Consider the following 72,089-nt stretch of genomic DNA (forward strand, 5'->3'; position numbering starts at 1 on the left):
GTTGAAATGAATCTATGCTTTGGACCTGCTAACCATGCCATTTGTTGTGGCTCCATTGCCCTTGTCGCTACGAGACGTTCGAGCCCCTTGTTAGATCACACCACTTGCAGAAATAATCCTGTAATTCAATGACCCATTTACGAACCCCTATTAAATCAAAGTTTTATTTCTTCATTACTAGTGATGGTAATATGTAAGTTGTAAATAAAACGAAAGGGATATATAAAAAGTAGAGTTTCTCGCTCGGCGAATGAATTAAAACAAATTTCTAAGCCCGAGTTCGTTGATCTGCATATTCCAGATCAGATCGACAATATATTTCGAAATGTCCCACCCTGCAACGGTGTGCCATTTTCTCTTCTTCCTTCGACCTATGGGAATAACCACCTTCGTGCTTAAGCAGCCCGAGACCTTATTCTCGGACCTATCAGGCAGATCTTAAAATAGACCTGGCAAGTATCATGAGCACTCTAGTTGAGTAGCAGTCTGCTAGTGCCTGCATGGCCTGAACCTGCTTCTCAAGAGCCGAGATGTAGTCGCCAGCCTCCTCTAAGAAAACGGGGGTGTCCAGTCCACAGCTGCCCGGGACGAGCAACCTCAGGGTTTGCATACGAGCAGCCACGGTGCCTCCTGCTTCTTCCTTGCAATTATGCCCCGTCCTGGATGCCGTTCTCAGCAGCCCCCTGGTAAAGTTGTTCCGAAGAGCGGTCGTTTTGAACCTCCTGGTTTCGGCAGACGTCGATGTCCTTAGTCCGCGGAGATTCCTTCTGGATTTAAGAACTCGCAGTTGGAATCGCGATTTGTTCCGTACCTCTCATGTCTTCTACATGGCAATTGCAGCATCTTCTTAACTGTTTAGTCCACATTGAGAGCAGAGGAGGTGTTTTAGAGATGACAAGCTTGATAAGGCGTTGGGTGGTTCATACAGCAGGAACCACCTGCCAAACCCTTGGATAATTTCATGTTTTGAATATCCACTGTTTTGCGAATAGATCGGAAATGAAACCGTGAAAGGGGCTTAATGGGGATTACACATACAGATGGAGAGAGAATGAAATGAATGGCTATGGCTATGGCTATGGGAAATGATTTTGGATGGATGGATAGGGTGGAATGAAATGAAATGAATGGATTAGATAAATGGATAAGGGGGAATGAAATGAATAAAACAGATTGTAAAGTGTTTTATAATAATTTAAATTATATTTTAGAATGGATGAAATAAATTATTTTTAAATTAAATTTGTTATTTTTTTTTATTTGAAATTGAAATTATTTTAAATATTTTTTATATTATTTTTTGGATAATGTATTAGAATAAAAATATTTTTTTGCAGTCAAATCTTGTTAATTTATTTATTTAAAATCAAAATTTCTCACGTCCAAACCATCTCTATAACTTAACTATCAATAACCACCCATAAATAAAAATTGTTTTATAATTATCAGCACAACAATAACAGACGAAAATATTAAAAGATTAACTATTAAATATCATCGATTACATACCTAAATATTAATATTTTATAATATCTCAAACACTAGTTTAAGTTGTCGTTAAAGTCCATTCCTTTTATATTAGTGCAATTCAGTGTAGTATTTTTAATTAATTCATATTTATTTCCATTTCTATACACAATAATCACTTAATGACTTGCAAATAGGTAATATTATTTTTATAGGTTAATTTTGAATATTTATATTTAAATAATATAATTTATTATAAAAAAATAAAATATATTTTAATATTATATTATAGCTTTGCAGGAGGGGAACACTAAATTTATCTGTGGTTTTGTTATATTGACATATGTTTTTTTAAAATAAATTATGTTTTAAATAGAAAATAAGGTTGACTATAATAAATAAATAAAAATATGCTCTAAAATAATTAGAAGTAAAAAAACCTCGGATGCGGGTGTCAACATGCCAGGCAGTGAGGAGCCACATGCCCAACATGTGCCACCTCGTGATCGCCAAGGGAGTTTAATGCCCCTCGCCGCCGAGGAGTTAAGACGGGAGGCGCAGAGCAGAAACCTTAATGAGGAAGCAGGGTACGATGACGAGCTTGCAGAGAGCAATCAAAGCGGGCAAAAATCGAGGGAATGTCTGTTGTTTTAAGAATGAAGGAATGTTGCGGTTTTGGACTCAGAGTGCAGAGCAAGCAGCTCAGATCTCTGAGGGAAATTGTCTCTTTAAAGCTTCTGTTCTTGCTGGGAGCGACGGCATTCATATTGACGAAGAAAACTTCATGCTTGTTTATCCGGGGTACCGCTGCTTCTGTGAGGCTGAGCTCTGTCACGGAACAGTTGGGGGACGAAATTCAGTTGGGGGGCGACTCAATCCCGACAAGCCCTCAAGCGTTGTTCGGTTACAAGCTGTTGGCGTCTCTGCAACCATGGCTCGTCCCCGGGAAAGGATGCCATGTAGAAGAGGTTCTGGGCGAGGAGGTTCTTCACGTCACCCTGCGGCGGATGCCCACCATCACTGTTGCTGCTGCTACTGCCATAGAAGGGCGGGAGCCACCCCTATACCGGCCAGTCAATTCATGGAGGCCGGCAGTTCCAATGATGGAGCGCCCCTGCTTCCAGCGTTTGGCTCAGTCATATTCACCCTTGGCAGCTCGCGGGACAATCCTGGCATTAACGCACACATATCGGTTCTCTTCACAAAGGTTCCTCAGGAGGATGCCGAAGGAACGCAACCGGACATTGCAGAGGAACATCCAGAGGGCAGTGGGGAGAAACGCCTGGATGTGCAGACGGCAATTGCAGAGGATAATCCAGCGAAGGAGCCTAAGCAGACCCCCACCCGACTTCAAGAGTAGGAGACGCCAGCCTCCACGGAGGACCCCATGGCAATGTGGGAAGGCTACCCAGAAGGCCATGAGTGGTGCAGAATTATTGAGGAAAAGCCAGAGGAATAGTCTCCAGCAGCCCACTCTGGCATACATTTCTCTCTCTCAAGTCTGGTATAGGTTCTTGGTCTCTGTTGGGGCCTGGATTAGGCATATATTTATGTTTGGGTCTCTTTAGTTCTTGTTTATGTTCACGTTTACTATAGTCTGGGCAGTAGGCCTTGCAAGGTCTGTTACGAGTCTTTTTGTTTGATGCCCCTGCGCGGGCTGTTTTGGTATGGTCCGAAAACAACTTTGTGTTATGTCATGTGGGAAGCGCTGCCCCTGTGAGGGCGAATTCTGAGTCAAGAAAAGCCACCCAAAGTGCCACAGTCGGCCCTGGGCAGCCTGTCTTTTTGATTGTAATGTTTGCCTGTACATAATATAATAGAATAGATAGCTTTACCGAGAAAAAAAAAATTAGAAACAAAAAAAAAAAAAAAAAAAAAAAAAAACTGTGTAACATGTTTAAATTTTATATTTCAATATATTTAAATAAAATATTCGAAGATATATGTTAATTAATTTATGTTGATACCAACTTCATATATATCTGTATATAGAAAAGAATTGTTAGAATAAAGATATTCAATGAGGGTTATCAATAATATATTTTAATACTAATTAATATTGACATATACTTAAAAATATATTAATAATAAAAAACAATTTTAATTTGGGTAGATAAAATGTCTCGATGTACATGTCATGTAAAATATTTTAATTATACTTATGACGTAAGGCGTTTCCTCTAGGAAGAACTCCCCTGCCATGCCACTTGTACCTTCGTATGCCATTGATTTGGGTGTTAGATGATAGAAATAATTTGGGTCGTTGGATTAATTCGACTAGTCAGTTATGAAATGGTTCTATCAGTAAAAAAATGGTTCTGATGACAAGAGAAAGATCGAAACAACCTTGGAATGGATGGCACTGTTTTCTCCCCACATTCAGTTTTCCATTACCTAGTTCTGACGAAAAGAGAAAGATTGAAACAACCCTGGAATGGATGACAGTGTTTTCTCCCCGGCATTCAGTTCTTCATTACCTGGTTCTGATGAAAAGAGAAGGATCGAAACAACCCTGGAATGGATGGCATTGTTTTCGCCCCCATATTCAGTTCTGCATTATCGTTGCATGCCTCCTTGTTGGTGGTTGATCACTAATGCTATCCAACTCGAGTGGTTAGAAGGAACATGAGAGAAAGCACTGATAAATGCCTGGGTGGAGAAAAGCAAGCAAAGACCGAGTAAATGGAGGTTAGAGTAGAGGTACTTTATTACCCAAATACAGGGGCTATGCAGGGACACAAGCCCATCCAAAGGCATGCACAAGGAGAAAGTCATCTGAAGTAGAAAGATCATCGTACGTTGTCGATGAATAAAACATCCTCGTGTCCTTTGGTGGAGTTCTAGTTGACCAGAAGGTCCAATGGGCCAACAATCTCTTTTTGTAATTCTGAATATGTAACTCCATCTCTTCACTAACTTCTGTTCAATGTGGTCTTTGATTGTTGGTTTCATGTTTTCTGAAATGGTTGTTTTTGGTATCAAGTTTACGGTGGACATGGGGGCTTCTACTGTAAGTGGAGAAGAATCATGAAGGCGTAAGATGTATGAGGTAGGGTTGGATTCAATGAAAAATAGGGAGTCCACCACTTTATATGTCGATTTCATTCATGTCATGCAGTTTGACGGTACATTGTAGTAAGCCATCTCAGACAAGTATTTAAGGTCTGTAAAAGAGGGAAAATGTTATTTTTCTCATTTTTCACTTATTTTAGCTTTTCTTTTACCATGCTTTTGGCTTTGAATTTGGATTTTTGTTATTTTGTTGTGGTATACCTATCTTATTTCATTTCATTATCGTGGATCTGGATCTTTTCGTCTTCGTTATGTTGGGTATTCTGGGATTTTGTTCCCTTATCTTTATTGTTTTGGACATTTTGTTATTTAGAGAATTGTTACCGTTACAGAACTGAGCACATCATTTAGGAATTTATTTATTTATTTTAATATTTCTCCTTTAAATTTCTATAATTTTATTTTATATAAATAATATTATGTACTTCTGTTGTGTGAGAGTATCATGCTACTTCTTCTCAATCTGGTTGTTTTGGTTCCTTACACTATGGCAGCTGTTATATTTTTTTTTTATTTTCAATTATTCACATTTTTTTTACCATTTTTATATTCAGATCTAAAATGGTTGTTGGTTTTTTACTCATGCAACGAGTTGCAAGTTTGAGACATACCTAAAAAATGCATGCAAGAGGTTCGTAATGAAACACATGCCTACATATATAGCAGATGATGATCCCAACAAGGATGTCAATATTGCATTCTACAATATTCCTACTTTGAGGAGGTAGATAAAACTCACTGTCGTTTCCCCATTGTGAATGATATTATGTATTAGGTTCTTGTCAAAATAAAAAGTATCTCGCCTTAAAAATAAGTCTGTCAAGTCACATTTCCCCAAATTTTATGTACTATGTTCTTGTTAAAATACAAAATATCTTGTCTTGAAAAGAAGTTTGCCTTAATATTTACCCGAACTTGACACTTATGTTACTAAAAAGGATGCGGTTGCCATCCCTTCATAGACTACATGCTAATATTGGTGCCATTTTCACATCAAAATAACATTCTCCCTACCTATCCATGCAAATAGAGCATAGTCATGGGATCTTGATTTTCGCAATCTCTTCTTAAAGAAAATAGATGAGCCAAAGATTGGATAGTTATACTTCCCAAATAAAGAATCAATTACCTTCAGTGGCCCTTTCTTTGCGTAAATATTCCAAAGTTCTAGCACATATTTGTGACCTTGGGAAGTGTAGAATGGCCATCGTAGTTACCCATCAAACGCTCTAGACAGATTTGTGGCAACATCAAGTACCCCAATGATAGCTTACTAACTTACTGGTAAATTTATGATGTGATCATATTTGTAAAAAGATCTATCCAATACCATACCTCCTTAGCAAACAGGCAACTCTACAAGTGGCCAAAATCTTTTGGATTTTTTCAATATCTACAATTTGTAGCAACATTACGATAATCCTTCTATTTATAAAAGTTATCTTGTTATCTTGATGAAAAAGTTGGTTTAGACTTGAGACTACTAGCATTTCAGTGCTTTTAATGCTTTTGAATCCCATGGTCATTCCATTTGTGTGTGTAGAATAGATCTAAAGAAAAGGTGACATGCTTCTTTCATCATTTAGTGAAACACAAGATTGTTTGGATTCTTACAATGGAGACTTTTCATGTTTACATGCTAAGATATTTAACCATTGCTGAAATTTGGAAACTGGTATCTATAAGTGGGGTTATGACTTGAACTAGTGAGGTTCATCCAGAGATTTTACAGGGAACTTTCAAGTGCTTGGATTGTGGAGGAGTGATAAAAAAATGTGGAGCAGCAATTTAAATACACATAGGTAGTGCAATTCATTTTCCTTTATCTTCGTTGCTATGAATTATTGTTATTTAAATATAGTTGTCGAATAAGACAATGAGGACCATAAAAGGGAACTTCAAATGGTTTGGAGCCTGCTCCTGAGTCCCAATGTCTAGTTGATAATGTGATAATCGATGCTTATTTAATCCTGATATCTGGAACCTGTTAATTTATTACAATAAATCTACTGATAATTTGCATTTCCATATTAGTTGTTGAAATGTGTATTTGTTCATTATGTCACAATCCCTACATAGTTCATTGAAGATATTCAAAAATCAAAGACTTTATGTGAAAAGAACTCACATTTCTTTGAATTTCTTATGGAACATTCTGAAATTTTTCCCAGATTTAAATTCTATAGATATTCTATTTGTCTGCAATTTCTAACCATGATCTTTCTTTTCAACCCATTATTTGTGTGAATGTTACTTGTTCAAATCAAGATAGATGGGCTTTTCTTCATCAAGAGATCAATTTTGCAGATTGGAAAAGAGTTTGAATGCAAGAGACATCCAAAGAGATGCCTACTGGTTCTCTTTCGCGGTCTTTAAATGTCATTCTCTAACCTAAGATTGTTGAGTAGGCAAGGGTTGGTGACAAGTAAGATTTCTCATCACGTTAGCTTTTAGCATAAGGTTTTAAATGCTTCATTAACTTCAGTCATGGTTTCTAATTATATTTCCTTTCACCATATCCAAGTGTAAACTATAATCTATTTTATCTAGTGCTTTGGGAAAATTGGGTTCTACATTGTCCTTGGCAGGTGGCAACTGTCATTCAATGCCCTTGCATTTTTCATGGTCGAATCTTTATCTTTTAAATATACAACTAGCACAACCACATTTACTAATGTGGTCAATATATGCCAATAGGCGTATATGAAGTACAATTACACCTAATAATTATTAATGTGGTTGATATATGCCGATAAGCTTATATAAACCACATTAATAATTATTAGGTGTATAATGTAAAGATGGCTATTAAAAATTAAAAATTTGTAATTGTTAGTAATGATATAAGAAATAATATGGTTATTACATTAATATTACACTATATATTAATATAATACTATGTTTTTATATAATATTATATTAATAGTTATGTGTCAAACTATAACATAATTAACATATAATTCTAAACCAAGTGATTAATAAACCCAAGGAATTTTTTTTGAAACCCAAGAGATTTAAATTAAAGCCTAGAATTACTATTATAAATCTTGTGAATAATATAGTACCCTAGGAATATGAACCCTTAGATTAATAAACCAAAGGGATTGATATCATAAATGCAAGGGACTAATAAACCAAGGGATTATAAACCCATGGGAATAATATTAAACACGAGCAATTAATATTATAAAGTGAAGGAATATAAACTGTAAAATAAATATTAAACTCTAAGATTAATACTATAAACCTTATGATTAACATTATAAAAATATGCAATTAAGAAACCTAACGGATTTTCTTAGGATTAATATTAAATCATAGGAACATAAACCCTAAGTTTAATAAACCCAAAAGATTATAAACTTAAGGGATTAATATTATAAACCATAGGTTTAGTATTAAACCCTAATATTAATATTACAAACCCAAGGGATTAATAAACTCATTGGATTAATATTAAAAATCTGAGGGATTATAAACCCAAGGCAATAACATTAGACCCTAGGATTAATATTAAACCCTAGGAATATAAACCGTATGATTAATATATAAACCTTAGGATTAATATTATAAACCCAAGGGAATAATATTAGACCATAGGATTAACATTAAACCCTAGGAATATAAACCATATGATCAATATTATAAACCATTTGATTAATATTATAAAACGAAGGGATTAATGCTAAAAACACAAGGGAATAATATTAAACCCAAGGGTTTAATATTATAAATGCAAGCGATATAGACCCTAAGATAAATATTACAAACCTTAAAATAAACATTAACCCTGAAGATTCATATTAATATTAAAAACCAAGGGATTAATATTAAAAACCAAGGGATTATAAACCCAAGGGAATAACATTAAACCCTAGGATGAATATTATAACATAGGAATATAAACCCTAAAATTTATAAACCCGAGGGATTAATATTGTAAACACTAGGCATAATATTATACCCTAGGAATATAAACCGTATGATTAATATTACAAACCCAACGAATTTATATTATAAACCTAATGGATTATAAATCCAAGAGATTTATATTAAACCAAAGGATTAATATTATAAACCCTATATATAATATTATACCTTAGGAATATGAACCCTTATATTAATAAAATCAAGGGAATAACATTAAATCTTAGGATTAATATTAAATCATAGGAACATAAACCCAAAGGATTAATACTATAAACCCAAGGAATTATAAACTTAAGGGATTAATATTAAACCCTAAGATTAATATTATAAACAAGAGGTGTAATATTAAAACCTAGGAATATAAACCCTATGTTTAATATTAGAAACCATAGGATCAATATTATAATACCAAGGGATTAATAAACCCATTAGATTAATATTAAAAACCCAAGGGATTATAAACCCAAGGGAATAACATTAGACCCTAGTATTAATATTAAACCCTAATAATATAAACCTTGAGGTTAATATTATAAACCTTCGGATTAATATTATAAACCCAAGAGATTAATACTATAAATCCAAGGAATTAATAAAACTAAGGGATTAATATTATAAACTCAATGGATTATAAACTAAGAGGGATAGTTTTAAACCCAAGGGATTAATATCATAAACCCAAGGGATTGATACACCCAGAGGATTAATATTGAAAACCCAATGGATTGATAAAACCAAGGGATTAGGAGTAAACCCAAAGATTAATATTATAAATCCTAATACTACAAATTATAAACCCAATATTAAACTTTAATATTAAAAGGCCTTAATATTATAAACCTTGTATTAAATCCAAGTTTTTTAATATAACAATGCACATTGAATAAGTTACAATGTAATATAACATTGTGACAATGATTGTTAGGCTTAATATTATAAACCTAAGGGAATAACATTAGACTCTAAGATTAACATTAAACCCTAGGAATATAAACCATATGTTTAATATTATAAACCTTTTACAAATCGTATGATTAATATTATAAAGCCAAGGGATTAATACTAAAAACCCAAGGGATATAGACTCTAAGATAAATATAATAAAACTTAAAATTAACATTAAACCTGAAGATTCATATCATGAACCTTACGATTAATGTTATAAACTCAATGGATTAATAAACCTAAGGGATTAATATTAAAAACCAAGGGATTATAAACCCAAGGGAATAACATTAAACCCTAGGATGGATATTAAAACATAGGAATATAGACCCTAAAATTAATAAACCCAAGGGATTAATATTTTAAACCCTAGCATTAATATTATACCCTAAGAATATAAACCCTATGAATAATATTATAAACCGAGGGAATTTATATTATAAGCCCAATAGATTATAAGTCCAAGGGATTTATATTAAGTCATAGGATTAATATTATAAACAATATCAATAATATTATACCCTAGGAATATGAACCCTTAGATTAATAAACCCAAGGAATTGATATTATAAACCCAAGGCACTAATAAAAACAAGGGATTAATACTAAAAACCAAAAACCCAAAGGATTAATATTGTAAACCTAAGGTATATAAACCCTAAGATAAATATTATAAACCCTAAAACAAACATGGTTGACCATAGTTGGTTTTCATATTGAGACCATATTTGTCACAATGCGACATTGGACCATGGTTGACCATGATTGATTTTCATACTTAGATCATCTTTGTCACAATGTGACATTGGACCATGGTTGAGCATGGTTGAGCATGATTGACCTTGGTGGACGATGGCTGATTTTGATATTGACAATCTTTGTCACAATGCAACGTTCGATCGTGGTTTAGCATGGATGACCATGGTTGACCATGAATGAACATGGTTGATCATGGATGACCATGGTTGTGAAAATGTGATGGTGGACCATGAGAAAATATTTATCTTAATGTGATCATGGCTATTGATTATTATCGACCATGATTGACCATGGTTGACAATGGTTGATTTTCATATTGAGACAAAAATTGTCACAATGTGACGTTCGACCATTATTGACCATGATTTTCCATGATTGATTTTCATATTGACCATGATTGGTTTTCATTTTGAGATAATATTTGTCAAAATGCGACATTTGACCATGATTGAAGATGGTTGACCATGATTGATTTTCATATTGAGATAATCTTCGTTACAATGTGATGTTGGACCATGGTTGACCCTGAATGACCATGGCTTACCATGGTTGACAATGGTTGAACATGGTTTATTTTCATATTGTGACAATCTTTGTCACAATGTGACATTGGACCCTGGTTGATCATGGTTGACCATGATTATAAACCGAAGGGATTTATATTAAATCCTAGGATTAATATTATAAACCCTATGAATAATATTACACCCTAGGAATATGAACCCTTAGATTATAAACATTATTAAATATTATAGACACTATGATAAATATTATAAACCCTAAAATAAACATTAAACCCGATGATTCATATCATGAACCTTATGATTAATATTATAAACCCAAGGGAATAACATTAAATCCTAGGATGAATATTAAACCCTAAAATTAATAAACCCAAGGGATTAATATTATAAACTCTAGGATTAATATTAAACCCTAGGAATATAAACCCTATAATTAATATTATGAAACCAAGGAATTTATACTAAAAGCCCGATGCATTATAAACCCAAGGGATTTATATTAAACCCTAGGATTAATAAACTTAAGGGATTAATGTTATAAACCCAATGCACTAATAAAAATAAGGGATTATTTCTAAAAACCCAAAAACCCAATTTCTAAAAACCCAAAAACCCAAAGGATTAATATTATAAAATCAAGGTGTATAAACCTTAAGATAAATATTATAAGCCATATAAAAAACACGGTTGGCCATGCTTGACCATGGTTGATTTTCATATTGAGACAATATTTGTCACAATGTGACATTGGACTATGGTTGGCCATGATTTATTTTCATATTGTTAGAATCTTTGTCATAATGTTACATTGGACCATGGTTGTTGATGGATGATTTTCACACTGACAATATTTGTCACAATGTGACGTTCGACCATGGTCAACCATGGTTGTGAAAATGTGATGTTGGACCATGAGACAATCTTTGCCACAATGTGACCATGGCTATTGACTATCCTTGACCATCATTGACCATAGTTGACCATGGTTTATTTTCATATTGAGAAAATATTTGTGACAATACGATGTTCGACCATGGATGGTAATGGTTAGCCATGGTTGGGCATAGTTGATGATGGTTGACCATGGTTGAATTTCGTATTGATACAATATTTTTCACAATGTAATGTTGCACCATGGTTGACCATGATTTTCCGCGATCGATTTTCATATGTACCATGATTAACTGTGATTGATTTTCATTTTGAGACAATCTTTGTTACAATGCGACATTTGACTATGGTTGACCATGATTGAAGATTGTTGACCATAGTTGATTTTCATATTGAGACAATATTTGTTACAATGTCATGTTGGACCATGGTCAACCATGAATGACCATGGTTGACGATGGTTGAACATCATAGATTTTCATATTCAGACAAGCTTTGTCACAATGTGACATTGGACCCTTGTTGACCATGGTTGACCATGATTATAAGCTGAATGGATTTAGATTAAACCACATGATTAATATTATAAACCCTATGAATAATATTCTACCCTAGGAATATGAACCCTTAGATTAATAAACCCAAGGGATTGATATTATAAACCAAAGGGACTAATAAAAGCAAGGGATTAACACTAAAAACCCTTGGGATTATAAACCCAAGAGAATAATATTAAACCCAAGGATTTAATATTATAAAACCAATGTATATAAACCTTGTGATAAATATTATAACACCTAAAATAAACATGGTTGATCATCGTTGACCATGGCTGATTTTCATATTGACACAATATTATAAACCTAGTAGATTATAACCCAAGAGATTTAAATTGAACCCTAAGATTAATATTATAAATCTTGTGAATAATATTATATACTAGGAACATGAAACCTTATATTAGTTAACGCAAGGGATTTATATCATAAATGCAAGGGACTGATAAACCCAACAAATTATAAACCCATAGGAATTAATATTATAAATTGAAGGGATATAAACACTAAAATAAACATTGAACCCTAAGATTCATATTATAAACTTTAGGCTTAAAATTGTAAATGTATGCAATTATTAAACCCAAGGGATTAATATTAAAAACCCAAGGGAATAACATTAAACCTTAGGATTAATATTAAATCCTAGGAACATAAACCCTAAGATTAATAAACCTAAAGGATTAATACTATAAACCCAAGGGATTATAAACTTAAGAGATTAATATCTAACCGTAAGGTTATTACTATAAACCATAAGCTTAACATTAAGCCCATGAAATATAAACCCTATGATTAATATTAGAAACCTTAGGATCGATATTATAAACCGAAGGGATTAATAAATCCATTGGAGTAATATTACCATGATTGATTTTCATATTGAGACGATCTTTGTTACAATGTGACACTGGACCATGGTTTGCCATGAATGACCATGGTTGATGATGGTTGATGATGGTTGAACGTGGTTGATTTTCATATTGAGACAATTTTTGTCACAATGTGACATTGGAAACTCGTTTAACCATGATTGACCATGGTTGACCATGATTCACCATGATTGATTTCCATTTTGAGACAATATTTGTCATAATACGACATTTATCCATGGTTGACTATGATTGAAGATGGTTGACCATGGTTGATTTTCATATTGAGACAATATTTGTTATAATGTGACATTGGATCATGGTTGACAATGAATGACCATGGTTGAAGATGGTTGATGATGGTTGAACATGGTTGATTTTCATGTCGAGACATGTGACGTTCGACAATGGTTGACCATGGTTAACCATGATTATAAACCCAAAGGATTGATATTATAAACCCAAGGGATTAATACTAAAAACCCAAGGGATTATAAACGCAAGGGAATAATATTAAACCTAAGGGTTTAATATTATAAACCCAAGGTACATAAACCCTAAGATAAATATTATAAACCCTAAAATAAATATGGTTGACCATCATTGACCATGGTTGATTTTCATATTGACACAATCTTTATCACTAATACGACGTTGGACCATGGTTGACCATGATTGATTTTCATTTTGAGATAATCTTTGTCACAATGCAACATTAGACCATGGTTGACCATGGTTGATTTTCATATTAAGACAATCTTTGTCACAATGCAACATTGGACCATGGTTGACCATGGTTGCTTTTCATATTGAGACAATCTTCATCATAATACGACGTTGGACCATGGTTGACCATGATTGACCATGATTGACCATGGTTGACCATGATTGACCATGAATGACCATGGTTGACCATGATTGACCATGAATGACCATGGTTGACCATGGTTGATGATGGTTGATCATGGTCAATGATAGTTGACCATGGTTGAACATGGTCAACGATGGTTGAGCATGGTTGATTTTCATATTGAGACAATCTTTGTCACAATGTAACGTTGGACCATAGTTGACCATGATTGACTATGGTTGATTTTCATATTAACCATGATTTTCTATGGTTTATTTTTATATTGAGACAATCTTTATCACAATGTGACATTTATATAGATATTTTAAACCCTAAAATAAACATGGTTGACCATGATTGACCATGATTGATTTTCATATTGCCACAATCTTTGCCACAATTCCCTTGGGATTATAAACCCAAGGGAATAATATTAAACCCAAGGATTTAATATTATAAACCCAATATATATAAACCCTAAGCTAAATATTATAACACCTAAAATAAACATTGTTGATCATCGTTGACCATGGTTGATTTTCATATTGACACAATATTATAAACCCAATGGATTATAACCTAAGAGATTTAAATTGAACCCTAGGATTAATATTATAAATCTTGTGAATAATATTATATCCTAGGAATATGAAGCCTTATATTAATAAACCTAAGGGTTTGAGATCATAAATGCAAGGGATTGATAAACCCAATAGATTATAAACCCATGGGAATTAATATTATAAACTAAAGGGATATAAATGGTAAAATAAACATTAAACCCTAAGATTAATATTATAAACTTTAGGATTAAATTTATAAACATATGCGATTAATAAACCTAAGGGATTAATATTAAGAACCCAAGGGAATAACATTAAACCCTAAGATTAATATTAAATCCTATGAACATAACCCCTAAGATTAATAAACCCAAGGGATTATAAATTTAAGGGATTAATATTAAACCCAAAAGATTTATATTATAAACCATAATCTTAACATTAAACCCTAGGAATATAAACCCTGTGATAAATATTAGAAACACTAGGATCAATATTATAAACCCAAGGGATTAATAAACCCACTGGATAAATATTACCATGATTGATTTTCAAATTGAGACAATCTTTGGTACAATGTGACATTGGACCATGGTTGACGATGGCTGAATGTGGTTGATTTTCATATTGAGACAATCTTTGTCACAATGTGACATTGGACACTCGTTTGACCATGATTGACCATGGTTGACCACGATTGACAATGCTTGATTTTCATTTTGAGACAATCTTTGTCACAATGAAACATTTGACTATGATTGAAGATGGTTGACCATGGTTGATTTTCATATTGAGACAATCTTTGTTATAATGTGACATTAGACCATGGTTGACTATGAATGACCATGGTTGATGATGGTTAATGATGGCTGAAAATGGTTGATTTTCATATCGAGACATTTTTTTCACAATGTCACATTGGACCATGGTTAACCATGATTATAAACCCAATGGTTTCATATTATAAACCCAAGGGATTAATACTAAAATTCCAAGGGACTATAAACCCAAGGGAATAATATTGAACCTAAGGGTTTAATAATATAAACCCAATGTACATAAACCCTAAGATAAATATTATAAACCCTAAAATAGACATGGTTGGCCATCGTTGGCCATCGTTGATTTTCATATTGACACAATATTTGTCACTAATATGACGTTTGACGATGGTTGACCATGATTGATTTTCATATTGAGACAATATTTGTCACAATGCAACATTGGACCATGGTTGACCATGGTTGATTTTCATATTGAGACAATCTTTGTCACAATGCCACATTCGACCATGGTTGACCATGGTTGATTTTCATAGTGAGACAATCTTTGTCAGAATGCAATGTTGAACCATGGTTGACCATGATTGACCATGAATGACCATGGTTGACCATGGTTGATGATGGTTGACCATGGTTGAACACGATCAACGATGGTTGAGCATGGTTGATTTTCATATTGAGACAATCTTTGTCACAATGTAACGTTGGACCATAATTGGCCATGATTGAACATGGTTGATTTTCATATCGATCATGATTAATCATGGTTTATTTTCATATTTAGACAATCTTTGTCACAATGCGACATTTGAATATATATTATAAACCCTAAAATAAACATGGTTGACCATGGTTGATTTTCATATTGGCACAATCTTTGCCACAATGCGACATTCGACCATGGTTGACCATGATTATTTTTAATATTGAGACAATATTTATCATAATGCAACATTGGACCATGGTTGGTTTTCATATTGAGACCATCATTGTCACAGTTTGACATTGGACCATGGTTAACCATGGATTACCATGGTTGTCATAATGTGGCATTGGACCGAGAGACAATCTTCATCATAATGTGACCATGATTATTGATTATGATAATATTATTTTATGTTATTAATATTTGTGGAATTGAGGCTTCTGTGATCCATATGAAGTTTTGAGAAGATTTTAGTTATTAATATTAATAATTAATCATAAAATTAAAATTTATAAATATTAATAATATTAAAAGTAATATTAATATTTGTATTCGTATTAATTAATATTAATAATAATAACTAATATTCAAATTCAAATTAATATTAATATTAAAATTAATATTAAAACTTAACATTAAAATGTTATTAATATTTAATGTATAATTTTTTTATTAATATTAATATTAAAATTTAGTAATTGATATTAATAATATTAATATTAATAAATTAAAATAATAATAGTAAAGAATATTATAAATTAAAATTTATTAATATTATTGATCAATTTTAATGTTAATATTATTTATAGTAATAACGTCAATGTCATTAATAATATTAATATTATTAATTAAATGTTATCAATATTAATAATTAATATTAAAATTAATAAGTATATTAATAATATTAAAAAAATATTCATATGTGTATTCATATTAATTAATATTAATATTAATAATGAATATTTAAATAAATTTTAATATAAACAATTTTTTTGTAAGTTTGGTAGGACTACTTCTTCATCATTTGCAATATATCACCCCGATCAGGGCTGAGAAATGAACTAATCACTTCACATCAAGGAGTGCCTTAACAAAGCACCTGATCACTGTCTATCCAAGACCCTATGGACGATATTAATATTAATATTAATAAATAATATTGAGACCATCTTTGTCACAGTGCGACGTTACACCATGGTTGACCATAGATTACCATGGTTGTCATAATGTGACATTGAACTAAGAGACAATCTTCGTCACAATGTGACCATGATTATTGATTATAATAATATTATTTACTATTATTAATATTAGTAATTAATCATAAAATTAATATTAATATTAATACTAACACTAATATTGCCCACCGGGATTTGGATTGATGGTGAATGGGTGCACTGTTAAGGCACTCCTTGCGATAGGTCACTGGTTCAAATCCCTTGTGGATGCTTACCTACCAAAAATAATATATATATATATATATATATATATATATATAGATATATTATATATTATATATTATATATATATATAATAATAAAACTTAATATTAAAATGTTATTAATATTTAATGTTTAAATTTTATTATTAATATTAAAATTTATTAATATTATTGTTAAACTAAATATTGTTAATATTATTGATCACTATTAATGTTAATATTATTTATAGTAATAATGTCAATATCCCTAGTAATATTAATATTATTAATTAAATGTTATCAATATTAATAATTAATATTAAAATTAATAAATATAATAATAATATTGCAAAAACATTAATATTTGTATTCATATTAATTAATATTAATATTAATGAAGAATATTTAAATAAATATTAATATAAACAAATTTTTTTTGGTAAGTTTGGTAGGATTATTTCATCATTTCCAATATATCACTCCGATCGAGGCCGGGAATTGAACCGATCACTTCACATCAAGGAGTGCGTTACCAAAACACTTGATCACTGTTTATCCAAAACCCCGTAAACAATATTAATATTAATATTAACAAAAATAAATAGTATTTAAACTTAAATATTTATTAATATTACTATACTAATACATATTCATTATTCACTATTAAATACAATATAAAATATTAGTATATTAATACATATATAACTATTATATAACAATGTATAATAATACTTAATATATTAATAATATTAGTATATTATTATGTAATAATATAGTAAGATTAATATTAATAAATATTAATAATAATATTTAATTAATATTTTTTTCCCCTGGGAAAAAGTCGTAATTTTCATTAAGATTAAGAAAATTACATTTTGCAGATGCCGAAGCATATTCATATGCAGGCAGTTGCCTGTCGAGTTCATAATAACAGGTAAAAGTATAAACAAGTTATCTCCACGCAGGGAGCATTTCAAAATGAGTCTAACTGTGATCAAAAATGTGGCTGGCTCTTCGCAGAGAGCGATATATAACTGCTGAATATAAACAAAAAGTTGTACTGATTCTTCTGTCTAATAGTGTCTATCTACATGCTATAATAAACAAAAACTGATAAAGTAAGGGCTCTATGGCCCGTTTTCCAACTGTTCATCAAAAGGGCGATGATAATACTGATAAAAAGTGCCCTCAACTTCCTCTTGGATCCACCAATCTTCACCTACTCTGTGCGCTGCCACTTTGGAGAGCTGATCTGCAATGGTGTTTTGCTCCCTGTAGATGTGATGGAAAACAAAGGATTCAAAAGAAGTTGTCAATCTCTTTGCTTCATCAAGAATATGTCTTAAAGAAAAAGCATGACAAAATGATGCATCATTGAGCCAATTACAAACAATTTTAGAGTCTCCAAATATCTGTAAGTGTCTGCAGTTTTTTTGGATAGCAAAATGGATGATGTGTTTGGCTGTGCTAAGCTCTGCATAGTTATTTGTGCCTCTGCCAAGGTTGATTTGGAGTTTGTAGCAATGCTTGTCGTTAAGATGGAGTATAGCTCCCCCCCCACATCCATCTTCTTGAGCTGAGCCGTCGAAAAAAGCCCAAGGTTTGGTTTTGTCGATGGGCACAGGTCTGAGGGTTCTTGTTGGGGTGGGGTGGTCTTCTTCAGCTAGCATGTTGAGATCTGCGACCGTATGGAGGATGATAGAGGGCCAGTGTGGATCTTTAAGATTGAAGATTGACTGATTCCGGGCGATCCAGATAGCCCAGCAAGCCAGCAGAGGCAGATTTTTAGCCTTGCCTGTGTGCTCAAGACACCAGTTAGACCATGCCTCAGGAAGGTTATTCCCGTGCCAATCTTTCAATTGTGGGATATGTGAAGACAGTGATTGCCAAAGCGTTCAGGAAGAGTTGCATGAAAGAAACAGGTGTTCGGTGCTCTCTTCTGCATCATGACAGAGGTGGCAACGGAAAGGTCCATAGAAGGACCACTTCATGAGGTTGGAGCCAGTAGGTATTTTATCAAATAGGATATTCCACATCAGAAGTCTCGTCCGAGGTGCAGCCTTAAGCTTCCATATCGCCTTCCAGGTAGGATGAATGTCTGGGGGTTTATAAGGTTCCATGAGCCTGAGATAACCCAGTTTTGGAGTATAAACACCATGTTTAGCATAAGCCCAGATAATCTCATCAGGTCCCTCAGTGAGTCTGATTTGCGCTTGAGTGAGTGCAGCAGTATAATCCATCCATTCGTTAGTCCATTGTTGAGGCAGGTCTAACGCTCGGGCGGATAGCCAAGCCTGCTGGAGGAAGGTGGAGTTGGCTTGATCACCAATGTGTTTGATATGAGTAATTCCTCTGTCATGGAGGTGTTGGATGAGATCTGCAGGTAATCTATGGGCGTTACCACATCCGACCCATGGATCCACCCCTACCCGAACAGCATTCCCTTCCTTAATACGCCATGTGATTCCTTCTCGTAGCAGAGGTATGGTGTCTATGACAGCTTTCCAGATATTGGAAATTTGGTGATTATTTCCCTGTCTAGTGCAGATCCAATCTAATACAGATAGAGGCTTAATATATTTTGCATATGCCACCTGTGACCAGAGGCTGTCTGATGTGAGTAATCGCCATCCGAGCTTGGCAGCCAATGCCTTTGAGAAAATAGCCAGTCTCTTGATGCCCCAGCCACCCCATCTTTTAGGCTTGGTGATGGTGTCCCATTTTACCCAAGCAAAAAGTCGCCCCGGCTGGTGTCCTTTCCATAGAAATCTACAACATATGCTTTGGAGCCTGTTCAGGATGCCCCTTGGTATCCAAGCAAGGGCCATCCAATAGATGGGTGTGGCTTCAATTACAGCTTTGATGAGTACTAATCTGCCTGCCTGCGAGAGGTATCGATGATACCAGACCTGTAGTCGCTTCTCCACTTTTGTAATAAGCCATAACCAGTCCGCAATTCTGTAGCCAGATGGTTTAAGTCTAAAACCAAGATATTTAATACCATCGGTTAGATTCAAGTTGACAAATGGAAAGCGTTGTGTAGCATAAGTGATTTCATGAACTGAGCAACCAACTGATGTGATAGTGGACTTATTATTGTTGATCTGCATTCTAGTGGCATGCTGAAATAGGAGGAATGAGTTATGTAATGATGAGGTGTCACCGATGCTGCCATTCAGGAAGATTAAAATATCATCAACAAATAATAGGTGTGTGAGAAAAAAATTGTCCACAATTTTGATGCCTGTAAGTTGGTTCCGATCTCTGGTGGATAAAATAATCCGACTCAGCCCTTCCATAATCAGGAGAAACAACAACGGTGAGAGAGGACATCCCTGCCTAAGTCCTCTCTCAGAAGTAAAGAAGGGTGTGGCTTCCCCGTTGAGTAATACGCTATAAGATACATCAGTGATACAGCTCATCGTCCATTTGATGAAATCATATGGGAATCCAAGATGAGTGAGTAGCAATCTAAGATACAGCCAGTTTGCTCTATCGAAAGCCTTGGATAGGTCTACTTTGAGAATCATTCCCTTCTGCTTCTTGATCTGTAGGGAGTGTATGAGTTCTTGAGCAGTAGCAATGGCCTCATGGATCTGTCTATGATGCAAGAAAGCAAATTGCTCTGATGATATGTGCATAGAGAGGATGGGCTTTAGGCGATTGGAAATAATCTTAGCTATAATTTTATAGAGGCAGTTGCAGAGTGATATGGGGCGAAAATCATCGAAGGAGTTCGGGTCATCGGTCTTAGGAATGAGGGCGATGAAGGTGGATTTGATAGCAGATGATATTCGGCCTCTTTTTCTACTATCCTCCACAATATTCAAGAGGTCATGGCCCAGAATATCAAAGAAGGCAGTGTAGAATTCAATGGTCCATCCATCCGGGCCAGGGCTCTTGTCCTTTTTGAACCATTTCAGTGTAGCTTCCAGCTCTTCCATGGTTACCTCCTTCTGTATCTCTTCCGACGTTTCCTGATCCACATATCTAGGAAATAGTTCTGCCACTCTCATGATTTCCAATATGTTTATGTTTCCAGGCGCCTTGTATATACCCCTAAAGTGCTCATTGGCAAGCCTGGCCAAGTTCTGCTGGGATGTAATAGTATGGCCCCGCTCATCCTTTAATTCCCAAATGGTATTGATTGCTTTACGACCATTGGCAAATTTGTGATAAAATTTGGTGTTGTTGTCTCCCTCAGTGAGCCAAATAGCCCTGCTCCTCAGTCTCCAACTTTCTTCTCTTTCCTTCAAGATCTGTGAGCGCTTGGCGATAAGGAGGTTATACTGATCCTTGAACTCCTGTGTAGTGAAGGTCCTAGTTGTCGAATTTTCAAACTCAGCAATGACCCTTTCCGCCTCATTGAGTGTGAGGTTATCCTGGATTCGCTTCTGGTGTGCCCAGATTTTAGTGATCTGCTTGAGTTCAGTGAGTTTCCTAACAAACCCAGCTGATAGTTCCTCATCTTCCCGGTTGGGATTGTTCTGCCAATATTCATGAACCATCTGAATATATGAAGGATCTTGTAGCCAGGCTGCATTGAATTTGAATGGGCTCTTTATTTTGTGAGTAAGGCCATCTGCCTCCAGGAAGATAGGCCTGTGATCGGATAATCCACCAGATCCTACCCATTGACGAGTTCTGGGGATAATATTGTATAAAGGCTCCTTTATGAGGAATCGATCGAGCCTCCTGGCCAAACTCTGATCTCCACTTCTATTATTTGACCAGGTATACTGAAGACGAGCAGATGGGATGTCCACCCAGTGGTGGTCCTCCAAAAGAGAGGAGATGGTATCAGAGAGTGAATCGACTTGTGCCATGTGCCCCCAGGATTCGCAGTACCCTAGGGAAAAATTTAAGTCCCCCCCCAATATAATGTTATCCGCTTGAAAAAGCTCAGATCCAAGTATGGTTCTCCAGAAGGTGGCACGATCGGAGCAAGGGCCATAGACATTGATGATGCGAAGATCCCTCTCTATAGTATGAGCAAAAATGTCAAGGCCTATGAAACCCTTGCCTCCCCAGAAATTGTGTATGTCCACTGATCTATGGCAAACCCCTATAGCCAGGCCTCCGGATCTCCCTGATGCATCCAGTGCGTGGAATGTCCAGTTGGGGAGCCAGGTGGAAAGGGAGTGAATGAGGGAATCCGCTGGACAGAGAGTTTCTTGCAGGAAAATAATATCCAGATGAGTCGAGGTTAGCAGCCTCCTGAGCGCTAGTTTTTTGGTTGAACTAGCAAACCCTCGACAGTTGAAAGAGAGAATCTTCATGAGGGGGGGGGAGGAGGGCCATCCTTTGCTCTAAGGGCCCCAAAAATTGTTTGTTGTCGCCCAAGAGCGACCTCCTCATCTGCAGTATGTCTTGCTTTTGTGATTCGGGAGGGACGACCTCGAGAGGTCTTATGTGAAGTAGGGAGCTGACAGAGTCGAGCCCGACTACATCCAGGCCTCGATCTCTAACCCGTGGGCGAAGGGAATAGCGAGGAGTTGACAGGGTGGTAATCAGTGTCGATGTGATCAAAGGAGGGGGAGCCAACGGAGGAGGGGGAGGAAGCGTGCACGTGAGGGATGATTGTGTGTGTATAAGTGATGCATGAGAAGCAGCGAATGGAAGGGGATCAGAGCATAAGGGGGTACTTGATATGTCCGATGATGTGCAGGATGCAAGTGATGACAAAGTGATAGGAGATAAAGACATACCCGTAACCGCCGAGTCCACCGGAGGGGGCATCGGATGCTCAGGAGCTGCTGAAGATGAGGGCGGAACAGAGGTGGTTGTAACAATGACTGCAACTGCGACCCCTGGCTCTCCCTGGGGGGCATCATCCCTCTGGTTGCGCAATTGAATCTCTGGTGGCTGATCAGGTTGCTGAACCGGGGGTGCCATCTGAGTAGGATCAGTATACTCATCCTTTCCGTTCCTTCGCGATTTCCAGAGGAGTGGGCAGTCCTTGTAGAGATGCCCAACTTTATGGCACCTGCGACAACGGTAGGGAATGCCCTCATAATCAATTATCTGTCTACGGGCCGTGTCTCTCCACTGGATAGTAATGTGCTCATAAAGACCGCCCCTGGTGTCCATGTTTATGAGGATCCTGGCATAAGCCATCATGCTAGTCTGGAGATAAGATTTGTCGTAGCCCATATATGTGCCTAGTGAATTACCAATGCGCTTGAAAATTTCTTCAGACCAGTATTGCAGAGGAAGGCCCGGGAGCCGAATCCAAATAGGTCCGACCCCAATCTGCTCTGTCTCAGGATCAAACAAAGGTGTCCATCTCTTTAGGAGCACAGGTGCGTGCTCGAAGTGCCAATGTGAGGACAGAACCTAGTTAGTATGGTCAGCACACGCGAATCTTAGTGCGAACCATCCTCTCACAAATGTCTGCACAAATGGGATATCCACCAGGTGATTTCCCCAAACCTCGGTTGCCCAAGCCTTCAATCGTGCCGCCGAATAGCTGCGACCTCTGATGCGGCCGACCAAGACCCGATCTGCGAAGTCCATCACTTCACCCCACTGTATGTCCTCTTCCAGTCTGAGGAAGTAATCGTCCTCTCTAGATTTGAAACACTTAGATTTCCTTTTAGGTCCGCCAGGAGGGGGAGGGTTCAACGATGGTCCGGGAACCGGAGCAGAGGCATGTAATGGAACCGAGAAATGATGGGAGGCAGGGATTACCGCAGGGATTTCGTGACCGGCAGCAGGGGGGGGGCCCGAAAGCGGGGGTACGGAGGTAAAACAACCGGAGGAGGGACCAGGACAACCCAAGGGGCCGGATGAGGATGGAAGCAGAGTAGGGTTGAGCGGTAAACGGGAATAAGTGCTGACTACTTGAGGGTCTAAACCGAGGTTAGGGTTTAGGCATTCAGTGACAAAACCGAGGGTTGACGGCGAGAGAGGAGGCATTGAGAGGGCCGGCCAAGTGGGAGGTTCGTCCAGGAGAACCACAGGTAGAGATCTAGACTGTTCGCCAAGCGTATACTGTGAGAAATTCTCGGAGAAGTCTTCGTAAAACATACCTTCTGAGCTGGCATTTGGGGTTTGCCAGATGGGGACCCCCTCCAGCGGGTCAGCGGAGTAATCGACAACCTCCAGGTCATCCATGGCCAGCTGCGTCTCGGAACGGCGAAAACCTTGAGGAAACAAAGAATCCCGGAGAAAAGGACAGGTTGCAGTTAACGGACCGATGAAGGGTGAAAATGCAACCGCCACAGTAGAGTCCGGAAGTCGTAGCTCAGGTAGAGTATATCCCCGCAAGGCGCGATGCGACCGGAAGGTGACAGTAAACGGCTGAGTGGAGGACGGAGGTTACATTCGCGGCGAGTAAGAACGGAGTGCGGCGGGTTTCAGCTGCTGCAGGGTTCACAGAAACCCTAACCTAACTCTGTTCGCGAAATAACCCTACCCGTCTCCATCCTCTCTCCTTGATATCTTATTTTTTTTTAATTAATATTTATAATTACATAAACTTTAATATTAATATTATTAATATTATTATTATTATTATTATTAATTTTAATAATTACTATGATATATTAATAATATTAATAATATTTCGTTAGTATTAATATTAATAGTGATATTAACATTGATATTAATATTTATTAATAGTTGTTAATATTAATTTTAATATTAATATGAAATTTTATTATTAACTTCAGTAAATTTGTAATAATATTATTATTAATATTTTTGATAACTATTATTATTATATGACTATGAATAACAATTGTTTGAGTGGCTATAGTTGATTATAGTTGTCTATGTTCACCATATTTTAAACACTGTTAACTATATTTTCACTATGGTTAGCAATTGTATGGTTATGGTTAGCAATTATATGGTTATAGTTGACCATTGTTTATCTATAGTTAATCATGATTGACCATTGTTAACCTAAATTTCTCATAATTGAACATGACTTATTATTAACTTTAATAACTATTATAATATATTAATATTAATAGTCACATTAACATTAATATTAATAATAATTATTAATTATTATTAACTTTAATATTAACCTTAACAAAACTTTTTATTATTACTAATTAATATTAATATTAATTATTAAACTTTAATAATAAACTTAATATTAATAATAATATTAAATTTACATACATTGATTATCGCATAATAATATTTTAACATTTGAAGGAAGCAATTATGTTAGTTTATGTTTTTGAAACTGATGAGAGATAACGAAACTTCCAAATAATTAAATGTATCCAATTTCGAGCTAACTAACCATCTCAAGCTACTTTTATGATCCAACCAGCCCGTCAAGACTAAAGACACGTATCAAAGTAGGTATCACCCTAGGGTTTAATATTGTTTTTTTTTAATATTTAGTTTAATCGTAAGGTTTAGTAATCAAGTTTGGCCAAGTATATTAGCGTTTTATTAGCCATAATAATAACAATAAATGCATTGTTATCCTTCAGAATGTTCACCAACCAACAAATCTTGGTTCTACACAACCTAAATATAAATGTTTCCCAGATTTTTTGAATGATTTTTTTTTATTGAAATAGAAAAGTACGACATTTCATAACCCAACTGCCAGGTTGATTGGGTTTTTTAATTCCGGAGCATGCGATTTTTTGGAATTTTGTTTGAATGCTAACAACATGTATTCTAAAGGTGTAGGCGCCACGTTGCTAACAACTACGGATGGAGGACTTCTACTAACTGTAGTACCATTTTATTTCTCATTAAATCTGATGATGGAGGACTTCTCGTCACTGTAGCTCCACTTTGTTTTTCCTTACATGATACGTGGCAGGCCGTTTAGTAGATTTTAATTGTGATTTTATAAATCCGAAATTGTTTAGTTGTTTTTATGGCTTGGTCCATCTCTCCGTATTTTTTGGTTAACTATTGGTTCATGATATAGTAAATTTTTAATCATATTTTGTAAAAATACTACAAAATAATTTAAGTATAGTTTAAATATGTGATTTAGATATGAAAAAAAGTTAGTGGTTTAAATTTTATTTATTGATGTAGTGGCTATGAAGAGAATATATTGGGATCTTTCAATTTAGACTACCAGATTAAAAAGATTAGTTAGCAAAATAATTAAAATTTCCAATTCCAATAAAGAGACACCTATCAATATGACAAAAGTTCATCAGACACTTTTTGTTGTTATTGTCATTATATCTTTTCTTTCATTTTATTTTTTGGGTGAGACAGGGGTGTCACACAATACCTTTTAACTTAATGTGCTATTGGGTAGTCCTTTTTTTCTGCAGCTATTGAGTTAATGGTGTTTTCTATTTCAAGATGATATTTCGTTGTTGTCATACCAAAGATATAAGCCTTATCCTCACCTCCTGACAGAGAAAAATCTCGCACAGATGGTCCTCAAAACTGAAGTGCATCTAGTGGTTATGGAGCCTGTGGGATTAAATCTCTCGTTATACGATATCTCTCGTATCGTCTACCATTTGTTGCCAATTCTGTGCATGTATTATAGGGCTTGTTGCATTTTACTGTATTAGATCAATGATTATGCTTACAAATTGTAACTTGTTCTAGTGGTTTGTTCAAGGAATTAAGTAGCCTTTTATCATCATGTGCAACTTCATGACAAGAAAAGAGTGAAGAAAGATAGTGAAGAATATGATACATCCCATTTTATGGTAATATTCTCTCAATTTTCTAATATGCTCTGTCAGAATGTGGTGGTAAACCTTCGGTGATTTAAAGCATCCAGTTGTATCCTTTTTTACCTGTCTTTTCTAAACCCGTCTTTAGCATGAAACATTTCTAATCCAATCCTCGGATCCTCGGGCCTTTATCAACAACTTTGTTGTTTTCTCTGGATAGGAATTTTCAATAACACTGACAACTCAATATTCTAGCTGGCTGCAAATGTAGGGCCCGTGTCAATTTTAATTTTCCCATGTTTAGTTGAATCTCTAATGCTGCTCGTCATGATCGTTACTGTTACATGTAGAGAACTTGCTTCTCTTCTCAAAATGTGCGGAGCTCCTATGCTCATTATGGATATCTATTGGCTATTGCCTTCACAATTTCCATTACCTGCTTGTGTACAATTCATTTTAGTTTTAGCTTAATTTTCATAGTTCTCTTTCGTTTGTTATTGTATTTGTCATTATTTGGTCAGAGTTGTAGTACCAATAGTAGGTTCATGCTTCGATATTACACTGGTTGCACTACAACATGCTCTTTATGATGTGTGGGCATACCTTATTCTCTGACTGGATTGAGACTATCATGTTCAACTTCCACTATGAATTCGAGTGACATTGCATTGTTAATTTTTGAAGAAATAGAATGTGAAAATCCTAATGATTTCTGGGTATGCTTTGTCTACACATTGCATTCTTGTATGTTTTATGTGCGGTTTGCAATGTAAGTCTAGTTTCCTGAACGACGTGGAAATTCATCAATGAATTGTCATTGTGCCCTGTGTTATTATGCTTGTCATAAACTACATATTGTTTATTGCTTTATTTTGTGGGCTCATTGAAAGATTTATAATAGTATTTATGGTCTTACCTGCTTCTCATTTCTGTGGCTTTTATATCCTATTCCATGTATTCATACAATGGCTTCTGGACACATTCATGAGGATGTGTTTGGATGTGAAAGTAATTATCATGCCAGTGTTTTTAGAAGGGTCCATATATTTTTTCCTGTCCGTTATGGTTTTATAATATTTTCTTTTCTATAAATTTTGTATTTCCCTGAACATATTTTGAATATTAGCTAATGCAATATTGTAAGTCAAGGTTGAAGTTGTATATCGTGTTAAGGTAGGTAATGTTGTCTTTATGTGGGCAGATGGAAGAAATAGATGAGATCCAAAGAATGGGAGGCACCATGGATTTCTTTAATAAATAGGTTGAAAGTATTGCACCAACTGTATTGGGTCATCAAGAGGTCAAGCAAGTAGTGTTTCTTATGCTTCTGGGTGGAGTAAATAAATAGACTCATGAGGGAATCAATTTAAGAGGGGACATTAACATGTGCATCGCTAGAGATCCAAGTTGTGCCAAGTCACAATTCTTGAAGGACATTTTCTAGCTCTTGATATATAAAAGATATTCTTGTGTTTCTAAACTGCTCAATGATTGACCAGGGAAATTTGCTTTTGATAATCTCGTAAATTTAAAAATTCACCATAAAAAAATACATTTCTATTAATGGCATCATGCATGTCTGGCTGCGTGTCACCATCCTTAGTTATTTAAAAAAACATAAGTTCAATCAACTCCACTTAAAGTATCTATTATGTTATTGTTTTTAGCTATTGGGCATACATGTTACCATGTGAAGTTAACTTACAACTAGAAGATCTGTGTGTCCTCACATGCATCTATGTTATCCAAAGCACACCAGAATCCTTTATCAAAATTACTAGTTTCTTTTGCGAGAGTTTAATGCACATATGCATGAAATGCTTTAAAACACTGTAACTAATAAGCATCTTTCATAATATTAGTACAACACATCAGGTTTCTTAAAGAGGGATGTTTAATTGCAACTAAATATTCATCTAGGTTATTATGAGATATATATCCTTGACATGTATTTTTGCAGGTATGCATCAAGCATTGTATCTAGGGTTGTATCTAGCATTGTATTCTTCTACTCTAGGCTTAACGACAACTGTGGTAAAGGAGCCAGATAGTGGAGAATTCTGCATTGAGGTAATAGAATTTATTTTATTCAATTAATGTTTTAAGACTTTTTGTGAATAATTCGAGTCAATGCAAATGTTGCTATCTATTTACTTATGGTCACCCTGCAGGCATAACACGTATGTTTGTTAGTAAAATCTTTCTGTATTATCAGATATTTAATGAGCACATATATCTATGGTATCCTAGTTAGTAAAATGGGGGCTTTCAAGTAGTAAAAATAGTAAGACTAAAATATGAAAGTTATAGTAGGTTTTTCTTCAACTTGTACTAACTAGAAATTTTATGGTTAAAATGTTCATTTAATCTTATATATACTATATATAGCATTTAAAAATACAATTTAAATAATGAAAAAATACACATTATATTTTACTCTCTAAAAAAATTTAAACTTGAAAAAAAATGATCTTTTAATTTATATTAAATCTATACTTAATATAAACCTATACTAATAATAAAATATTTTTTCCCCTCAATATTAAAAAAATAGCTTTCCTTTGTTTTCTTTTTTATTCTTTTTTAACATGAAAAATAGCTTTCCTTTGTTTTCTTTTTTATTTTTTTTAACATGACATGTTTACATGTGAGGAAGAACATAAATATTCGGAAAACCTAAATATATGAATAGTTAAATAGATTTTATTCATCCCTGTTAAGTAAGATTTTAAAGATCTATTTACCTTTTGATTTGTTATATGGTATTCTTGTACATGTTACCTCATCGATTCTGCATGAAAGATGATGCCATTGTTCACAAAACTTCATCATAGTCCAGCGTTTTTCAGTGACCCACAAAAGTTGGATCCTTCAAGATTTGAGTCTAGTTATCATGGATGACATTTCATTTTTAACCGTTCTGGAAGTTTGTGAAATGACTAGGAATATTTTGTGTTTTAGGTGCGCCTTAATGTTAGAAATCTGCAGTTTCTAAATCTTAATGTGACCCGGTTAAAAGCATTAAAGCATTAAAGCACTAAAGCAGTTTCTAATCTAAAGCATTAGATCTTAAGCGTTGAATTGGTATATGATGGATGTACCAGATTAGAGTTAAATAATATATAAAGAATTGGGTCCTCTCTCTCCCACACAAGAGTTGCATTCTTCTCCATCAAGAAGCACATAAAGGAAGTGAGGGCAAGAGGAGAGAAACCGAATTCTGAGAAGAAGACAGAAGACAGAAGACAGAAGATGGCAGCCATTACATCTTCCGCTGTTAGTCAAGGTATGTCATCTTAAACAACATATTAAGTTCTGAATGTGAAATATTTGGTATTGATAATCTTGGGCTGTTAGTAGCTATATTTTACATTTGGTATCGGAGCCACAATCAATAACTGAATATTTCCTATAATTGCAATTGATCTGTTCTGTGCTTTACTCATGTGATTGAGCCTTCGGGAAATTGTGGGGGTTTCATGAAATGATCATGAAACAAATCCACCGCAAGCAAATTCTGCATAACGTCTGGTTTTTTCTTCCATTAATCGAAGTCTTAAGCCAACGGGAATTAATTGGAATCCGCCCTCCCCTTCTCGTGTCGTATATTCGCCTTAAATTTCAGCCGGTATGGGGTACGTTTAAATCTTTTGGCTGAACATATACTCAAAACATTTGTCGTATATTCGGATGCAGTCCCTTGATAAACCCCAATCTGACTCCTGAATATCTCCTCAATTGGATAAGAGGTTGACTCCTATCGTGGGATCTCAACATCACGCCATGCATGCAGTGGACGGGCATAAATTTTCCTTACCACGCATGATCCACATCTAGCTTTTGTGAGTTGTGCACAGTAAGATCACCAGCGTGATATTATGATTGCTTTCCATAGTTTTGAGATTGGGATTTGAGTTTCCGGAGGGGTGAGGCACTGTTGCTTTTGAGTTCCAGTTGTAAAACAACTATTTCATTGCCCTCATTAACTGCACCTGGATTTCTGTTAATCAAGATTCGTGATCCGACCGTCGGATACAGAGTCATCATGAATTCTCTTTTGTTTAAACGCTGTGGCGCTTGTATAGTTATGATTATGACATTGCTGCCTGCAATGGGTTATAGTAGCTGTGAATATCCAGCCGTTTTTAACTTTGGGGACTCCACCTCTGATACGGGCACAATACATTACATTTTCCCTTACAATATGCTCGCGGAGAATCCTCTTTATGGCCGAACTTTGTTTGGAAGACCTGTAATTTGGGTATTAGTTTCCAAGGGTCACATTTGCTGGTTGGAAATATGGACCCTAATTACTTATATTCAATATAATTTGGATTGAAGTTTAGAAGGGTCTTTTCGTGCATCATTTACTGTTTTGGCTTTGCACGATTAAAGTTTACTGGTACAAAATAATTGTTTGAAATTTGGGCATAAAAGTAATTGCTCTATGACTGATTGTTTTGCATAAGGTATGTGTTATAAATTATTTATGCACATGAGATTTATGATTTTGTTAATCACCAAAGTGGTCAAAATCAGAATGTTGTTTTGCAAATTATTTATGCACATGAGATTTATGATTTTGTTAATCACCAAAGTGGTCAAAATCAGAATAATCATTTAGTGCATAAGTGACATAATGATTATTGATAGAAATTGCCAGTTATAATAATACCAATTAAGAACTGGCGTCACTAATGATAGAACCTGAGAACTTACCCAAAGGAAAGTCTTGTTCTATAACTAGTTGACATGATGAGGTTTGATAGATATTTTGATTAAATAAATATTGATCATCCAAAGATGTCAGTTCTATTTAATTGAATATATTTATTACCTACTTATGTTTTGGTATTTAATTATGTTAAGTATAAGATAGTATCTACCCAAAGGAGTGCTATATTATACTATTATGTCTACATCTGAATCGCGTTAGTTATGAGCTTATAGTTATTTCATTTTTGATTTGCAGGTTGTCTATCTTTCGTATGTTTTGAATCAAATTTAGTTGAAGTTCCTATTAATACATGGTGGCTTGATACTGGTGCTACAACTCATGTTTCCAACAATATGCAGGGATTTCTTACGATCCGAACCATAAATCCAAATGAAGATCGTTTTCTCTTTATGGGAAACGGAATGAAATCTTCAATTGAAGGCATTGGGACTTATCGTCTAATTCTAGAAAGTGGATATGTATTAGACTTATACAGTACCCTTTATGTACCTTCATTATCTAGAAACCTTATTTCCGCAAGTAAATTGGATATTTCTAGTTTTAGATGTGTGATTGGATCTGGTTGTTTTGATTTATACAAGAATACTGATAATGTTGGTTTTGGTAATCTAATTGATGGTTTATATAAATTGAAACTGAATGACACTTATGCGAATTCCTTGTTGAATGTAGTAAATAATGTTGGATGTAAACGTAGTAGGTTGAATGAAAATTCTGCTTTCTTGTGGCATAAACGACTAGGTCATATATCCAAAGAAAGAATGATGAGATTAGTAAGTAATGAAATTTTGTCAAATTTGGACTTTAGTGATCTAGAATTATGTGTGGATTGTATTAAAGGCAAACAAACCAAACATAATAAGAAAGGAGCCACTAGAAGCAGCCAGCTTCTTGAAATAATACACACTGATATTTGCGGACCTATGGACACTCCAGCCTTTAATGGAGAAAAGTATTTCATCACTTTCATTGACGATTTTTCCCGTTATGGTTATGTCTATTTGCTTCATGAAAAATCTCAATCTGTGAATGTCCTTGAGACATTTGTAAAGGAAGTTGAGAGGCAATTAGATAAAAAGGTGAAAATCATAAGGTCTGATAGAGGTGGTGAATATTATGGTAAATATGATGAGTCAGGCCAGTGTCCAGGTCCATTTGCAAAATTCCTCGAAAGTCATGGCATATGTGCGCAATACACAATGCCAGGTACACCACAGCAAAATGGTGTAGCAGAAAGGCGCAATAGGACGTTAATAGATATGATTAGGAGTATGATGTCAGATTCTACACTACCTAAGAATTTGTGGTCGTATGCTCTCAAAACTGCTAATTATTTGTTGAATAGGGTTCCTAGTAAAGCTGTTCAAAAGACTCCTTTTGAGTTATGGACTAACAGGAAACCTAGCTTAAGACACCTGCATGTTTGGGGTTGTCTAGCGGAAGCGAGAATTTATAATCCACATGAAAAGAAATTAGATTCTCGAACGATCAGTGGGTATTTTTTAGGTTACCCTGAGAAATCTAAAGGGTATGTGTTTTACTGTCCTAATCATAGTCCAAGAATTGTAGAAACTGGTAATGCAAGATTCATTGAGAATGGTGAAGTCAGTGGGAGTACTAGAAGAGAAATAGTAGAAATAAAGGAAACAAGGGTAAATGTTACATTGCCTAGAATAGTTCCTCCATCTACTATTACTCCAAATGTTGTTCCAGCTGTTGTAGAATAGCATGATGATAATGAACAGCATATAAATGAAGAAGTACTTCCTGAAGAAAATGACTTACATAATACTGATATGCATGAACCACAACAAGTAGCATTAAGAAGACCTCAAAGAAATCATAGGTCAGCTATTTCTGATGATTATGTGGTTTATATGCAAGAATCAGATTATGATATTGGAATCAATAAGGATCCAGTTTCGTTTTCACATGCTGTAGAAAGTAAAGAGTCAAAGGAATGGATTAATGCCATGAAAGAAGAAATGAAATCCATGCAACATAATGAAGTTTGGGATCTCGTTGAGTTACCACATGGCTGTAAAAGAGTCGGATGCAAATGGGTTTTTAAAACCAAACACGACTCTAGTGGTAATATCGAACGGTATAAAGCTAGACTTGTTGCTAAGGGTTACACTCAGAAAGATGGTGTTGATTACAAGGAGACATTTTCTCCTGTTTCGAAAAAGGACTCACTAAGAATAATAGTAGCTCATTATGATTTGGAGTTACATCAAATGGATGTGAAAACAGCCTTTCTGAATGGAGATCTTGATGAGGATGTTTATATGGATCAACCTGAGGGTTTTTCTGTAGAAGGTAAAGAACAATTGGTGTGTAAACTTAAGAAGTCAATATATGGGCTTAAACAAGCATCCCGGCAATGGTATATTAAGTTCAATACCATTATTACATCTTTTGGTTTTAAGGAAAATACGGTTGATCACTGTATATACCAAAAGATCAGTGGGAGCAAGTTTATTTTTCTGGTCCTTTATGTTGATGACATCTTGCTTGCTGCAAATAATTTAAGTATATTGCGTGAGACTAAGGAATTTCTCTCAACGAACTTTGAAATGAAAGACATGGGAGAGGCATCCTATGTGATTGGAATAGAAATATTCCGTGATCGATCACAAGGAATATTGGGATTGTCTCAGAAAGGATATGTCGAAAGGATTCTAGAGAGATTTGGAATGAGTAAGTGTTCACCTGGGATAGTTCCTGTACAGAAAGGTGATAAATTCAGTCTCATGCAATGTCCTAAGAATGATGTTGAACGAAAGGAAATGGAATCAATTCCATATGCATCTGTTGTTGGTAGCCTGATGTATGCTCAAACCTGTACTAGACCGGATATCAGCTTTGCGGTCGGTATGTTAGGGAGGTATCAAAGTAATCCAAGAAGGGAACATTGGCAAGCTGCAAAGAAAGTTTTGAGGTACTTACAAGGCATGAAAGATTACATGCTCATGTATAGAAGATCCAATGAATCAGAGGTGATTGGATATAGCGATTCAGATTTTGCTGGATGCATCGATACTAGGAAATCGACTTTTGGTTACCTGTTTATGTTTGCTCAAGGTGCCATATCATGGAAAAGTGCGAAACAGACTATCGTTGCTTCATCCACTATGGAGGCAGAATTTGTGGCATGTTTTGAAGCCACAATTCATGCGTTATGGTTGCGGAACTTTATTTCAGGACTTGCGGTTGTCGACACCATTAGCAAGCTGCTGAAAATTTACTGTGATAACTCTGCAGCAGTATTTTTCTCAAAGAACGACAAGTACTCTAAAGGTGCCAAACACATAGATCTGAAGTATCTTGTTGTGAAAGATGAGGTTCAGAAACAAAGAGTGTCAATCATGCACATCAGGACAGAACTTATGATTGCAGACCCTTTGACGAAAGGGTTACAACCAAGACAATTTAAGGAACATGTTCAAAGAATGGGTCTTGGTTGTATTAATAATAATTGATGTGTGACATTCTGAGCTCTTTTATGTGTTTCTGATATACAATTATGTGTCTCTTGTTTTAATGAAGTAGTACGTATTTTATGTAATTTTAAACAAGAAAGAGTCTTATAAAGATATTATGTTTAATCATTATGATATAAGACATTATGTGGACCATTATGCTGTTTTATATAAATTATGAGTATGAATTGATGGATTGCTGGTATTGTAGTATATGGAAGGGAATGCATTGAATTAATAGTGCACAACCGCCATAACTCTCAGCAATTTATCATAGTATGATGTTCAACACTTAATATTATGAATAATCGGGTCAAGTGGGAGAATGTTAGAAATCTGCAGTTTCTAAATCTTAATGTGACCCGGTTAAAAGCATTAAAGCATTAAAGCACTAAAGCAGTTTCTAATCTAAAGCATTAGATCTTAAGCGTTGAATTGGTATATGATGGACGTACCAGATTAGAGTTAAATAATATATAAAGAATTGGGTCCTCTCTCTCCCACACAAGAGTTGCATTCTTCTCCATCAAGAAGCACATAAAGGAAGTGAGGGCAAGAGGAGAGAAACCGAATTCTGAGAAGAAGACAGAAGACAGAAGACAGAAGATGGCAGCCATTACATCTTCCGCTGTTAGTCAAGGTATGTCATCTTAAACAACATATTAAGTTCTGAATGTGAAATATTTGGTATTGATAATCTTGGGCTGTTAGTAGCTATATTTTACACTTAAAAGTCAAACACACTCATACCTTTTGGTGGTGGGACTCATTTCTGCCCTGCCATTGATCTCGCAAACCTAGAAATTCTCATTCTCAACAATCACATGACAACATAGTGCAGGTACTGCACCTTCATTTCGTCCACTTATGTTTATTGTTTTTTGCGCGTAGTCTTATTTCTGATTATCGTAATACAGTGCCATATGGGCATACAATGACATAGATAGAATTACCCTCCGCTTTATGGATACCAAAGTTTTCAAGTACAATCTTTCTTTTACTGAGCTGTGTATAGGTAGGATTCTATGCGGACAGAGACTGAAATTCATTACGGCCCATTCCTACTCCAATGCAACAATTACACATCGATCACAATGAATCGTGATGCCTCTACGATGAACGTGTCGCTGTATTCGGGGAACTAACATTCTGGTTTGGCCATGGTAAGGCTATTATAGTACTCTCAAAAGTAAGATTATAGTAATGTGCAATTTAATTTCTCTATTTGTTATTATTTTTTCTCACAACTGAAATATATTTATATTCAAAATTATTTAGTCTAGATTATTTTACATGATTTGTTTTAAACATAAATTATAGATTTTTAGATATTGAAATATTTTAAAAAATGAATAAAATCAAAATTGAAACTTGAAAGATTGTACTAAAGGTCGTGTAACTAATTGAAGAGAGTCTAGATGATCAAGTTCATTAAATTTATGGTTTAAAAAATAAATTATTATTTTTTTTCCAATTTTATTGAATTTATATTAAATAAATCAAATTATTGTTTAAGTATTTTATATTCATATTCATACATTTGTAATATAAATATAAAGAAATATAAATTAATTTTCTTTATTATATTTTTAATTATTGAAAATTAGATAATTTGAAAATAATTTTTTTATTTTTTTAAATTTTATTATATAAAAAACCATAATTATTTTCTAGATTTTTAAAATTCTATTAATATGTTTTAACAATAATTATTTAAAATATATATATATATAATTATATAATTATAATTTAAAATGGTTCATCTAGTTTTATTATAATATAATATTATATAAGTATTATGAAATATACTTATGGTATACTTATTTTTTAAAAATAAAAAATAAAGTCATATATATATATATATATATATATATATATATATTCACAAAAAAAAAAATCGCAACTCTTTATTAAAGTTTAAAAAGTTACATCAGTATATGCATGTAGCATATATTTTGTTAGTTTAAAAAAGAACTCAAAGAGACAAAACAACTATCAGATTAGCAAGAAACACTAACCAATCTTCCTGATAAGTAGCCTATCAAAAATTAACTTTAGTAGTATATAACACTTTATAAACACTACTTCTATGTGATTTATACAAAATACATATAGAAGATAATATTGCAGTATAAAGGAAAGAAAACTCAGAAGTAGTATATGTCAACTAACCACTTAGAAAATAAACAAACATAATGGAGAAATCATAGCACTATGAATTGTTGGTGCTAATAAGACTAAACTGCCCCTTCTAAGTACTCACTGATTTTCCATACTCCCAAATCGTGTCAAAATAGTGTCGAACCCCTTCCTTACAATATATTTGTGTTTTCATTTAATCATAAAATATATATGGATATGAGAATTTGTGATGGTGCTCAGGGCTAGGGTTGTTGGAGAACCAGGGTTTGTAAGGAACGTTGGTAGGCCTCATGTGACATACGATGGGGGTAGCATTGGCGTTCAAAGGTGCTAGAATGCTCACACGGAAATCTGTTGTCGCTCAGCGCTCCACGTTGTAGGTAGATGCAACTATCAATAGACAGATCCAAATCTCAAAGGATGCAAAGTCCATAGAGTCTATAAAATTATTATAGTACATATACAGATCTAGCTGGAGAATAATTGCACAAACTTGCAGGAAATTGAAAAAGAAAATTGGAATCGAAAATGAATTTGATTACACAATACTGGTTTGAGAATCAATACATAAAGCAACTAAGTTAAGCTTAGTTGTACATGTTATAACTATGGATAATTAAAGCTAACTGAAGCTAAGTGTGCTTTAAGTTCTGTTAATGTGCACATGCAAGCACTAGAGTTAACTAACTAAAGCCAAGTGCAGTCCAGATGTAAGCACTAGAGTTAACTAAATAAATCCAAGTGTACACCACATATAAGCACTCGAGTTAACTAACTAAAGTCAAGTGCACATCACATGAAACAACTAATATTTAACTGAAGCTAATTAAAGCTAACTAGGTGCATGTACACCAAGACGCCCCCTTAAGCATAACTTAGGTGAGTGTGATAAAAAATGAATGAGTCCTAGAAACAAGGTTGTTTTAGGTACCCATATATAATGCATGAAAAGAGGAAAGAGGGAAAACCCAGTCGAAAGAAACCCCCCCCCCTTCAAATATGATGCAAAAAGTAGAGAAAAGATAACTACTAGGCAGTCATGTCCTTCACCCTGAGACAATCTCATAAAAATCGAAACTTCTACTCAGTGAAAGTCTTGGTGAAGGTATCGACAGTCTACTCGGAACTGAGACAATATTGAAGATTGATGATCCCATCCTGAATTATTTCTCTAATGAAGTGCATGTGGATCTCAATATGTTCGGTCTGCTTCCACTATACTAGATCTTTGCAAAACTTTAATGTACATTGATTATCACACTTGATGGCAGTTGGACGATGGACACTGATACCAAGCTCAAATGGGAAATTTTGTAGCCAAATGGCCTGAATAATGGAATTGACTGCTCCTATATACTCGGTCGCTACTGATGATAAAGTAATGGAAGCCTGCTTCTTGCTTTACCAACAAATTGGGTCGGATCCCAAACTAAGTACATAATCGGAGATGGACTTCTGATCAATGTTGTTGCCAGCCCAATCTAAAATTGTGAACCCAATGAGATCCAAATAAAATTTTTTTGTATAATGAATTACATAGGTGATTGTGCCCTGGACATATCGACGGATGCACTTTGCAGCTTTCCGGTGTAACTCATGTGGCTCCTGCATGTATCTGGAAACTTCTCCTATGGTATATGACAGATCAAGATGACAGTGAGTGAGATAAAGAAGACTTCCTAAACTCTCATGATATAATGTGCAATCAACCAATGGTGTGTCTTTGTCATTCTCAATATTTATCCCTGATAAGAAAGGTGGGACTGCTAGCTTGCAGTCACTCATGTGAAATCGTGCCAAAAGATCTCTAGCATACTTTGGTTGAGAAATGGTAATCCCATAATGACTCTGATTGATCTCTAGTCCAAGGAAGAAATTTAGCAAGCCCATGTTTGTAATAGAAAACCACTTATGCAATGTAGTTTTAATCTCAGCAATGGCATAAGCTAAGTTACATGTTATCAAAAGATCATCTATGTAGAGTACTATGATCAACAAGGAGTCAATTTTGTTCAAAAAATAAACATTAGAATCGGATTTGCAACGTACAAAATTTTGAGATAACAAAGGAACCCATATTTGCATACCAAACTCTAGGTGCCTACTTGAGGCCATAGAGAGCCTTCTTTAGTATGCATGTAGACAAGAAAAGGATTCCTTTGAAAAAACCATATGATGTGAAGCTCTTAAATCGATGATCCATTCTTGCATTGTAGAATGAAGGGAAATCAAAGCATGACCATTACCCCTTGCTCCTAATGGTTTTTCCTTTATCTTCTTATTGGAACTTTCTAGAACATGATGACCAAGATTATTTTGCTGAAGAGTCTTTTCCATCATATCAATAGTATTTTGCATGTAAGAGGACTCAGGATCATAACGTCTATTAAAATAAGGACACTGAGTTTCCTTTCTTTCCATTCTTATCGTTAGAATTGGGAGAATCAAATATGGGTTTTAGATTTCTTCCCTTTCTTGGATAGGGATTTGCTGCCTTCACTTTGCCTTTGGATTGCTGATTTTGTTTCAAGTTGGACTTTCCTTTCTCGTGCATGACAAGTGCAGGTGCATTTGGAGAATTTAATGAACCCATTTTGATGAGCTTATCCTTCTCATGAATGAGAGTCTCAATAAATTCATCAAGTTTGGGCATTTTCCATTTATCTCCATTTGCAAGTGAAACTGTATGAAATATAGAAATGAAAACAACATATTCAAGGCCTAATTTAGACGAAATAGAAAAGGATCAATTGACCTTACTATTTGGATTTCCCAATCCCGCAACCATGTAATTGTAGAAGCAATGATTTGAATTTCGTAAAAAAATATTGCATATTCTCAAAGTCGTTTGGATCTAAGGAATTTAGCTCATTTTCGAGAATATGAGCCTGCATCTCATCCTGCTTTCCAAATAAATTCTCCAAGATTGTCCAGACCTCATTTGGAGTGCTCCATGTGTCCACATGGAAACGTAATGCTAGAGATATGGACAAAAATAGAAGACCAAAATCCTCGTCTATATTGTTGAAGTATTTGGATTTTTAAATGGTGGAATTTTGTTCAGCTTCCATATTCATAACTATCTGATACAAGCCTTTGCCTCTGAGGTGAAGCAAAATCTAGCCTCCATTAGAAGTAGTTATACGGAGTAAGAATAGTTGGAGATGAGAACTCCATTATTTCACCTTGTAGTTGTAGCAACAATTGCGGAAGTTCTTCAATATTTTGATTTCAAATCAAATATCTGAATAATTTCCAAATCTTTAATCTTCAAGCCTGCAAAATATTTTTCATGCATCTTCTCCAAGCCCTTGTGCCTCTGATACCATGTAAAATTATTAGAGTATAAATACAGATCTGGCTGAAGAATAATTACACAAACTTGCAAGAATTGAAAAAGAAAATTGGAATCAAGAATGAATTTGATTACAGAATATTGGTTTGAGAATCAATACATAAAGAAACTAAGTTAAGCTTAGTTGTACATGCAATAACTATAGATAATTAAAGCTAACTAAAGCTAAGTGTGCTTTATGTTATGTTAATGTGCCCATGCATGGCATGCAAGCACTAGAGTTAACTAACTAAATCCAAGTGCAAACAACATGTAAGCACTTAAGTTAACTAACTAAAGCCAAGTGCACACCACGTGTAGGCACTCGAGTTAACTAACTATATCCAATTACACATCACATTCAATAACTAGAGTTGAAATGAAGCTAATTAAGCTAAATAGGTGCATGCACGACAACAGAGTCTATGTGGGGGAAGAAAATATCACCTGGAATGCTGAACTTCTGGAAAAAAATTGTGACGGGAAAGGACAGATCCTCGAATCAGAAGACAAAAAGTTTCTTTGAGTTCAAAATATTTGAAAAGTTAAAATAACATGGCCACCTGTAGGACTCTTCATGAGATCACATTCGTCATTATTGAGACAGGATTGTAGGCTCGTCTCCTTAACCCCGTCAAAACAGTGGAGGGTTCATCGACCACTCTCTTGCACAATCTAGATCTGCAAGAAGAATCCTCGCATTTTCTCTTATTTGGGTGGGATAAAATACCAAAAGAGTGGGAATAGGAAAACTTCCATATCTTCATCAATAAACTAAATGGGAAGCCTTCTCTGTTATGGGTCACCTATTTGGAATTTTTAATAAACCTCATCCATTTTGCATGGAAGGTGATGTCATTCTTCCAAAAACTTCATTCTAGTCCAATTTTTTTAGCTGACCCATGAAATTTGGATCCTTCTATATTTGACGTTAGTTTTCATCATGGATGGCCTTAAGACATGGGAGTAACCATTCTTGAAAGTTCTGAAATGATTAGGAATATTGCATGTGTTTTAGGTATGTCTCAAAATTCAAACACAATCAACCCTTTTGGTGGTGGGGCTCATTCCTACTCTAGCAATGAAATCGCAAAGCTAGAAATTCTCATTCTCAACCATCACATTACCTCTCAAAGCTATAAATTCTCATTCTCAACCATCACAAGACCACAAAGTATAGGTAGTTAACTTTCATTTCGTCTACTTATGTTTTATTTATTTTTAACATAGTCCTATTATTAATTATCTCAATACAATACCATATGAGGATTAGGGTTCAAAAGTGAATCCATCATAGCCCATCAAGAGGCATCTACCATGTCTCAGAAGTGTCAAGTTAAATTTAATGTCAATAAAATGTAATTTTTTGTTTATAGCGCTTTAAAAAAAACATTAGAGTATAACAAAACATCATATGAAGGGTTGTTGGGTATTCCTATAGGCCCAACCTAGGCCATGGTTGGAAACTTGGTAGGTTTCTTATTCTCGTTTATAAAATCTATGATGTATAGAGCATGCAACCATCATTTTAAATATGAAGATCGTCTTTGGGTTACTTATGATTATGGCTCTTAGCACATACACAGGCCTTCTTGTCTCTCAAAATACAATTGTACTACATCTAGTATTGTTATCTCGAATCAATCAAGAAAGGTTGCAGACTTTTAGTCCCACTGAATTAATAACAATGGGCATTTCCTAGTAAGTCAAGGGTGATGCAGAAGGCTCATATAAAGAGGGATACGCCGAAGGAAAAAGGTTGAGCATAAGTTATTTGTAACTAGTCGTATTAGTGGATAAACACAATGTTCAGAAGTTTTTTAGATATAATAAGATGGAGCTCACTCGGAAAATGTTAAGCTTCTATTTTAAATATGATATAACTGTTGCAGCATCATGCTTGTCCATCATCATGGTTGGGATTGTTTGGGTGATACTAGTATGGAGTCAAGGAGGGGAGTACAGAACAAGAAGATAGAGGGTAGTGGTTCCTCTTCGCATCTTGGGATGTCTTTTCTCAGGAGAAAAATTGGATTTCATTTTCATTGGGTATTCTTCATGCCCTCAGAATTTCAAGGAAAACTGTCAACAACTAGATGTTAATCTCTAGTCCCCCTCATCTATTATTCATCTAATGTATTTCATGAGATCTTTTTATTTTAAGATGATGAAGTATTTGGTATTTGTGGATATAATAATCTTCTTGTAGGGTTGTTGCCGCATATGCTTGGAATGCAATTTCACTGAGATATATAGTTTCCAAATTGATTAAGTTGACATATTATATATGGTTTCTATAAATAGTCATTATGGCTATCTCTATAAGTGAAATGAAAACCCAAACTGAAACTCTCAGCCCATATGGTGTCTAAGAGATAAATAGATAGATAGAACTATGTGAAAAAGAAACTTTCCAGTCCATAGATATTGAAATACTCATAGTTTGCAACTGAAAGTTGGTCCATGCGGACTTGAAATTTCAGAATGAATTTTTCTAGAGATTTTTTCAGTAATAATGTTCTTTTCTAAAATGTAAACTTACATCATAAATTGGAAATATTATAATTTCCTGGATAGGATAACACCATTCTTGGTTGAATGGATCAAACACCCTGGGATTTTTAAAGATAATTCTCTAATGAACAAGTGTAAATCAAAATTATACTTTTCCAATAGGGTTAGTTATCCCATCATCTATGGTTACTGTAAACAACTAATATGTTTGTTTCCCTAGCTTAATGACCCAAATTAAAGTTTCCAGATTATGTAATCCATCTCCTTTATAAAATCTCTCGAGATAGATATATAGAATAAGAATAATGAAATATACATGGTGTTGTGATGAAATTGATTCATTCACTTCTTGAATATTGCAATTACCCTTCGTTAGACAACATTATTTTAGTGATAATTGTCTTGTACTTGAACTTGTAAATAGATAGGAGAGTTCATATGTTTACAGAGTTGATAAGATGATTTTTCATCTTCCTATAACAAACAAGATTTTCTTATTCAAATCAATTATTTGTTATTAGGTTTTTGTTTTGTTAAGACTAGCTCAGATTAAATGAGAAATGCCTTATTTTGTCAAATTTGATGAACAAGAGGGAGGTTAGCAATTTGGCATAGCTTTTATCCATTGGATTTTGAAATATTCCTTAAATATGCAATCTAAAATTCAATTGATATCGAAGCTACAAGTGAGCTTTATGGTGAGTTCCACAAAACCCATCAAATATTTCTCTTTCTATCTTTTTGTTCTCATTTTACAAAGTACTCAGATCTTGGGGTCGCACTCAAAAAAATGCAAACATTTTTGTGGTTATTTTGACTACGAACTGTCACATCTTAGTTATATTCAATTCCCCATGAAGTTTCTCTCTAAATTTAGATTAACGAAGACCATGAGGAGATGTACTCATAGTGTCAACAAACATTTTTATATGTTACACCACTTCAATTTCCCATAAGTTATTTTTGGGAGGCAAGACGAATAGATCTAGTTAAAGTTTTTTGCACATGCAACTTTCTTTTAGCAAGTGAGACGAATAGATTTGATCAAATTTCTTTTCACCTAGATTTTCTTTCTTTCAATTTTGTTAGTGTATCAATGATTAGAAAGCGAAACTCAATGCCCTCCAGAATAGGCTAAAATCTCTCCCCGTGAAGGCTTGGAAATTTCAAATCAGATTATCTATCATTGTAATATCACCATTTAGTATCGTATGCCCATTATTTAGGTGTACATTATAATAAATACTTGGTTAAAATTTTCATTTCAAATATGAGTTTCAGAGCAAAATAAATTAAAATTTCAAAATGTAATCATTTCTCTAGAATTATTAGACTGAATTTACCATTCAGCTAACTAGAAACAACCTTTCCTGCTACCTATCCCCTTGAACCTCTTAAATTCCTTTAGAAAATTTTGTTTAAGCAGTGATCTTCTGCACAACCTAACCCTTCACTAAAAGTTGTGTTCTTCCAATAGATTTGTTTAAAATCAATGACCTTCTACACAACCTAACCCTTCACTAAATGTTTTATTCGAACATTAAATTCCTTCTAGTTTGTGATGATACAATATGAGGTTTATGTTTGCAATCCTTTAACAAGGTGACTTCTCTAGGATTTTCCTAGCACATATCTAACAGTGAATTTTCGGTTAAGTCAGGTTAGAAATTGGGCTAATTATAATTTTAAGTTGTTAAATCTATGCCCTAGAGTTCTTCAATAATCTAAATCTATTTTTAGATTCAAAAATGTAATTTAAATGGAAAAACATTAACATCTCATCAAGAATATAATCATTTTAATTCCCCAAAAAACAAAAAATCACCCAAACTTTATATTTATTTACACATTAAATGAAAATCTTAAAACAAAAGTCACCTAACCTTTATATTTTATTCATATTAAATATACTTTATTTACATATTAAATGAAAATATTTACGCCTTCTTCTAGATTAAGATGATCCAATATCCATAAACCTTCTCCAACAAACCTCAATGCTTTTCAGAACTTATTAGGAGGTAATCTCACATGTCTCTTTGTTTTCTCACTTCTTCTAAGTTATGCCTAACTTATTTTAATCTCCTCATTTGTGGTGTCTCTTTGTTTTCTCACTTCTTCTAAGTTATGCCTAACTTATTTTAATCTCCTCATTTGTGGTTTTAGATTTTGAATCAATGCATCGTGAAGTAAATGTTGATCTCATTATTCTATTGATCTAATAGTGACATTGATTGAGATATTGAATGTGGCCATACCTTAGTCATAGTCATATGATAGTAATTGAGATATTGAACATGTAACTAATAGTCCCTGAAGCAAGACTATAGTAGTATGTAAATTTCTTTCTAACTTCTTCAATAGGAGGGTTATAGAAATCAGTTTATTAGTACATAGATACCTAAGCACACATTTCACCTGTGTTTAATATGGGACAAAAGATTATCTATTTTTACAATTTTTGTATAGAATTAAAATTCATAAAAGATATTAAGGGAAAAAATAATTAGATTAAAATTCTTAGATTTATAAGTAGGACTTCGGCGTAAATCACATAAAGAGAGACATTTGTCGACGCGTTTCGAACCAACCAGTGTGGCTCATCGTCAGGACAAGTTGAAGAAACAGATCCAGCCTTTGCATGCTAAATAGTCTGAGCAGAGCCTCCAACGGCTATCTTGATCAACGGCTAATTTTGACTAAGGGATAGTAGTTAAAAAGTCAAAATGATAATTTAAAGGGAGTTAGTTAGATTATAGATGTTAATAGTTTAATAAAATCGTGACTTGTATGGGAATTAGTTAGATTAAAGACCTGACTTTTATATATATATATATATATATGTATTAAATATATTAAATAAATATATAAAAATAAAAGTTAGTTAGATAAAGGACCTGACTTATATATATATATATATAAATATAAATAAAAGTTAGTTGAAGGTTTGATTTAAAAATAAAGTAAGGGGAATTAGTTATGATAAATACCAATATAAAGTTAATATTAAATATATAAATAAAAGATAGTTGAAAGGTATAAATTAAAAATAAATTAAGGGGAATTATATATATATATAAAAAAATATATAAGAGGTAGGTTAGTTAGTTATAATTACTAGAGAAGAAGAAATAATATTATTTTATATGGTGATTACTTATTGGTTGGTTAAATTTTTTTATTTCTACTTTATTTTATTATTATTATTTGTTTATTTATTTATTTATTTTATTTTATTTTATTTCATTTTTCATTTTTTATTTTTTCAACTGAAATTAGTTAGATAAAGGAACTTATTTTCATAAATATATTAGTAAGATAATTTAAGGTGATAGTTATAGTAATTATAAATTACTAATCTGCTAAAATAAGAAGGAAAATTAACTAAAAAATAAAATTGAATAAAACTAATTTAAAATAATAATAATAATAATAATAATAATATTTACGATCATATTTATATAATAGTTACGATCATAATCATAAAAAACTATCAGGAAGAAGTAAATAGAAAGAGCGTCAGAAAAGAAGGAGAAGAGCCTGAAAAAGCCTGAAAACAAGAAGGATAAGCACTAACGACAGCAAAGAAGAAAAAAGAAGGGGGGGGGGGGGGGGAGGGAGGGAGGAAGAGAAAGACTAGGATGAAAGGGCGGGGATCCAACATCTACTGATCTTCCAGCCGTCATCCCTATTGAGATTGTTTGGCCTTCTTTCAATCTCAATAGCTTCCCTAAATTCACGATGATGCAAATGAGCAACTTTGGCGACAACCTTGGCCTCCTCTATACACACCTGATGCTTGGTCTTTTCTACATGCTCCGCCAAAGCTGAAGACTTGGATCTCCCATGTCTTAGGTCAGCTACATGTTCGCTGATCCTCTGATGGATGGAGCGCCCCGTTTCCCCAATATAGGGGGTCCCACAAGAACAAGGGATCAAGTAGATGCCCTTCATGTCCTTGGGGTTAATGGGATCTTTCACTGATCGGAGGGAATTGCGAATGGTGTTGAGGGGCCTAAAGGTTGAGGGAATCTCATACCTCTTAAGGATCCGAGCAATCTTGTCCGTGGTTCCTTGGACATAGGGAAGATGGACACCTAGACGACGCTCTTTAGGCTCTTTCTTAATTAACATATTTTTAGAGGCTTTACGGAAAGCCTTCTGACCTAGGCGCCTACTATATCCATTCTCCACAAAGACATCAAGGAGATGGGATCTCTCCTTATCAAAGCTCTCACTATCAGAAATCCTAAGGGCACGAGTAGCGAGGGTGTTAAGAACACCCATCTTCTGAGCAGGGAAATGATGGGAATCAGCATGAAGATACTGCTCAGTATGCGTTTTCTTTCGGAACACAGAGTGGGAGAGATAGCCATCCTTATTCTTGGATATAAGAATATCCAGGAAAGGGAGGCTACCATTGACCTCTTTTTCCATGGTGAACTTAATGGCAGAGGACTGGCTGTTGAGGTGATTAAAGAAAAGTTCCAGCTCCTCTGGGCCATGGGGCTAGATGACATTAGTGTCATCTACATACCTTTTCCAAAGCTTGGGAAGGAGACGAGCTGAGGCTAAAGCTTTGGCTTCGAAATCTTCCATAAAAAGATTCGCAACAATAGGGGAAAGAGGGGAACCCATGGCAACACCACAAGTCTGTTCAAAAAACTCACCCTCAAAACAGAAGAAAGTGGAAGCGAGACAGATCTCCACTAGATGAGCGGTATCAGGATCTGTTAGGCGAAAGATCACTTCCAAGGCCTCCTTAATAGGGATGCAAGCATAAAGGGAGACCACATCAAAGCTGATGAGAATGTCATCAGGGCTAAGCTTAATATCCTTAAGCTCATTAACGAAGGATGCAGAGTCTTTCACGAAGGACTCAGTGCGGCCAACCAGGGGCTTAAGTTTGAGGGCAAGGAACTTAGCCAGAAGATAGGTCAGACCACCAATGGTGTTGACGATAGGTCTCAGAGGAGCCCCCTCGTTGTGAATCTTCGGTAACCCATAGATCCTAGGAGAAATGGGATTGCTTTCAATGAGCTTGTGGCACAGGGACCTCACCGAGCTATTCGATTTGATGGCGAGAGCCACTGTCCTAGAAATCTTCTTCAGAGGGTTCTTGGGAAGTTTTTTATAACTGCCACTATTGTGAAGATGATCTAACATCTTCCTACGGTAATCATCCTTATTAATGATGACCGTAACTCCTCCTTTGTCCGCTTTCAGAACTACAATATGTTTGTTCTGATTTAGGGATTTTAGGGCAGAGAATTCCTCATTGTTGAGGTTCTTCTGAAGGGGCTTAGCCTTTCTAAGGACGATAGCACAATCCTGCCTAATAGTGTCCTTGATCTTATCCGGAATATCTCTAATCCTGTACTCCATGTCGCAAATAATGTCATCCACCGGGATATTTCTATGGGTAAGGGCAAAGTTTAAACCCTTGCATAAAAGGCTAAAGACTGAAGGGGAGAACGAGAAGCTAGAAAGGTTAATAACTTTATTATTCGCGGAAGAAGGGGGAGAATAACATGATCCCCACCAAAAACCTTATTGTTATGGCTATCAGAAACATAGTTGTTAATGTTAAGAGAATCCTTGCCATCTTGGGGTAAATTATTATTATTAGTATCATAAAAATTGGTATTATTATTATTATCAGAACAAAAATTATCTACAATGTTATTATTATTATTCTTATTATATAAGTTATTATTATTATTATTATAAGAATTATTATTATTATTAATATCATTAATGTCATTATTAAAACTAATGTAATTATCATTATTAACCACGGAACAAATATTATCGATATCCTTATTATCCTTCTCATGGGTAATATTACCTTTATATAAATTATTATTAATAATATTATAACTCCTATTATTACAAATATAATTAAACCTATGTGAATTATTATTAATAATACCATCGAAACTGTTCTTATAACGACTATCGAAACTATTCTTATAACGACTATTATAAAAATTGAACGAGTTATGATCGTTGACGTCAAACCCTCCATTGCTGACCGACTGCCATTGGCACGCAGATATTTGAGATCGATCAGGCTCAAATGAAGCTGAGATCGAACCGCCTACCCGTTCTGCAACAGCACAGCTCCGGTCCTGAAGCTGACAATGAACCAGAGGACTATCCTCCTTCTAATCAACTGCGCCATTCTTCAGGTCGATCGAGCCAAGCAGATCATGCAGATGTGAAACCCAACTATCTCCCTGGTTAGCAGCATCCATACACTGGTTGATCGAGCGGCAACGTATAGGATGAATCAGGGACAAACGCGCTGAGTTCTGTAAAACATCTCGACCGTGTGAGGGAGTGACAAAACCATCACTTCGGTCCGAAGCCTCACTACTGCGTCCGAGCTCAATTGGGGAGCCTGACGGAGCCGCGAACCCAGGAACCAGAGCGCAGATTGACTTGATTGCTGTCATCGAAACCTGAGCATTCGAACGAGGAAGCTCAGACTTGTCAGATCTCTGGATGACAGGCTGATCAGCAGGAGCAAAGGGATGAGTCACGCGAGAACCATCATAAACTTCTGCACAAACAGGAGATGGGGCAGGCCCATGACCGTGAACAAAAGGAGAATATAACGAGCTGCCTATAGCCGGCTGCCTGGGAGGAGGTGCAGGTCCAATCGAGCACTCCCCAGAGATCTTGGGAACTGCTACGGGTGAGGAGAGAACCCAAGAGCGGAGGGCTGATTTTTGACCAGCTGAAATGCGGCTTTGGGAAGCATCATACACAGACTCACCTCCTGCAGATTTTCGAGATAACATCTGGAACTTGGCTACTTGCTTCTGTCCCCTGATCTCCTCCAAGCGCAAAGATTTTAATGCAGAGCATGCATCTATTCTGGACCACAGGGAGGGGGAGATCAAGTTCGACAGTTCCAAGTGCAACCATAGAAGATCTTGAGAGAATCGGCAGAGGTCTCTCCTGACCCTCATAATTTCAGACCTTAAAAGCGCTAGACTGGCCTTTACGAACACCCCATGGTTAGAAGGAGTGTGGAGGCGATGGCTGATCTGAGCGAAGACCGGGATAACAACGGAATCTCTGCATCTTTTCAGAAAAGCTAGATCTGTCTTCAACTTCGAGACCTGCAAGCGTGCCCGTTCAAAATGATGAACCTTAGATGCAATGGCTCTACCGTGCAGGGAATCAATTGTTGAATTGAGGCTTCTGTGATCCATAATATTTATAAGTAGGACTTCGGCGTAAATCACATAAAGAGAGACATTTGTCGACGCGTTTCGAACCAACCAGTGTGGCTCATCGTCAGGACAAGTTGAAGAAACAGATCCAGCCTTTGCATGCTAAATAGTCTGAGCAGAGCCTCCAACGGCTATCTTGATCAACGACTAATTTTGACTAAGGGATAGTAGTTAAAATGTCAAAATGATAATTTAAAGGGAGTTAGTTAGATTATAGATGTTAATAGTTTAATAAAATCGCGACTTGTATGGGAATTAGTTACATTAAAGACCTGACTTATATATATATATATATATATATATATATCTATATATATATATATATATATATATATATATATATATATATATATATATATATATAAATAAAAGTTAGTTAGATAAAGGACCTCACTTATATATATATAAATAAAAAGTTAGTTGAAGGTTTGATTTAAAAATAAAGTAAGGGGAATTAGTTATGATAAATACCAATATAAAGTTAATATTAAATATATAAATAAAAGATAGTTGAAAGGTATAAATTAAAAATAAATTAAGGGGAATTATATATATATATATATATATATAATATATATAAGAGGTAGGTTAGTTAGTTATAATTACTAGAGAAGAAGAAATAATATTATTTTATATGGTGATTACTTATTGGTTGGTTAAATTTTTTTATTTCTACTTTATTTTATTATTATTATTTGTTTATTTATTTATTTATTTTACTTTATTTTATTTTATTTCATTTTTTATTTCTTATTTTTTCAACGGAAACTAGTTAGATAAAGGAACTTAATTTCATAAATATATTAGTAAGATAATTTAAGGTGATAGTTATAGTAATTATAAATTACTAATCTACTAAAATAAGAAGGAAAATTAACTAAAAAATAAAACTAAATAAAACTAATTTAAAATAATAATAATAATAATAATTACGATCATATTTATATAATAGTTATGATCATAATCCTAAAAAACTATCAAGAAGAAGTAAATAGAAAGAGCGTCAGAAAAGAAGGAGAAGAGCCTGAAAAAGCCTGAAAACAAGAAGGATAAGCACTAGCGACAGCAAAGAAGAAAAAAGAGGGGGGGGGGGGAGGGAGGGAGGAAGAGAAAGACTAGGATGAAAGGGCAGGGATCCAACATCTACTGATCCTCCAGCCGTCATCCCTATTGAGATTGTTTGGCCTTCTTTCAATCTCAAGAGCTTCCCTAAATTTACGATGATGGAAATGAGCAACTTTGGCGACAACCTTGGCCTCCTCTATACACACCTGATGCTTGGTCTTTTCTACATGCTCCGCCAAAGCTGAACACTTGGATCTCACATGTCTTAGGTCGACTGCATGTTCGCTGATCCTCTGATGGATGGAGCGCCCTGTTTCCCCAATATACGGGGTCCCACAAGAACAAGGGATCAAGTAGACGCCCTTCATGTCCTTGGGGTTAATGGGATCTTTCACCGATCGGAGAGAATTGCGAATGGTGTTGAGGGGCCTAAAGGATGAGGGAATCTCATACCTCTTAAGGATCCGAGCAATCTTGTCCGTGGTTCCTTGGACATAGGGAAGATGGACACCTAGACGGTGCTCTTTAGGCTCATTCTTAATTAACATATTTTTAGAGGCTTTACGAAAAGCCTTCTGACCTAGGCGCCTACTATATCCATTCTCCACAAAGACATCAAGGAGATGGGATCTCTCCTTATCAAAGCTCTCACTATTAGAAATCCTAAGGGCACGAGTAGCGAGGGTGTTAAGAACACCCATCTTCTGAGTAGGGAAATGATGGGAATCAGCATGAAGATTCTGCTCAGTATGCATTTTCTTTCGGAACACAGAGTGGGAGAGATAGCCATCCTTATTCTTGGATATAAGAATATCCAGAAAAGGGAGGTTACCATTGACCTCTTTTTCCATGGTGAACTTAATGGCAGAGGACTGGCTGTTGAGGTGATTAAAGAAGAGTTCCAGCTCCTCTGGGCCATGGGGCCAGATGACATTAGTGTCATCTACATACCTTTTCCAAAGCTTGGGAAGGAGACGAGCCGAGGCTAAAGCTTTGGCTTCGAAATCTTCCATAAAAAGATTCGCAACAACAGGGGAAAGAGGGGAACCCATGGCAACACCACAAGTCTGTTCAAAAAACTCACCCTCAAAACAGAAGAAAGTGGAAGTGAGACAGATCTCCACCAGATGAGCGGTATCGGGATCTGTTAGGCGAAAGATCACTTCCAAGGCCTCCTTTATAGGGATGCAAGTATAAAGGGAGACCACATCAAAGCTGACGAGAATGTCATCAGGGCTAAGCTTAATATCCTTAAGCTCATTAACGAAGGATGCAGAGTCTTTCACGAAGGACTCAGTGCGGCCAACCAGGGGCTTAAGTTTGAGGGCAAGGAACTTAGCCAGAAGATAGGTCGGACCACCAATGGTGTTGACGATAGGCCTCAGAGGAGCCCCCTCCTTGTGAATCTTCGGTAACCCATAGATCCTAGGAGCAATGGGATTGCTTTCAATGAGCTTGTGGCACAGGGAACTCACCGAGCTATTCGATTTGATGGCGAGAGCCACTGTCCTAGAAATCTTCTTCAGAGGGTTCTTGGGCAGTTTTTTATAACTTCCACTATTGTGAAGATGATCTAACATCTTCCTACGGTAATCATCCTTATTAATGATGACCGTAGCTCCTCCTTTGTCCGCTTTCAGAACTACAATATCTTTGTTCTGATTTAGGGATTTTAGGGCAGAGAATTCCTCATTGCTGAGGTTCTTCCGAGGGGGCTTAGCCTTTCTAAGGACGACAGCACAATCCTGCCTAATAGTGTCCTTGATCTTATCCGGAAGATCTCTAATCCCGTACTCCACGTCGCAAATAATGTCATCCACCGGGATATTTCTAGGGGCAAGGGCAAAGTTTAAACCCTTGCTTAAAAGGCTAAAGACCGAAGGGGAGAAAGAGAAGCTAGAAAGGTTAATAACTTTATTATTCCCGGAAGAAGGGGGAAGAATAACAGGATCCCCACCAAAAACCTTATTGTTATGGTTATCAGAAACATAGTTGTTAATGTTAAGAGAATCCTTGCCATCTTGGGGTAAATTATTATTATTAGTATCATAAAAATTGGTATTATTATTATTATCAGAACAAAAATTATCTACAATGCTATTATTATTATTCTTATTATATAAGTTATTATTATTATTATTATAATTATTGTGATTATTAATACTAATGTAATTATCATTATTAACCCCGGAACAAATATTATCCATACCATTATTATTATTCTCATGGGTAATATTATTATTAATAATATTATAACTCCTATTATTACAAATATAATTAAACCTATGTGAATTATTATTAATAGTACCATCAAAACTGTTCTTATAACGACTATCCAAAACTATTCTTATAACGACTATTATAAAAATTCAATGAGTTATGATCGTTGACGTCAAACCCTCCATTGCTGACCGACTGCCATTGGCACGCGGATATTTGAGATCGATCAGGCTCAAATGAAGCCGAGATCGAACCGCCTACCCGTTCTGCAACAACACAGCTCCGGTCCTGAAGCTGACAATGAACCAGAGGACTATCCTCCTTCTGATCAACTGCGCCATTCTTCAGGTCGATCGAGCCAAGCAGATCACGCGGATGTGAAACCAAACTATCTCCCTGGTCAGCAGCATCCATACACCGGTTGATCGAGCAGCAACGTATAGGATGAATCGGGGACAAACGCGCTGAGTTCTGTAAAACATCTCGACCGCGTGAGGGAGTGACAGAACCATCACTTCTGTCCAAAGCCTCACTACTGCGTCCGAGCTCAATTGGGGAGCCTGACGGAGCCGCGAACCCAGGAACCAGAGCGCAGATTGACTTGATTGCTGTCATCGAAACCTGAGCATTCAAACGAGGAAGCTCAGACTCGTCAGATCTCTGGATGACAAGCTGATTGGCAGGAGCAAAGGGATGAGTCACGCGAGGACCATCAAAAACTTCTGCACAAACAGGAGATGGGGCAGGCCCATGACCGCAAACAGAAGGAGAATATAACGAGCTGCCTATAGCTGGCTGCGTGGGAGGAGGTGCAAGTCCAATCGAGCACACCCCAAAGATGGACACCTAGCGCCGTCTAGGTGTCCATCTTCCCTATGTCCAAGGAACCACGAACAAGATTGCTCGGATCCTTAAGAGGTATGAGATTCCCTCAACCTTTAGGCCCCTCAACACCATTCGCAATTCCCTCCGATCGGTGAAAGATCCCATTAACCCCAAGGACATGAAGGGCGTCTACTTGATCCCTTGTTCTTGTGGGACCCCCTATATTGGGGAAACGGGGCGCTCCATCCATCAGAGGATCAGCGAACATGCAGCCGACCTAAGACATGGGAGATCCAAGTCTTCAGCTTTGGCGAAGCATGTAGAAAAGACCAAGCATCAGGTGTGTATAAAGGAGGCCAAGGTTGTCGCCAAAGTTGCTCATTTCCATCATCGTAAAATTAGGGAAGCTATTGAGATTTATAGAAGGCCAAACAATCTCAATAGGGATGACGGCTAGAAGATCAGTAGATGTTGGATCCCCGCCCTTTCATCCTAGTCTTTCTCTTCCTCCCTCCCTCCCCCCCCCCCCCCCCCCTTTTTTTTTTTCTTTGCTGTCGTTAGTGCTTATCCTTCTTGTTTTCAGGCTTTTTCAGGCTCTTCTCCTTCTTTTCTGACACTCTTTCTATTTACTTCTTCTTGATAGTTTTTTATGATTATGATCATAACTATTATATAAATATGATCGTAAATATTATTATTATTTTTAATTAGTTTTATTCAGTTTTATTTTTTAGTTAATTTTCCTTCTTATTTTAGCAGATTAGTAATTTATAATTACTATAACTATCACCTTAAATTATCTTACTAATATATTTATGAAAATAAGTTCCTTTATCTAACTAATTTCCATTGAAAAAATAAAAAATAAAAAATGAAATAAAATAAAATAAAATAAATAAATAAATAAACAAATAATAATAATAAAATAAAGTAGAAATAAAAAAATTTAACCAACCAATAAGTAATCACCATATAAAATAATATTATTTCTTCTTCTTTAGTAATTATAACTAACTAACCTACCTCTTTTATATATATATATATATATATATATATATATATATATATATATATATATATATATATATATATATATATAATTCCCCTTAATTTATTTTTAATTTATACCTTTCAACTATCTTTTATTTATATATTTAATATTAACTTTATATTGGTATTTATCATAACTAATTCCCCTTACTTTATTTTTAAATCAAACCTTCAACTAACTTTTATTTTTATATATATAAGTCAGGTCCTTTATCTAACTAACTTTTATTTTTATATATTTATTTAATATATTTAATATATATATATATATAAAAGTCAGGTCTTTAATCTAACTAATTCCCATACAAGTCGCGATTTTATTAAACTATTAACATCTATAATTTAACTAACTCCCTTTAAATTATCATTTTGACTTTTTAACTACTATCCCTTAGTCAAAATTAGCCGTTGATCAAGATAGCCGTTGGAGGCTCTGCTCAGACTATTTAGCATGCAAAGGCTGGATCTGTTTCTTCAACTTGTCCTGATGATCAGCCACACTGGTTGGTTCGAAACACGTCGACAAATGTCTCTCTTTATGTGATTTACGCCGAAGTCCTACTTATAAATATTATGGATCACAAAAGCCTCAATTCAACAATTCTTAGATTATTTAAGAAAATTTCATTTTTATTTTTTTTCTTATAATACTTCATTTTGATTTTTTATAAATTGCTATTTAATTTTTGTTAATGTATTTGTTATTAATATTTGTCAAAGTGAATATAAATTTATATTCCAACTGGTGTAGCTGGAACTACAATTTATAGGACTTGTTTTAAACATAAATTATAAACTTTTAGATATATAAAATGTAAATTAAAACCTGAAAGATGGCAATGAAGATAGGGTAGTTAATTTAAGAGATTTTATATGATCTCGTTAAATTTATGGTTCAAAAATAAATTATTATTTTTTATTTAAAATTTATTTAATTTATATTAAATAAATCAAATAATTTTTAGGGGTAATTTATTTGGCAATAAAAAGGTATGGTTCTCACATCCTCTAGATTTACTTTGTGCTAGAGAAAAATGATTTATTTATTCTCCTAGAATTTATAGTAATAATGATTGGAATTAACCCATATAATATATGATTGGAGCAATTACCAATTTTTTTAATGACAAAATTTTTTTATCAATTAAATCAAATTATCATTAAATATTTTATATATATATATATATATAATTTATTATATTTTTAATTATTAAAAATTTAATCATTCAAAAATATTTTTTTTAATCATTTTACATTTTATTACATAAAAATAAGAATTTTTTTTTATAAAAAATTTAAAATTAAATTAATATATTTTAACAATAAAGTTTGTTTTTATTTTTATATATATCGCATTGCAGATTTGGTTAATCTCATAGCCTTATATATATGTCTCACACCTTTATATATGTGATGATGATGGTGGTGGTTAACGTCCACTGAGACCAAATTGGTCTATTGGACCTATAATTTTCTTAGTTTCTAATTGTCTGGCTCCTCGTCTTTCTTGGCGAGATTGGTGTTGTAGCTTTCTTTTTTTTCTCTACAGTCTTCCAACTTTCTTTATCTTGCATCTCCTTCATCTCTTCTGGTTCTTGGGACATTGGTGTCTTAGCTTCGTGATCTACTGTGTTCGTCCTTTTGAAGATAGTCGGAGAAGAAGTTTGGTCTAGGAGATCTGCTTTGCTGTTAAATGAAGATTTATTTTGTGTGGTATTCGAGTCCTCATAACTGTTGATGCTTGAGGGGTTGTCGAGTTCACTCTTTTGTTGTTGGGCGGGGCTTTCCCCCTACTTGTCTTGAGAGTTGTTTCTTTCTTGCCCGATTTCTTGTGATTTAGAGTTTTCTCGAGAGTATTCCTCTTTGATGACAGTGTAGTGTTCTTTTTGTGCTCCTTCCCACCATGTAGATCTGTGGTGATTTTTTCTAGCAAAATTTTTCTCGCATTGTAGATTTTTTTAATATACCTATTTTATTATAATATAATATTATATAAGCTTTTAATTTGATTTTCCTATAATATTATATAGGCCTTTAGTTTGATTTTGATATAATATTATATACACTCTTAGTTTGATTTTAATGAATTGAAATGTAGTTAGTTTTTTACACGTGTTTTATGCATGATATTTAATATTAAAAAAAAATTATGACTTTTTTAATAAATTATATATCTATATCTATATATATATGAAATATTTGAAATATATTTATTTTGTTTATTTTTTAAAATAATTAAAAAAAAAACCAAAAAACAAAAAAAAAACTTTTAAAAAATATTGAAAAATTCAAATGATTACATAAACCATATAAATACATAACTTCCGCATGTAACGTCAATCCAAATATATTGATGGAGAGGAGTGATGGTTAAGCAAGCACTTCTACATGTAACGCGAATCCAATTATATTGATGGAGGGGAGTGGTGGTTATGGGTATCATGATTACCGTGTTTCTAATTTCTAATTCAAACTATGAATTTTATTTTTATGAATTTTATTTTAAAGTAAGTTAATAATTTGATTTCATATTTAATTTATTTATATATAAAGATAAATTATTTTTAATAATATAAAAATTTGAAAAAAAATATCTTTTAAAGAATTGAATGCCTTATAATTTGATGGTTCAAATGAATTTTTGATGGTTTAGGTATTTTTTTATAAAATATTTATTTTAGTTTTGCCATTATGATGCATTAGTAGATTTTTTTAAAAAGCTTTTACCTTATCATATCTCAATTTTAGTCGTAATTGAGATGGATATCTCATATATATATATATATATATATATATAATTTATTTATAGTTATAAAGTATATTAAATGTAATTTTTTTTTCCAGACGTTTTATGGTTTATTAGTTATTATGGATATTTTTTTGGAATAGTTTTTCATAACAGATCTAGTAAACTACTAACATGGTTATTGTGAATGTTAATACCTTTTAGATTTCATATTTTTTATTACTCAATTGAACATATATTTCTTAAAAAGAAATAAACACATAATCCACATTAGGCACAAAACTTCTATTATATGTAATATGGAATATGTGCAAATACAAAAAAAATTGCACTCTCTATGCAGTGATCAAAGATAAATTTGTGGTTGGTAAGGATACTACATAGTGTTAACCTCCTTAATTTCTCTCTCTAACTCCTCACTCCAAATTTCTCTATCCAACTATGAAACAAAATGCAATAACATAAAATAGGACTCATACTCCTACAATCCCCCTAGCGTTTAACATAAGTCCATATCCAATTAGGGGTAATGTTTAACTTCCTCAACCATCAACTACAATTATAGGTTTGAACCTCTTAGAGTCTTCTTCAAAGTCGAAACATGAGTATCATCTTCCATGAGTAATGAGGGATCCCATGCCATCCATTGATACCATGTTCATTAACTCAATTTGCTAGAGGCATAACCTTTTCATATGAACTTTGAGAGGCATAAATTTTTATATGAACTTTGATTAACATGATTATTGAATTGTTGCAAAGGAATGTAAGTGTAAAGAAAAAAAAGAGGTTCTAGCAAAATTAATAGTACTATTTACCGCCAAAAAATGATCTTCAATTCATTTAAATGACTTTGAGAGGTTATAAAACTATAACATACCTCTATAACACACTAAAAAAAATAATATATTGCATATTTAGAAATTTGTTCTCTATCAAAATAACACATATAACTATAATACTAACAAAATCGTTATCTAGGTTTCCATTCGAAGGTAGAGTTTCAAGTTGAGTTCCTCACTCACATCCAAAAACTACTTGTTTTATGATTGTCAATACTTCATAGAATAATTAACTCATGCTTATGCCATAAGCACATATAATATTGAGTTTCTTAGTAGTCACCATATAATCCTTATTGCAATATCTAGATTTATGCACTTTTATTAAATGAGGGTCCTCTTAAATGCTTATGACCCTTTTGTTGCTATGATCTAAATCTATATACATAGATTTGTTTTTAATCCCTCACTAATGTATGCAAGGGTTATTGTCCTATCTATATATACACTTATATAAGCTTAGGAGCTTTGTTATCTTTCCCCCTTACCGACCATGTAAATGTTTACCTCATGTATATATTCTTAATTTGTAAACCTTGGCACAAAACCTTTGTGTAGAAGTTCTAAAAAAAAGAGGCTCCTGACTTGTCTGTCCCTACACCTAAGGTGGCACATGACTATATGGTAAGGTCAATTGTTTTACCATGTGGTTCAATTTGATTGAGCAATGAATGAGATCCACACCTACCATCAAATGACTAGAATGGGAAATGTGTACCCAACAATCAATGACTTGCATTTGTTTTGGTAAATAAAGGGAGGTGATTCAAGCGTTTTCCATTAGGTTAAAAGAAAACCTATCCATGGACTCATTTGGTCATCTTTCAACTAGATTCTTATGACTAAAGTGTCTTTTGGCTCGGCTCTATCATAGGGTTTGTTTTTCCACCTTTCTACTCATCATAATAGTTGTAATTTATAATCCTCCCAGATTATCGACTTGTCAAAAATTGATGGAGACATATTTTGACTCCATGGAAACATTTGGTAAGAGTAAATGTTATATCTACACTTGTTACCATTTGCATTTCAAGGTTCTTTGGTTCCTAAGGTTCAATGTTAAGCTAATATGTGTGTCTTCTTGTGGTGTAGGAAGCTAAGGAAAAATTCAAATGGAAATGTTGAGAACTCCTTCCAACCTCATGACACTCCACATTTCTCATCACTTGGCCCTCTTAAGGTAATATTTCCTTACCTTTGGTGTTCAATAAATTCTACAAGGGTTTTACTTTTTTGTAGGGTTTTAATTTAACCCATTCCCTTTTTACTGTGTAGACATCTTGCACGAGGAAACTTCAGCCTCTTGTTCCTTTGACATTGCTTAATATTAATAGGGTAAACTCATCCCATTCCCAAATTCTTCACACATATTTCCATTTATATCTCATGGTTTGGTCATCACTTCACCTACAATTTTAAGATTATAACCTATGTATACCACTATCATACTTTGGAATAAGAATTGACCATGGAAGTGTTTGATTATGACTTGAATGATTTTTCTTCATATAGTTTTGTTCAATCTTTTAGGTTTTTGTTTATTTTGTAAATTAATACTCTCACCACTCTATGAAATTTACTAATAGTGAAATCATATGAAATCTTGTAGAGAGCTCATGTAAGTGTGGGGTTAATTCCTTTCTCAATATTTTCTTTACTCCATTCATTATTTTAGTATAGTTATAATTGTAATTCATTACCTGTGACTTTTCTTTCTAAAAGGGTTTGTTTTGAACTTGTCATGTATATACCAAGCTAATGGGTCTTCATATGCATTACCTTTCCATCCTTAGTATTTCCTTCATTATATGAGGCTAAAATCAACATTCCTTTCCACAAATTGGCCACACTTCCTTTATGGCTATTTGTCAAGAATATACATGTAATTTTTGTTCCTTGGCTCCTCAGAAGAGGACATAGCACCAGTGTTTTCAAGACTAAACATTAAGAGCTTTGCTTTGTTTCTCCCCTAGGAGGGTTTTTAAGTTTTCAAACGCAATATGTTGCTTAGCTATTTTAGATACTATTCAAGGCTGAGAGAATGTGTTCATATCTATTTTCCTAAATGAATGAGTCCATATTGACTTCTTTTGTATTGAAATTATTGGAACTTTTATATGAAGTCCAACTATTTTTTTGGGTTGTAGTTACATAATGTCTATGCTCATTCTCTTTCACCTCTACATGGGATATATAGTGCAATGTGTTTTCTTATAGTTGATTACTATAACTTGAAATGTTAATTCCTTCAGAATTTAATTCAAAATTTAATATTTGATTTTACCCATATATCCATTTTTTCCTTTGTTTAATTAATAGGTATTGGGTTATTTCCCTACTTGTTGAGACACTATTTTATCAAATTGTCGTTATATTTGCTAGTACCTATTTTTGAATCAGTTTATGGACATAGGTCATCCCTGTAGGCTATTACTCTTGTAATAATACCCTTTCTTATAATCCAAGTGACCAAAGATTAGAATGAACTAACTCTGTTCCCACAATCAATAATATTAATATATAAAATAATTAGATAGATTATATCCTTAAGGGATAATATGTGTGTGTGTGTGTGTGTGTGTGTGTGCGTGCGTGTGTGTGTTTGTCCTTCTTCTTTTGACTATAAATTCCCCATATGCATTATATCCTTAGCATATTATTTCATTATAACTTATGCCACTTGACCTTCAGTTGAAGTTTCTTCTTTGTATCGAGTTTTTATGGCATTTATTTTAGATTGTGCATGTATCCTTCCTACATAACTAATTATATAAAGCATCGCTAAATTATAGTAGAATTATGATAGTTTATAGTGGGTCTTATCAAGGCTTAAAAACATAATTTCAGTATTTAAATAACTTTCATAAATAGTTATATATTCCATGTTTCCTTACCTATATAGAATTCTTGTCCATTTTTAATTCTACAATTATTATTGTGGCTTATATTATAATCTTCTTTACATGAATTGCTACAGTTTATCTCATCCTTCTTGCATGTGATTTATATTTGATATTGAACACCATCATTTCTTGTTCCTAAGGATGGAGTTCTACACTTTAGCTTATCTAGTTTCATTATTAAATAGAACAAACCACTACAATTTTGGCCTTCAGAACTTAAATCACTTGCAAGATAACATATATATCTTTATGCTACTCCAATTAAATGCGTCAGTATGAATTAAACATTCCACTTCTCTACATTAAAATATATATATAATATTATTGCACATGGACAAATATACTCATACCAGTCATCATATTTACCATCCATGCATAAGTCAATACATTTAAACAAAGTTCAAAATATAGAAATAGATAATATCAATAAATGTAACTCAAAAAACATAGTAAAATCACAATCATCTAACCATAACCAATAACTTGGGAAAGCTTAGTGAGAGAGCACATTCCTCTCAACCAATGAGATGCCACCTTCAACTCCCTTGAGCTCAAAATTGTTTCCTCCATGAATAAAAAACTCTTCTATATTCCTTATTTGTATATTTTTATTTCTTCCGAGCAAATTTTTCCTGCTTTTAAGGTTTGGACCCTTTCAATTACCTAGTTTTTTTCTTTTTAATTAGGAAAAAGTCTTTTCTTTTTCCTTTATAACACACCTTTCTCTCATGTTGTGATTTCTTTTTCTTTTCACCCAACTTGACATTTCTCTCCAGCTACGTTCTTAGCATAATACTTCTCTCCCATTGTGTTATTCTTGAACTGTTAGATTTCTCTTGGTATTTTTAGGAGAATATTTGGGAAGGTCCACTATGTCAACTTAAACATTTTACAATTTTTCTAGAATAACAAGAAATCTCTATTATTCATGTGCTCTTTCCTTTTTATTCCCAAAAAGGAAAGCATTTAGTCATCATATAAAATATAATTACATAATCAATTAATTCTAATCCTAGCCTCCACGTTCATTAAGTTCAAACAATAATCACAATGTTCTAAAAATATTCATGTATTCTTAAAATAGAAACAAATGGGTATCACATCTTCATCCTCTCAAAATAAACAACATTGTCACTATTTTTTCTAGTTCCACTTACTTCAAGAATAAAGAAAAAACTGTTTCACCCATTTTATCCTCCATCTCCCATTTAGTCTCATTTGGGATGAAGTGCTACCATTACACTTTAACAAAGGTGATGACTCAATTCTAGATCCTAGTTTCCCTCTGATATAATATTTGTAGAGGTTCAACCTAGTATTTTCCTTCTGGTTGAACCTACACCACATTCCAATCGATCGTTGGAGTAGGGTCATGAACATAATTTTTCAACAAAGAAAAATTAATGACATTATGCACTTTTATATGACCCAACACTGCTAGCTAGTACACCACCAACTCTATGTTAGCTAGCATCTTGAGCAATCCACAGAACTTGGGTACTAACTAACCATAATTTCCCAATCTCATAGTACTCTTCTTTAAATTAACGTTGGCTTAAACGTATGCTCCCACATTGTACTCCTTATGCAATGTTTTCAAGTCTCAATAACTCTTCTGTTTATCTTGGCTACTTTTCAAATTTTGTGTTATCCTCTTTACCAACTATTTTGTCTCTTGCAAAAGTAAGGTCCTAGAATCAACCTCTCTTCTAGATGACTCCAACATAAAGGAGTGTGAAAATTCTACCCATACAAAGCTTCAAATGGACTCATATTTAATGGATGTTTGATAGTCGTTATTGTAAGAAATTTCTACTGAATAGAAATAATCCTCCCACTCAGTGGGCTGCTCCATAACATACATCTATAACATTTCTTCTAGTATTTGATTTTTTCTTTTTGTTTGATCATCTACTTGGGGATGGTAGGATATATTGAGGTTCAATTGTGTTCCCGTTCCCATAAACAATGTTTCCAAAAGTTAGAAGTAAATTTAGCATATGAGTATAATATAACTGTCTTAGGTATCACATGTAAGTAAAATATATCTTTCATGAAGATGTCTACAATCTACATTGCTTTATATGTGGAGTGAATAGGTATAAAGTGAGTTTACTTGCTTAACTTATCCACCACCACCATAATTTAGTCATGTTATCTCCTAGTTTAGGGTAGACCATTAATGAAATCTAACAAAATGATTTTCAACTTCCATTTTGGAATGGGTAAGGGATTTAGTAGTCGAAATAGGTGTTGGTGTTCCACCTTAGCTTGTTGGAACTCTAAACACATTACCAAATTCTTAGCCACTTCCCTTTTAATATATGTAACACCTTCCTCCCACATCTACCGAAGTAACCATCCAACAGGGGTATATATGTGACGAGACGAGAGGCTACTATGATCTAATTCAACCTCCCAGGTCACCTTAAGGAAGTGGAACCAACAAAACACAACCAAATTGGCCATCCACACATCCTACAGAACCTCCAGGATCTACCCCACCTTTCTAGGTGAGAAACCCCTGAGGAAACTCAGCAGTTCGAGGACCTAGAGCCCCAGTCACTCCGTTGCCAAGCCCTCCAAGTGACTGAGGGTCTTAGTCACTCCCATGATCCTGCCTGAGTGCGATTGTAGCCTTTTTATTCCAGTGCTATGCCAACAACTGTGATATTTAAGGCTAGGACCAGTTCACTTCCTTCGACTGCAAGATGTAGTTTCCATCCTCACGATTTTTTTTGTTGTTATGATGCTAATGTGTTGGTTGAGATAGAGTAGGAGATGTAGATCATCAAAGTGAGGTTGGAACACTAGACCTCAGGGTAATAGAACATCATCATATAGGTTTGTATGCTTGGCATGCAAGTATGTGGTTAATGACCTTGTTATAAGCATTAGGGTTACTTATATGCTTTTCATTCTATTTTTGGTATGGTTACATGTATGATAGATGTTAGTTAATTTGTGTTATCATATGTACATGCGTCGATTAGTCATGAAGGGTAGTAACTTGTTGTTATATGCATTGTGGTCATATGCGTGATGGTTACGTTCATTGCAACTAAGATCTTGGTGTTATATGTATCATGTTAATTTGGATTGGCATATGCAGATCATTAGGGTTATTAAATTCAGGTATGAGTTGACATATTTGTGATATTGTGTTGTACTAAACTTGAATGACTATGCATATGTGATTATTAGGCATGAATGAAAATTATTTATGAGCTTATGATGTGAACATGTTAGCTAGTTACTGTTATGGATATCATGACCTTATTTATGTTTGAGTTGATATGTTGTGAAGTTATGTCGTACTAGTCTAGATTCATTGTGTATACAAGATAGCCTCCCCTGAGATACATTAAGATATGAGTTTTCTTATGTCATCTACTTAGAGCTTGAATGGTTAATTATGTTGTCTATTTGGTGTTTGAGTGTTTGGTTTTTACTATGTCTTCTATATGTTGTTTAAATGTTCGATTAATTTCATGATATGAGTATGTGTCTATAATATCGTATGAGGAAATGATCATGTTTTAAGATCGTTGGACTAACACATATGTGCAGAGACAATTGATATGAACTTGAGTGTAAGTAGGAGATAATTGTAGCATTATGTATTATGATTGATGAATGTGAGCTGACTGTAGATTATGAGATGGTTGTTAGACCTTGTAAAGGTTGATTTCAAATTGGTAGATATATTGTCTTCATCTTTCGAACATGTGGCTGACATGCATGTTCAGTTACAAGGAAATGTTTTTGGCACAACAAGGTAAGATAACTGGTATATTGTTATATTTATTTATGCATTGAAAGTAATGTGTCTATGGAAGTATGATGCAGGGGATTGTGTGGCAAGAGATTGCCATGAAATCTTGAAGAAGGCTCAGGTTGAGCTTTCCTTTGGAAACAGTGGGAACCATGGGGATTGAGTCATGGTGTTTGTTGCGAGTCTTGTGCTTTTGGTATTTTGTGATTTGTTGTGCTTGATTTGCAGCTTTCTTTATGTTTGGTGAAAGGCCTTTCCAATTTCTTTGTGGTGTCATATTTCTATTGGTTTTCATGGTTTTATTCTAGTTTGTTTCTTGTTAGTTCCTTTTATGTTTTGAGGGTCTTGGTAATTGGTTGGGAAGGAGAAATTTAATGGAGATTTGGAAGATTTGAATGAAACCCAACAGGTGATGTAAGGCCTGGATGAAGCTCAATGCATGTATAAGGGTAGTTGATTGCAAGAGCATGACCTCTAGTTGGAATGGTTCGGTCCATTGATGTAAATGGAAGGTGGTATGATAGTCATGAGAAAAGTAATGAGGAAAGGTAAAGTAAATCGATTTGATGTGTCATATGCATTTGCTAAGTTGGGAATTGTTGTTCTCAATGTTGTGCATGTTTTGCACGGATAAAGGGAGTTCTCTTAACCTTGACCTTATGCTATTTGGTAATTATGTTGTGATCATAATTATGTTGATTTCCATATATGTATACATGTACGCATGCATGCCAATGTCTGACAGCGTCATCAGAAATCATGATTGTTTAATGCTAATGTCTAGATGTATATATGTATGTATGTATGTCGTTGTTTGAGAGGATCATGATTGCTTTATGCTAGTTTTTATATATATGTATGTATATATGTATCTATGTCAATGTCTAACAAAGTTGTCAGGGATCATTCATGTGGAGGAATAATTGCTTATGCAGGTGAATGGCATGAAGAGGTTCATGGCTATGAGGAATCAAGTGGGTAGTGTAGTCCTGACAAATATATGAGGTCAGTATCATGTGGTTATGAGTTAATATTATGTGATTATACTATGTCTATGTTATGGACATGCTATGCTAAGGGATACATCAACTGAATGAAAGCAATGTGATTTGTGGCATGTTGGGACAAGCATGGATAAGACAATAGAAGCAAGGTCGTTTGGTAAGGATAGTGTGGCCTTAGGATGTGTAGTACTGGTGTTGTGTACATGTAGCATATGTATTATTGTGTACATATGATGTTGTCAGCATGTCGTACATATGGTGTTGTGTGTATATTACATATGCAATGTTGGGCATAGATGGTAATATGTACACGTTGGATATGTAGTGTTATGTACATATCATACTGTGTGCTTGTTGGACATGTGGTGTTGTCTACATGTTCAATATGTAGTGTTGAGTACATATGGTGCTATGTACATGTTGTATATGCAGTGCTATGTACATATGGTCTTGTGAGCATGTTGTAAATGTGGTGCTATGTACATATGGCGTTGTGTGCATGATTTTACATGTCGTGTCATGTGCATGTGGTGTTGTGTACATGTTGTACAAGTGGTGTTGTGTACACATTATACAGATGGTGAGGTGTACATGTGGCATTGTGTACACATTGTACAGGTGGTGACGTGTACATGTGATGTTGTGAACATGTTGTGCAGGTGGTTATGTGTATAGGTGGTACTGTGTACATGTTGTATAGGTGGTACTGTTGTACATGTGGTATTATGTGCATGTCATACATGTTGTGTTGTGTAGATGTAGTACTATGAATGTGCATTGTGTAGTTTTGGCATTATGACAAGTGTATTCATTGTGTTGTACTATGTGTATGTATATGCATTATTTTGTATGTCAGTTGTAGGTGTATGTATGTGTTGTGTTGTACACCGGCTGTAAGTGTATGTATTGTGCTATGATGTACACTGGATGTAGGTGTATGAGTTGTGTCATATGCCAAAGGTAGGTGTATGTATTGTGTGGTGTCGTACACTGTGTGTGGATGTATGTGTTGTGATGTACGTTGTGTATGTGATCGAAGGAAAGAAAAAACACTGGGTGTTTGTTGGGTGTGGCAACCGATCCAATGTGAGTACGAAAAAGGATAAAGGTAGAAGAGAAGGACTGATTAAAGGATAAGTATCAGTATTTTATTTCAGTTTTATTATGCATGTGATCTATGATTCTGATTTATGATGGTTACATGTGATCTATGATTTTGGTTTATGATGATTGCATGTGATTCATGATTTTGATCTATGATGGTTGTGTTTTGAGCTAACCAGATGTGATATGTTTATACATGATGATTTGGTCAAGGGTTGGTTTGGCTTGCTATGACAAAAGGTGAACATAAGTGCAGGTGTACCTTATAGACAGGCTACCAATGATGTATGATGTGAATTTATTTCAATTTATTTTCAATCTAATGGAAATTATGTGCTTGGTATAAGAAAGCATGAAAATGCTCAAGTTGGGTGGTTGAAACTGACTACAAGAATTAGTAGCAGTGACAAAAGGAATTGGAACAAGAAACAATATGTTGGTAAAGAACTTCAGGAGCAGCACCATGGTGGGACAATGGCACCCAATAGTATCCATTGACTTCCATGAGCATGTTATGATCCATATGATGGTTTTGAGGCAGTGATATGCCTTGTTTTTTGGACTTCTGATGTAATGAAACCCTTCTAAGGGAGGGGTCACCTGAGGAACTGTGTAGTAGAGAAGGGGATGCCCACGAAACTTGGAAGGTGTGTGACTGCATGGAAGGGGGTGACTGAATTGCCCGGGGGACTGTGTAGCAGAGAAAGGAAGGTCGGGGATGGATTTGTCTTGGTCATTAGAATTTCTAGATGGATTCAGATGCATATTGGAGTGTGCCCTAGAAAAATGAGTTGGCAAATCTTCCATGAGAGGATATGTGGCGCGAGGATTGTAGCGCTAAACATTGCATGCAACTTTGACTTTGGCATTGGATTCTGGACTTCCTAGGAAGTTGGTGAATCCTAGAATTTATTTGAGGTTGGAGGTCTGAGCCTCTGGATTCCCTTGTTACTGATATGGGTATTTTATCCTTTATTTGTTGGTTGAGAAAATATGTATGTGTGTGTGTGTGTTATTGTAGATATTGTATCAGGATGTATTTATAAAGCTCCATACATAGTATGATTATGTTTTGGTTGAAGAAAATGTGTACAAGTGTATATTTAGTTATTATTGTAAATATTGTAATGAATTGTGTTATATGGATCTAGTAAACGGTATGATTGTCACATGTTCGGCAGTGGTCATTGTAAATACTGCAACGAGCTGTGTTATAAAGCTCCATATGTAGTATGTTTTGTTTTCAATGGTTTTTTTGTTTATAGGTGTCATAGAACACCAAGGACGGTGCTCCCCCAATGCGGAGGACTTTGTAATAGCCCTTGGTCGATTTTCCGTGTACAAATAAATAAACAAAACCAAGGTCATGGGACACGTATTCCAAGTGAAATGGTGGGAAAAAAACTCATAGTGGGTGTTCATTTGGTTTATTAATGGCTAATGAAATTGGAAAAGGAGAAGGAAAAGGCCTTGAAATGACAAAGAGGCATTATTTGGCATTTATTTATGAAAATAAAGAAAATTAGGAGAAAAGAAATGTGAAAGGTCATAGGTTGCATGCGAGGAGGATAATGAAGGAACACTGAAGGAAATTGAAGAAAATAGAGGCCTCAATGATAAAAGGATTTTGAGGATCAATTTGTAGATTTTGTCAATGTTATGCTTTTGTCAGTTTTAGCTTGGAGCTCTTTATTCTACTCTCTCTCTCATACTCTTGAACACTTAGAGTTTCTTGGAGCACTCTTGGAGGAGTGTGACATACTTAGGATTTGGAGGAAGAAGGAAAGGAAGAGTAGGAAAGCGTAAGATGAAATTGGGATCAACAACTACAACAGGTTTTGCTTGCAAGTACCAAGTTCCGTGTATGATTTACTTACTAGTTTTGGAATGCATGACACATGCATGTGGTTTCTTGATTATGATTTGTCATTGGCTTGGAGGATTTCCTGGATTACTGGTGGTTTTGCCTAACCTTTCCATTTCCTAGATAGCCATGGTATTGTGGGTTTCGTTCCTTTCATTTTCTGGTTGGTTCTCATGTTCCTTATGGTTGTGGGTTGAGTTACTAGTTCCTCGAAGCCTTGGTTGGACAAAAGCTCTAGAAGCCCTATAATAGCTTGGGTTGAGTTACTAGTCCTGGAGGCCTTGGTTGGAAAAACGTTATGGCATCCCTTGACAGGTTGAGTTACTAGTCATAGAAGCCCTGGTTGGACAAATGCTTTGGAAGCCCGATAACAGTTGTGGGTTGAGTTACTATTCTTGGAAGCCCTGGTTGGAACAAACACTCTAGAGCCCTAGATAGCTTGGGTAGAGACCAATCAGGTGATGGTTAGTGATGTCCAATCATGTGGTGGAGTCACCAGTTTAGGGTTGAGGTGGTTTGGCCTCTAGAGACCTTATTTTTGTCTTGTTTGATTTGTTCCATGATATCCCACATTCATGCTTGGAATATGGCATGGGGGTGATTGGCCGAAAGAAAGATTTGGTTCAACCAATCTATCGTCAGGTGGTTTGTGGAAGTCCCCGAACTAGTTGCATTTTTCATATGTTAATAAGAACTCCTTTCCTCTTGTATTTATGGGTAAACATACATGTTCATATGTGGTTTTTATGGTTATTAGTTGAATATATGTTGGTTATGAGGATGTTTTATGACAAAATTGATGTATGTCCCTCATCATGTTTTAATTAGCAAATGAATGATCAAAGAACATATGACCTAATAGATAATATTGAATCTCTTGTGATAAGGCATCAATGCTTCTTAACTATTCTTAGATAAGAATGAGACCCCTATGCTCAAATTTGTTGTTATGACCTATAGATTGCATATTTGTGATATGTTTAACAAAATTCCTATCATGTATAGTAGGGTTAAAGTAAATTCACTGATCAAATGTTTTCATTAGTAACCTTATTTCTATGTTATTTATAGTTTCTGGAAGTTTCATGAAGTTTCGTGTAGTGGCTTGATCCATAGCCTTGAAAAAGTGGCACAAAATTTGGCGTCGCTAGCCCAAAACTGCCTGAAAAATGCCACATTCGTATCGATTCCATTTTGTGGGAGTGACTGGAGAGTCCTAGTCAGATGCATTATTTTGCATTGGAGGGACTAAGGCTCTAGGGTAGTGAAAAAGCAAGTTGACTTAGGGGTTGGTCACTTGGAAGGGTTGGTTGGATCTTGAAGGTTTTGTAGCATGTGTGGAAGGTTGGATTGGTCTTGCCATGTCTATTCCACTTCCTTAACTATACTTTGGGAGTTGAATCATATCATAGTAACTCTTTGTCACATGTTTACCCCAGTAGACCGGTTAGCTTGGGTAAATGTGGGAGGAGGGCGTTACAATATGTGTGTGTGTGTGTGTGTCTATGTGTGGGAGATTCCTTTAAAAATATTAGTTTTTCTATTAGAAGATTCAAAATAAAAAGGTAATTGATTTTTTTTCTCATATCTATATATATATATATATATATATATATATATATATATATATATATATATATATAGAGAGAGAGAGAGAGAGAGAGAGAGAGAGAGAGAGAGAGAGAGAGAGTTTTTACTAGATAATATTAGGTACAACATTGAGACCTATGCCATGGTTCTCATTAATTGAAAATTTAGGAGAAGCCCTTAAATCAACATTGAGGGGAATATATTATAAAATTTATTCATGGTTTCCACCAACAATTACAATACATAGGATCCAATATTGAATGGAACCAACTATCCAATGTGGGAAATAAATATGAAGAGTATTTCAAATTATTTCTACAACATAAAAGCAGTAGAAACAAAATATGAAGAACCTAATGTTGAAGATTTAGTAGTAATGATAAAAACTCAAAGAGATGCAACAACATAAAGAAAAAAGAAAGGATTCAGGAGCATTATGGAATTTTCACAATGGAGGTGAAGACTCCATATTTCCAAAGTTTTCTGTCGAAAGCAGTTCCCATCAATCTTAGGAGATTTTGGACAAGGCATACCAAGAAATATACAATGTTAAGAATGTCATGCTCTATATTCCCAATAATATGTTTGAACTCCAGAAATGAGAGATGATGAATCAATATATCATTTTATGACTTGGGTGATGTAAGTGGTAAATAAACCTAGAGCTCATTGAGAGTGTGTTA

General features: G+C 34.6%; 1 pseudogene; it reads left to right on the plus strand.

The window, feature by feature from the left end:
* Positions 1-4,429: 4,429 nt before the first annotated feature.
* On the plus strand, positions 4,430-49,421 carry LOC149153783 (DNA replication licensing factor MCM6-like; annotated as a pseudogene).
* Positions 49,422-72,089: the final 22,668 nt, after the last annotated feature.

The sequence above is a fragment of the Pinus tabuliformis genome, chromosome 9 (genome assembly GCF_031772625.1).
Source record: "Pinus tabuliformis cultivar Carrire ecotype Pingquan chromosome 9, CPIR1, whole genome shotgun sequence".
In the NCBI taxonomy this organism is placed as follows: Eukaryota; Viridiplantae; Streptophyta; class Pinopsida; order Pinales; family Pinaceae; genus Pinus; species Pinus tabuliformis.